Source organism: Prunus mume, linkage group LG1 (genome assembly GCF_029339155.1).
Source record: "Prunus mume cultivar Tortuosa linkage group LG1, ASM2933915v1, whole genome shotgun sequence".
Taxonomy (NCBI): Eukaryota; Viridiplantae; Streptophyta; class Magnoliopsida; order Rosales; family Rosaceae; genus Prunus; species Prunus mume.
Genome location: NC_142698.1, coordinates 29248036 through 29318462, shown reverse-complemented (window position 1 = coordinate 29318462; position 70427 = coordinate 29248036). Strand labels below are relative to the sequence as shown.

Sequence of the window (70427 nt, the reverse complement as noted above, 5' to 3'; positions counted from 1 at the left end):
ATCATCATCATCACTGCCATTGCCGCCACTCCCACCGCCACCGCCACCACCACCACCACCACCACCACCACCTCACTCCCACTGTCATTGCCATTACCACCCTCACCTCCCCCACCATCACTCACAAACCACCACCGCCACCGCCATCACCACCACCATCATCACCCATAAATCCTTTGTTTTTTGAGTGCTATAAACTCCATTAAAATCAATAATAAAACTCTAACGAAGTCAGTTAAAATATATACATGAATTCAGTCAAAAACTATGTGGAGTTTGTAGAATTCAATCAAACTCAATTAAATTGAATTAAACTCCATCAACTTTATAACTCTTGTAAAATCATGTAAAATCATTTAAAATCTAAATTGAATACACCCTCGGAGTGGGGGAAGTCATGAATTGGGGAACTTAGATGGGGTAATTAAGAAATTGGAATCAAATCAACTACTTTTCCTAGTTGATCCCATTCCTAATTTTAAGCAGATGTGTCAAACGGACCGGGCCAACCAATAGGTATGGCATGACACAACATGACTTGTATCTTTGGATGGGACGAGATGAGATCATTCAGCCTGAGGTCCATCGTGGGCTGTGCCAGTTATTAAATTATATTCCTTTTAGAGAAAAATAATGCATAATATTATTATATTTATATATTTCTCTAATAATATAATTTAAAAATCAATGATTTTTTTAATAAAGAAAATAATGATTTTATTTTGCAAGTCTTAATTTTTGAAACTCGAACAATAGTCTAGCCCTTTTCTATTTAAATATGCTTAAAGAAAAGTCAATGGGTTCTTTTTCCAAGAAATAATAAATCTTTTTCGTATATACATAATTGTAAAACAAATTGAAATGAAATTAAAAAAAAAAAGAACCAAAAAAGAAAAAAGAAAAAAGAAAAAGCAATACATAAGTTGAGCTTGGTGTGGACCCATATCGGCCCTTTTAGTGGCCTGGCCTGGTCCTATATGGGCTGGGGTTGTGTGCTCGGGTTGGACTTAATGATGTTCATAAATGAGTGGACTCGGCCTGTCCCGTTTATTAAATGGGTCGACTCCAAACGGGCCTCTAATTTTGAGGGTATTTGATTTCAGATTTTAATGTGGAACCCACATGGGGTAGGCTAGTTGGCTAGAGCAGTGATGCTGCCTCCTTACACCCAATCCCTTACCTCTATATTATATTAGTTTAAGAGTAGTTTATATTATCACTTGTATTTATACAAAAAAAAAAAAGAAAAAGAAAGATTATCACTTGTATCAAAATAAATAAATAAAAACTCGCAATGAGCTAAATGTAGAGGCTATTCTTGTACTGGAGGTCCTAGGTTCAGTTTCCTCTTCTCCTGTATCGCTTGTATTAAAAAAAAAAAAAAATCCAAACTCACCCTTGTACCTCATCGTTATCACTTTCTATAATCATATGTTTTTTTTTTTCTTTCTTTTGGTTCATCACCTTCTATGCAGTTTCTCTCATTGTTTCCATTTTCCATATTTCAGATTGTCTCCATTTTAAAGCTAAAAAATCCCAATCCGTTTTTTAGTTCTCTCCTCCCTATTTTTTCAGATCTCATTTAACCAAACCAAAGTTTTTCCAAAAAAAATATCAAGCCATCTTTTTTATCTCTCTCTCTCCCTCTTTTTTCTTCTTTTCTTTTGTTCGTCACTTTCTCTTCTCTGGTGCAATGTCTTCATCTTTGTTTATCCACTTTTCCAATCACAATATAATTTTTTTTTTTTCAGTATGTTCACATGAAAATGACATTTTTGTTTTCTGAAATCAGCTGAAGATGTTAAGAGAGTAAAGCTGACCCAAATGAAATTAAGAAAAAAAGGGTGGAAAGATGGAGAGGAGAGAGAAACAACCACTCTTTTCTTGGCGCAAATGGCCTTTCAGTATATAAAATCAAATTCCTCAGTTTGGATAATTATGAAAATGATATAATTATGGGAGTGGACCAAGAAGAGAGATGGGGAAGTGAATTTTTTTTTTTTGATACAAACATATTCTATTATAAACTAATTTAAACTACGAGAAGGGGAATTCGAACTCTCAGTTGCATATTAGGGAAGTGAATCAAACGGCACAGAAACTTATCAACCTTAAAAAAAAGAAGATAATAATATGATAATTAAAGATAACATTAAAAATAAGAGAATTTCAAAGTAACGTGATACCAAAAGTAGTAAAGGAGGGGAATCAGATCCTATTTCCAAACCCTGGAGTCCCAAAAGATTAATTCTTAAATCAGTAATGGCAAATTCATTGCATTTTAATATGCCGAGTTGCAGACCCTCGCACCACAAACAAAACATTAATGGCATGGATGGCTTCAATGTTCATATAGCTCTCACCACCTTGGATCGACTGATGTGCAATGGTCATTTTAAAACATGGATTTTGGAAAACTAAAGTGATGTGCATGTTTTTTATAGTCCTTTTCGCATGCTAGTTGGGATATTTTTAATTAAAGGCTTTTGGAGGTCGTCTTATGCCCAAGACCGGTCTATTTTTTGACATGCTAGTTGGGATATTTTTCATTGTTTTATGGGAAAATAGCGGTTTTGTCCCCTGAATTATATCATAATTATTGTTAATTCATACTCTCGATTATTTTTTTGGTAAATTAAGGACACAAATTTATTAAAAATAGTCAATTTGGTCCCTACTGTCAGATTTTGACTGATTTCTTCCATTTCTCCGTTACTCATCCCTATGATGCGCACGCAACCCCTTTAAGAAGGGAAAAATCTCCACTTCATCTTCCACTTCGACTAAATTATACAAAACCATCGAGATCGCGTCATTTGGGCAAAATAATGTTTTAGGGTTTCAAGAATGGGTAAATGCGACTTTCGATTTGAGAGGATTCAGTACGATTGCTAAAACTAATTGGGCGGAGTGAAGATTCGTTTCAAATTTGGGGGGTAATACAGAGAGATTTTGATCGACTTTGGGAGCGATTGTTCGAGGAGATATCTACTGTCTTAAGAGATGGTGGAGAGCATCCGAAGTACTGTAAGCATCTACTTTCCTAACTTCTCTCCACTTCATGAGTTTTGACGAATATTATACCATTATGTTTGTATGAATCAATGAAAAAGATAGTTTTATTTATTTATTCAATGGTCCCTTTTATACCAGTTTTGGTTTAGAAAAATATTTGTTCCATGGTGTCCCATTTTATGTCTTGTTGTGAGACTCCTTCAATGGGAGTTGTATAATACGTTTTATTCATGCATGGTCCCTTATTTTTCTATCAGTTTAGCGGTGAAAGATTTGTTCTCTATGATGAGTTTTAATTTTGCAGTTATTTTTGTACTTTAGTAAGTTGGTATAGGTGTTGAGTAGTAGACAAATGTGGTAGATAAACATTAACTATTCTGCATTTTGAACTATGCAGCTGATCGTGACAATTTTATCCTGAAAATTCACCATGGAGGCTATGTTGCAGATGAGTTCTATTTTGGGTGGCACTGTGCACTGGAGTGACAACCATTGCAAAGATTATGTGTCCATGTTGGATTTGTATGAGTTGACAGTAAAGCTTGGGTACACAAAAAAGACAAGTAGGTTCTTTTACAAGAAAAAAAAAAGTGGGTTGGGTTCCAATTATCATAGACAAAGATTATCTTGAGTTTGTGAAGCACCAAGTCCTCAAGACAACTAGTTGTGATATACATTACTAACATCTCACAACAAGAGCATATATTAGAGAGCCAAGCTTTTGTTCCAAGTAGTGCAACACAAGGCAACAAAGGTAAACAACATGCCATTGAACGTGTTGATGTGGGTGGTAAAGGTTTTGTAGATGTGGATGTGGATTTAAAGACAGATGATGATGATGGAAATGCATATGGTTATAGGGATGATGAAGAGTTTGTCAATGATGACCAGTTTGGTGAAGCTTTTGTAGATGATCAATTTGATGAAGGTTTTGTAGATGCTCACTTTGGTGAAGGTTTTGCAGATGATGTCTTTGATGATGATTTGAACAATTATGGTGAGTCAGTTAATATGGATGAGTTTGTAGATGTTGATGTGCAAGATGAAGAAGAAGATGAGGAAGAACCTGGAGTAAAAGATTATGTGTATAGTGAAACTAAGTTTGAGCAAAGTGATGAAGAAGATGAGAGGGTTTATTGTAGATTTGTTGTAAATAAAGATGAAGAAGACCATGAGAAAGAACTAGGTGAGGCAAACATTGATGATTTGAGAAGTGCTCATGATTTTGAGGATGAGGAAAATACTACAGTGAGAGGGAAAACCAAAAGAAGAGCCCTTAGACTTAAGCAATATTATAGAGATCATGACTTGAGGTTTCCCAAATTTAGTTTAGAGCTTGAATTCCCAACCATGACAGAGTACAGAGAAGCTATTCGATACTATGCTAATAGTTGTGCCAGGTTACTGAAGTTTATGAAGAAAAAGCCTAGTAGGCTTAGAATTAAATGCAATGGAAAACCAGAGAAGGGTCCTTGTCATTGGGTACTATATGCATTTCATGTTGGGAAATGTCTGATTATTAGAGTGAAGACTTTGGTAGAATAGCACACATGTGGGAGAGAGGAAAGAAGCAGATTTGCCACTTCTAGTTGGTTAGTTGCAAGATTTGATGAGGAGCTTAGGACAAATCCTAATATTTCAGTGGGAGATTTCATGAAATTAGTAAGGAAGCATTATTTTATATAAAGCAACGTAAATGGCTCAAGAGAAGATTCAAGGGTCAATTGAAGAACAATATGCAAAGCTATGAGACTATTGAGAGGAGATTAAGAAACAAAATCTAGGTAGCACAGTCCTTGTAAAGACAACTTTGAGAGATGAAGATTCAGTTTTTCAGAGGATGTATGTATGCTTTGATGCTTGTAAGAGAAGATTCTTAGAAGATCGTAGGACAATAATGGGATTTGATGCTACTTCATCAAATGAGCTCATCTAGGTCAACTACTTACTGATGTTGGAATCGATGCCAACAATGGCATGTTCCTAAAAGTATTTGGTATGGTGGAGATTGAGAACATGGAGTGTTGGACTTGGTTCGTAGAAATATTCTCCAGAGATGTAGATATCACAGATGATAATGGGTGGTGATCATTACAGACAAGCAAAAAGGTTTAGGAAGAGAAATAGAAGACTTAGTGCTTGCTGCTAAGCACATACATTGTGTTAGGCATCTCCATGCAAACTTTAGGACAACTAGTCATGGTAGTTTGGCTTTGAAACAGAGATTATGGGCTGCAGCTAGAGCCACTACAGTTCCATAGTGGGAAGCAGAGATGGAGAAGATAAAGGATTTGTCTGGATAAGCTTACAAATGGCTGGAAGATAGGCCTGCAAGCCATTGGAGTATATCACATTTCAAAACTGGGGGAATGTGCGATATGTTGCTCAATAATATATGTGAGTGTTTCAATTATGCTATTTTAGAAGCTAGGGACAAACTAATATTGATGCTAGAGAGATTACGAAGTTATTTAATGTTGAGAATTGCGAGGCAAAGAGAAATACAGTGGACTCAGAAGGTTGGATCAAAGATTGTAAAGATAATGCGAATGGGTCATGGATTGCTTAGCATGCTGGAGGAGGAGGGGGGGGGAGGGCAATATGTTATGTATTTGAATTGGCAATCTTTGTGGTCTTCCTTGTTGCTATGTACTGCTTGAAATCTCAAGGCAACAGAGGAGTCTCATGCAATATGTGAATCCTACTTATTTTAGGGATGCATATGATAGAGCATATGAGAATTTCATATCCCTAATGCCTAGTCAAGATTTATGAGTGAAAACAAGCAATCCAACCATCAAACCTCTTGTGTACCACAAACAAGCTGGAAGGCCAAAGAAATCTAAGATGAGAGGGACATATGAGATTCCAAAAGGTGCTACAAAATTGAGGAGGTATGATATAGTTACACACTACAGAATATGTGCCCAAGAAGGGCATAATGCAATTAATTGTGGTCAAAATGATAGAGAAAGGCAAACTGGCAATTCAGAAAGGCCAAGGCAAGCTGGAAATAGGCGAGGTAGAAGGCCAAGGGAAGCTGTAAATAGGCAAGATGCACCTACCAAACCGGTAAGAACCCAAACTACTGCTAGCCAAACTCCCCACTCTAGACCAATGAGAATGACAAAACTATGGGTATGATGCTGCTTGGTATTATTTGATTTTATGCTTGATATTATTTGATGTCGCTTGATATTATTTTATGATGCTTGGTATTGATTTTGGCTTTACTTTATGGTTTTATGCTTTGTATTATTTGACGTTGGTGAATGGGGATAAGGCATGCAGAGGCAGATGCACTTCAACTGCAGGAATGGGAGGTAGAGACATTGCTCTAAATGTAAGACTCGGAGGGAGATGCACTACTCCAACTATAGGAATGAGAGGGACAAACCGCCAACCAAATGCAACCTAACCTACAGTTTTTGTGTTTGCAAGTGGAACACAGGTTGAGTTAGTGGTTACTTGTCAATCCCCAAATTTCAAATCACTTGCAAAGAAGGCAAAGTCTAGGCCATGACAGTGACCTTATAATGGTGAAACTGTTTGATAATGCAATTGCCTTGTAATTGTGAATTTGTTTTGGCAAGACTTTTGTAATTGTGAACTTGTTTGTTTTTGTAAGTCTTTTGTAATGCTATGAACTTGTGGTTTTTAACCAGTCCTTTGTAATGCTCTGCACTTATGGTATTTACCAAGTCTTTTGTAATTGTGCTATGGTTAAGCACCAATGATATGGTATGCACTTTTGTACTTCAAAGTGTTAAATGTAAACTCAATACTTATTTTCAAAGTGATATCCAAATGGTCAGACATATTCATTCCCAACTGCTATGAGTACATCAAATTGTTTCAAATTGCACACTTCATTCAAAGCTAGCCAATTTTTTTTAATACAGGAAATGATGTCAAAAAAGAAGATACAAAAACCCAACAACACCATTAACACATATTACCCAAAACCACAGCATACATGCCCTCAAACCCTTTCATCACATTAATTCCAATGTTAGCTGTTTCCCATCCTTGCAATTTGGTTTCAATAATACAGAAAGACCCAAAATTATCATCACAATCAAGCAGCTGCAAAACCAAAACTTAATCTTTATTACTTTAGCTTTTTTTAACTGAAGTTCCTACTCCATGGTTCTAATATGCCTTAACAACTTAAGAATGATCTGCTTGGAACAATCGATCATTTCTGGGTCTACCCACTCCCACAAATCACATTGTTAACCTCTCTGCATTAGTCATGGAATTGGATAAAAGAAAAGAAAAATTCAAATAACCAAAAGCATCATAAAATTCACCCCTTGTGTGCCACAAACATAAAACCTTCTTCCAGGGTTTAATCTATCCACGAAGTCCTTATTAACGCATCTTTTCGAGATCTACAGTATCTCCCCAACACAGCTCATCCACGTTTACTTGAGGTCGATGTCTCGCTCCTTATTTCAATACTACCACTGATCCGGGTTACAAAATTGGGGCTCTAGGGCTAATTTTTAAGAGGAGGGGGGGGGGTGTGGGAATGATTTAGTCGAAGTGAAGGGTGAAGTGGCGATTTTGCCATTCTTAAAGGGGTCGCGTGTGCATCACGTAGGAAGAGTAACGGAGAAATGAATGAAATCAGTCAAAATCTGACGGTAGGGACCTAATTGACTATTTTAACAAATTCATATGCTTAATTGACTGAAAAAAGAAGAAGTGCAAATTGACAATTATGGTATAATTCAGGGGGCAAAACCTCATTAAGCCTTGTTTTATTTATGTAATCATATGCATGATTACACTTATTTTATTGAAGACCATTGACTTACCCAACTTACATGTGAAATTGAGGTCAAGCAACATGCATGTATATACCTTGTTTTATTTATGTAATCATATGCATGATTACACTTATTTTATTGAAGACCATTGACTTACCCAACTTACATGTGAAATTGAGGTCAAGCAACATGCATGTATATACCTTGTTTTATTTATGTAATCATATGCATGATTGTGTATAGAATAATTTGCGTTGAGTACACTTTTTTTTATTGAAGACCAATGACTTGCCCAACTTACATGTGAAATTGAGGTCAAGCAATATGCATGTATATACATTTTTCTTTTTGGTCAAATCGGATATATACGTAGGCTTTTAATTTAAAATAAGATGAAAAACACAATGCGCATAAGTAAGAAGAAGAAGATGCAATCATGCAAGAACGTAAGAACAGAATAATGGTTGTTTAAGGTGATGTGAATCGAATATGTTTGTTCGTGAATTAAAAATATGAGGTGGTAATTTCCGATACAACCTAATATATGACTCGAAATTTGTACTGAAAATTAGCGGGTCAATCCATATGATTAAATTTTTGGGTGATTTTTTATCAACCCGTTATGACCCGTTTAATAAATGAGTGAGTTTCTGGTCTAAAATACCTATATAATCTAAGGAAAATTAGGAATTAGACATGATTAACTTTAGTAATTTGGATTTGAGACATTAGGTATTTTGGTTTGGGTTTTAATACTCATAAAAGAATATGTATTTTGGATTAGGCCAAATAGGAGGCTCAGATTCATTGGCCCACCTATTATACCCTTTTTATTAAAATATTTATTGGTCTCCCTTTTTTATCAGATTAGATCTCTCTCTCTCTCTCTCTCTCTCGGACTTTTAGAAACTAGAAACTGCATTACAGTTTTTATTTAATTACAATTTGATTTTTGTTCTTTCCTTCGCCTTCAACCTCACAAACTTGAAGAGTAAAAGCTACCCATATGAGGAATTGGGTGGGCAAGAGAAGAGTAGAACTACCCAAGAGAAAGGGAACTCAAAATTGGACTTTTAGAAAATGGAAACTGCATTGCAGTATTGGAAACTGCATTGCAGTTTTTATTTAATTACAATTTGATTTTTGTTCTTTCCTTCGCCTTCAACCTCACCAATTTGAAGAGTAAAGGCTACCTAGATGAGGAATTGGGTGGGCAAGAGAAGAGTAGAACTACCCAAGAGAAAGGGAACTCAAAATTGGACTTTTAGAAACTGGAAACTGCATTGCAGTTTTTATTTAATTACAATTTGATTTTTGTTCTTTCCTTCGCCTTCAACCTCACCAATTTGAAGAGTAAAGGCTACCCAGATGAGGAAAATCAAAACCAAAACCAAAACCAGAAATTGAGATGCAGAAAACCAAAACCAGAAACTGAGATGCAGAAAACCAAACCAAAACCAAAACCAGTGAGATGAAGAATCGGCTTCGATCGTTGGTGGTCTTCGATGATGGTCGCGCGAATGGGTTGGTGGTCTTCGATGATCGTTGGTGGCTTCGATCGTTGGTGGTCTTCGATGATCGCTGGTGGTCTGGAGGTGAAGTTGAAGAGGTTTCTGGAGGTGAAGTTGAAAGGTCGCGCGAATGGGTTGTGATTCAATTTTGGTTTCGGTTGATGTCGTTTTGGTTCAGTTTTGGTTTGATGTTGTTTTTCAGCTTTGGTTTAAAACTAAATACTGAAAATGGCATATGTTGTAATTTTCATATTTTGTAATGGTATTTTTGTTACATTTTGGTTTTTGGCCTTTTGCTAATTAGAATAAATTGTATTTCTTTCTACTAAATTAGTAAACTATATTATGGTTTAAAACTAAAGCTCCCTATAATCTATTTATTAAACGGATCGTGTCAACCTGTGTAATACCCATAACATGTTTCTTTGTTTTTCTTCAATTTCTTTATTTTTTAAAATTTTATTTCTCAATCTTCATACATACATATAGATAAAATGTAATCACCATTTTTTTTATTAAAAAAAAATTGCAAATTCCCATTACTTGATTAAATTATCAAAATATAGATTTTCTAATCATGTGGCTGTACTACCGTAGTATTATATAATTACTCCTGAATCAGTTCTATACTCAGATCTCAATCGGTTGGAAGTCAGATTTTTTAAGGCGCAAGTTATTACAAAATCATTCATTCTATTAATATCTTCGTAGAACTAATAATGACATGCTCACAAATTATATGATCTTTTGTCCTATTTATGAGGCAAAATGACGCAATGTGACAATATGAATGGCAATCAAACAATTAATAAAGAGAAAAGCATGTAATCCATCAGTAATGAGAAAACTTCAAGTTTATTAAATTCAAAATGATAACATAATGCCCTAGTCACGGGCTAAAATTGGTTTAAATACTCCTACAAACCCTAGGAGATCCAAAGGAATTAAAAAGGGAAATTAACAAAAGTTTCCAAAAACTAGCAAAATATTGAAACGTAGTTTTGAGCTGCTAAACGATATTAAATGCCCGAAAAAAGCCCATACATAATAGCAAAGCGATGATTTTTACTTGTGACTCCATTTTCTTCGAAACTACTAGTCATTGGCCCAAATCCGAGCTTAGGGCCCAAACTTGCAACTTTCCGATTTTGCCTTTGCGTACGGGACGCTCCAACTCCTCTTCTATTGTCTCAGCCTTTGCAGCATTTAAGATAATAACACCATTTGCATTGAAATTTTAATATTGACTCCCCAATTTAAAAATCTTAACTCCACCACTGTACATAATATGTTCTCTACCCATCTACTACCTTCTGTCCTTATCTCTCCTATGCACACACTTTGTTTGCCTAAATATCCTGGATTCCAAAAATCACACACATTTTTTTTTTTTTGGAGGAAAGAAATTCCGAAATTTCGATATTGGGTGCCAAATAGGGAGAAGGGGAGGGCCACCAGCATTGTGGTAAGGTAAGCCGGCTCACAGTAATCACGAACTTTCATTTTCTCTGTTTCAATATATTTGGCAATATCTAACTAAGAAAGCTAGCGTATGAATTTCATTCATTTCGTTTTACATGTTTATATATTTTCCTTTGACCAACGACAAAATGTAGTCTGGACTCTAGCACTAGCAACCGACCTATCTACTCCGTAAAGCTTTTCTTTTGATGTGAATCAAATATGTTTGTTCGTGAACCGAAAAAATTACCTCTGTTGGGCACTAATTAGTAAGTTAAGTTTACTCTTAACTCAATCGCAAATTAACTTATAAAAATATTCACATAATATAATTTTCCACGATGTGTATATTTTTGGAACTAGATTTGAGGTATTATGTGTATACGCGTAAGATCACAAAAACCTCTACATCCAAAGAAATCTAACTCATATAATACCTCAAATCCAGTTCCAAAAATATTTTTTTTTTTAAAAAGAAGAAGGCAAAATATAGTTAATATTTGAAAGAAATAATGAATATGATTCGGGAAAGTATTTTTGTTTGTTAGTTTGTTTTTAAATACAAATGATAGTCTAAACTAAAGAAGAGCAGGAATTTCTCAGAACTTAACTTTATCAGGAGGCCAACTAATTAAAATAATAAAAACTTAATAAAGTCTCTTATGTCTATGATAAAGAATGAAGACTTTTGTTTAACTTAATAATAAAAACTTAAGAGCAGGAACAAGTGGTAGGTGGCTCTAAACTTAACTTTATCAGTCATTAACTCTATATAAAAGTCCCAATTCCTAGCACTCAAACTCGCAGAGCTTCTCTTCTTGTGACACTTTCTTTCTCTAAATTATGGAGACGCTCTGCCTGGCTCCTTCACCCTCATCTCTGCTTCTCACAACACGGCACAATAATCAAAAGAACCTTAGACACCAACCATGCACCATTACTGCTGTGTTCACAAACCCAGCAGAAGTGATTTCCCTCAAACCTTCAACACCACTCAACCCTTTCGAAAAGGCACCGCACAAACCCTTCCACCAAACTCAGCTGTTGAAGAAAGTCTCCGCAGAGTCGTTGAAGTACGAGAGCGGCTTTCTTGGTGCGGTGCCTGTTAAGTCTGGCGGAGATAATGGAAGAGAAGGAAACAATAACATTCATGATGCTATGAGATACTTGACAAAGATTTTGACGTCTAATGTTTATGATGTTTCCATTGAGTCGCCATTGGACTATGCTCCAAAGCTCTCTGAGAAGCTCCATGCTAAGCTTTGGCTCAAGAGAGAGGACCTACAACCTGTAAGATTCTTTTTCCTCTCTTTTGTTTTTGGCTTCATTTGGAACATGACATTTTGTAAGCATGAAGTTGCGATAGAAAATATATGTTGCTTGAGGGATGACAATGACATGCATATGGACACACTTTACAAACATGTTTATTTGGTGATTAAATTTTGCGACTTTAGCATCCAACAAACACTAATAGTACTAGTTAGAGTTTTGGATCTTGATCTTAAAAGAATATCACTGCTATTAATTTTGGTGCATACATCGATCATATACATAACACTAGAGTGTATGTATCTTCCATATGATAAATGAGATTATTTTGTAAAAAATGCTAGTCATACCTGGGGACGAACCTAGGATTTAAAAACTGGGTGGGCTAAATTTAACTTATGTACAAACCCACTAAATTTCAATGGTTTCATATTGGTGGTCCAAAAACTAGAAAAACTGACAAATTATTGATATCGGTACAAATTTGAAAAAAAAAAAAAAAATTGTGAAAAAAATATGGAAATTGTTAGTGAAACTTTAGAAAATGTTACATATTATTTTAACACAAAATAATTGAAAGAAATTTATATTTTAAAAAAAAAGGAATTGAAAGAAATCTATTGTTGAGTGATTTAGAGTTGACAAAGATTGTAATTTTTATAATGTTAATGTATATTAATTAATAAAAGAGTATTAAAACAATATATAGAAGCAATAAATACAGGAGTTGTTAAATATTTAAACAAAAGTTGTAGTTAGTTTGTTGATCGAGTCTAGTGGGGATTGCCAAGATCGACACATGTTGGTTACAAAAGTTACTTTTTTAGCATTATTTTTTACTTTCTGAATGGGCTGTGTATGATATTGGGGGTGGTGAAAAGAAAGTCACCTGGGCTATAGCCTAAGTTAGTTCAAGGGGAGGTCCGTCTCTGGTCATACCACATTTATATACAACATTGTTACATTATTAAAAAAGTGATACACAAAGTGATATGCAAATGTGATATGCTTATCATTGCTCTAATTTCAATCATACGGACTCATATCAAGCCACATAACCCTAAATAATTACATGTTGGAGTGGATTATTTATTGCCGACAATTTTTATATGAAAGTTCAGAGTCGTTTTATAAAATAAAAAAAACCAAAAATAGAGATGTTAGGCAAGTGTTAATTTATCTCTACAGATAAGTTAACCAATAAATCTGTCGGTTATTATTTTATACAAAAAACGACGGTGACTATATACAGTCTTAAGTTTTTGTTTGTTGCGTCGTCGTCATGCACAGAGCATACAAGCTGCTAGGTTTGACAAAAAATCCCGAAGTTCGAATCCCTCCTCCCCCCATTAATTTAACAAAAAAGCCTTCATATATTAAATTCTCTTTGCATAGCGGCTTGTTATTATTTTTCCTTTTGCTCTAAATTTTTTCCACTTAAAAGCATGTAATTGAGGGACTTAATATTCACACTTCATGCAGGTCTTCTCCTTTAAAATCCGAAGAGCTTACAATATGATGGCTAAGCTTTCAAGACAACAATTAGCCAGGGGTGTCATTTGTTCATCAGCAGGGAATCATGCTCAAGGAGTTGCACTATCAGCACAAAAACTTGGTTGCAGTGCTGTGATAGTCATGCCTCTTACAACTCCTAAAATCAAAGTGTGACATCGTAAAATCTTACAAGTTTCAAATATATTCTGAAAGTTTCTATATGATATAATTATCGGTTCTTCTCTCTTTTTTTTACCAGTGGAAAACAGTGGAGAAGTTAGGGGCAACAGTTGTGCTTATAGGTGAATCGTATGACGAAGCCGAAGCGTATGCACAACAAAGGGCCAAAGATGAAGGCTTAATATTTGTGCATCCTTTTGATCACCCGGATGTCATAGCAGGCCAAGGAACCATAGGAATGGAGATCATGCGTCAAATTCAAGATCCATTGCATGCAATCTTTGTGCCTGTTGGTGGTGGTGGACTCATAGCTGGTATTGCTGCCTATGTGAAGAGAGTTCACCCCAAGGTTTTTATGGCTTACCAAACATGTCTAATGATTTTCCCATGTCTTACAAATGGTTTTCTAGTCTTTTTGTTTATTTATTTTTCATTCTAAACATTTAATTTTTTTTTTTATGTGTGTGTGCATTGATGCCTAGTTTTATGTGAAAAGCACTCATCATCAATCTTTGTTGGTATACAACACTCACTGTTTTTTTTTTTCTTTTCAATCATGCAGGTGAAGATTATTGGTGTAGAGGCATATGATGCAAATGCAATGGCACTATCCATACACCATGGGAAGAGAATTATGTTAGAAGGAGCGGGAGGATTTGCAGATGGCATAGCAGTAAAAAAAGTCGGGGAAGAAACTTTCCGTTTATGCAGAGAACTCATCGATGGAGTTGTTCTTGTCGATCATGAAGCCATTTGTGCATCAATTAAAGTGATTCTCTCTTAGCTTATTCATCATCGTTTTCCAAGTTTCAAATCCTTTTTATTTATTTTATATATATATATATTTTGGGGCAATATTTTGGAATTGATGCCAATTCAACTCTTTATTTATTAGGTTTAGGTTAAATGGTGTTTCTTCTGCTGCAGGATATGTTTGAGGAAAATCGGAGCATACTTGAAACAGCGGGAGCCGTAGCCATTGCTGGCGCAGAAACATATTGCAAATATTATGGGCTGAAGGGTGAAAATGTTGTGGCTATAACCAGTGGAGCTAACATGAACTTTGACAGACTAGGGCTGGTATCCCAACTTGCTGTTGGTAGATGTGAATAAATTACTAGTGACACACTTAAATTAGTAGTACGTAGCTATGTGTATACGTATAATAAACTCTTTTGCATTTTAGTGCAATGGGACTCTCTTGCCTAACAACAATATTTGCCCTTGGAGCATGCCTAATGGGACTGGTCAGGTCTGGGCTAGGTCCGCATCTGACTTCAAATTTTTTTTAAAAAGTCGCTTTCTAATGCATGTGTTTCGCTTAGTCCAGTTTGGCCTAACGCAAAATAACGGGCTGGTTTTGCCTACCTGCTCGCCCAGAGAAGATAGGGAGCCCACTATCAGTTTTTGAAAAGAAAAAAAAGTAAATTTAGGTTTTAACAACAAAAAAACTTTTATTTTTGGAAAAAGTCAAAACTTTTTTAAAAAAGACAGAAAAACCTCTCAACTTTCAAATTAAAGACATGCAAATGTAAAGGATTCCTTAGGAAATCCAAAAATAAATAAGGGCAATTTTGTCAGTTTTAGCTTCTTTTCAAAAATTTCTCTCATTTGGGTTTTTCCAAAGTCTCCCAAGAAAAAAAAAGGAGCAGCAAAAGCTGACTCCAACAACCATTGAGGAGATGCCACATGAGGCTCTCAAATGCAGCCCCTAGTTGTTGGCCTGCTATTTTTTTTGTTTTTGTTTTTAGTTCCCAACTAGTTTAGCATTTTTTATTTTCTTTCTTTTTTCCTCACAACTCTATAAAAACCTAATCAGATCACGTTCTCACCTAAAAAATCTCTCAATTATTCCAAACATTTCTACTTGTTTATCTTTTTTCATTTTGCTCAAAAATATTGTTGTTCCAAAGCATGGCTCAAAATTGTTTCCAAAAATAAATTTATGTGTTGTTTTTCTTTTGCTTTGATTTTTATCACAAATAGAATAATAATAAACTAAAATAACAAGTTTTGAGTTTTAGGCCTTAGCCATCCCTAATGGGGCTCAACCACTATGGGGCTCTCAAACCGTTGGATCAAACTATAGTAAGATCTTATCTCTTAACCATTAGATCAAATTAATCAATTTAATCAATTTAATCCAACGGCTGATCAATTTAATCTAACAGTTAATAAATAAGGCCTTATAAGCCCTCATTATAGAATTCTTGCCCTAACAGTATTAATTTCGATCTCTAAATGATGACACTTGGCTAATGAAGGCCAAAAGAAGTCCATTTAGTTAGAGACAATGGGCTAAGTCAACCCAAGCCCAATGGCCATGGTTATTATATGAATTAGGCCCATTGGCGGAGAATTCCATATTCGCCAGGGATTCTTGTCTTAGTTAATATAGTATTAGGTTGTCTCCTTGGATCTTTTAAAATAAAATAAAAAATTATTAGGAGGTGCATAATATTCATGTTCACATGAGCATGCTTAAATCAACATTATCTTCCTTAAAAATTAGGATCAATTGCCATATAACCTCTATTGAATATTTGGGTACCTCTGGTCGGTTGCATGTATGTGGTGTGTTTAATTCAAGTACTCAACTAATTGGTTTGTTTTGCATGCATGTTTATGCTTGGTAGCTAGATTCCGGAAGAATCCACCAAATATTGAGATTGTTTGGTACCTTAGCTCTACCATATTCAGTTGGATCAAAATTAGGAGTGAGGATTTTAACCGATGAACTTGTGAACCGAGTCAAACTGAGTTTAAAAAAAAAACAGGGAAAAAACTGTGCCGACCAAAAAAGTCAACCTATGCTCAAAAACCGAACCAAATCATTTTGGATCGGTTTCCGTTCTTGTTACTTCTTTTCTTGAAAAAATCAGTCTAAACTGAAACTGGATTGGTTATGTTAAATTTACTTATTCATTTATATCCAAAATTATTAGTAAGCCTAATTAATACTTAAATAAAACATTAGTAACTCTAGGTAATATCTAGATATTTTAGGTCGATTAATACCCAAATGTCGTAGTTATACTCAACTAAATTACTACTCCATCCCAATTTTTTTTTCTTTTCGATGAACCATACCCGTTCTTGTTGTGCTTTCGTCTTTCTCTCTTTTCTACCTATTTCTTTCTATTTCTCTTCCTCACTGTCTCTTCACCTCTTACTCTTTTATTTTATCTCTTTTACATCTTTCTCTCTTATTTTATCAATTCTAGATATTTTTCTCTTCTTCCTATTTTTGTTTTATACTTCCTATTTATCTCTTCTCCACATCTTTATATTTTGATATTTCCTAACCAGAAATAGGGCCAAACCTAATCGGGACCGCATAGGTCTGGTTTGGCTAGTTCCGATTTGATTCAATTCTTCTATACACTTTCTATAAAAACTTAACCGAACTAAATAGGACTGTGTATAAGTTTCGGTTTTAGTTCCAATTCGAGAGAAAAACCGGACCGAACTAGATCCGTCGTGGTAGCTCAGTGTTCCAAATGCTACCTTATTCGCAGGGAGCCTCCTCTAAACTGTGATCTGCAAGAGATGTACATGAGGCTGTGATTGAAACATTTTCATTAGAAAATAGCGACTTAAGGAAATTGTGGAAATAGGCCACCATAGTTCTTGGGAAGTGGCAACTTATCTGAAGCTATCAAGGATAATAATACAATTGTCGTTTGCAAAATTTTGAAGACATTACCTATCTATGGGCTGAAATTTAGTAGGCCTCCTAATGGCTTGCTGAGAACTCTTTTCAGGTACAGCTAAACCTAACTGACCCTTTTTTTCTTTTCTTTTTAAAAATAGCTAGCACCATGTGATCATTAAACTAATCATATAATCTTAACAGCATACAAATCAGAATAAGTTAAATGTTAAAAGAAAAAACAGTAGGTCATACTCTATCATATACGAGAAAATCTTGAGGAACAAGAAAAAAAAAAACCAACAAAAACCTGAAACTATTGCAGGTGCCACCAATAAATGAGCAACTGGAAGTCTCAATAGCTGTGTTTCAGGTGTGCAGTAAATTTTTCTAAGGGTTCGACAGTGATTGGAGAACTGCCATTGAAATTGGTAAGGGCACACTACACAAAATTATTGAAGGGGAAAAAACTTGTCAGCACTGCTTGCAGCAATATATGTGTCTTAAATTCAAGCGCCAATGTTCATTGAAGTTTTCTGACTTTGGAAAAGGGTATGCTAATGCTAAAAGGTACGCTAGAAGCCATGACAGCTAAAAGAACAATTCATTAGGACACTCCACGAACCACCCCCTTTTTTTTCCCACCTCTACTGATTCTGGAGTTAAATGACATTTTTGCCCCTATCAAATCGGGGATCTATTATGAATGTCAAGAGGGCAAGTTTGGTTTTTCAGTTCTCCCCAATCAAATATTGGTGGTAGGTGTCCATATGTTTGTTCTCTAGTTACATTACTGTCTAGCATTTCTGCCTAAATAGCAAGTACCCCAAGAAATCTCACAATGCACTGTCAAAGATTTCTCTTTAAAGGGTTTAGCTCTTCTTGAGGCTATATTGCTGTGTTACACATGGCCTAATGATAAAAAATATTTGTGAAAGGAGGTTGTAGCTCAAGTAGTTAAGAGCATTTACTCTTGTACCCGTCTTAGGTTTGATTTCCTCCACTAGTTTAATTTGGACTTTAATTATAGCCCTTCTCCAAATTCTTTATAAATATCCTTCCTCAGTACCCATCTTCAAATTCTTTCTTGACCAAAGTCCCACTTCTGATCAAAAAGGCCAAAGAAAAAAGAGTCTCAAATCTGCAAAAAGATTCTGAAAAGCATGGGCTCTTTGTGCTCTTTCTTAGCTTCCTTTTCTCTCTTGATTATGGTACTCTCTCTGGCTCATGGGCAGCCTTTGGTTCCTGCCTTGTTCCTATTCGGAGACTCTGTTGTGGATGCTGGTAATAACAACAATGTCGAAACCATAATCAAAGCCAACTTCAATCCTTATGGAAGAGATTTTGTCAACCACAAGCCAACTGGAAGGTTCTGCAATGGAAAGCTTGCTTCAGACTTCACTGGTACCTACTTATCTCAGAAAATCCATGCATTTCTCACTCTCCTTTTTAGACAATATCTTTTGGTCCTCTAATTGGGTTTTGTTTGGTTTGCGTGTTTGCTTTGTTTTCTTTGGCTACAGCTGAAAATCTTGGCTTTACTTCCTACCCACCAGCTTATCTTAGCAAAGAAGCTGCAGGAAAAAACCTCTTGATTGGTGCCAATTTTGCCTCAGCTGGTTCTGGTTATTATGACTCTACAGCAAAATTATATGTAAAAATATTTCAATATTGCTAACTAGCTAGTTAAAAATCTCTCTTTCACACAAAAACATTGCATGATGTTTATAAATTGTCTTGTATAAATGTTGGGTTTTTGCAGCATACAATTTCACTAAATCAGCAGCTGGAGAACTACAAGGAATACCAAAACAAGGTGTTGGGAATTGCAGGAAAGGCCAATCTTACATCAATCATATCTGGTGCTATCTACCTTGTTAGTGCTGGCAGCAGTGACTTTGTTCAGAACTACTACATTAATCCTCTTCTTTACAAGGTCTACACATCCAACCAGTTCTCTGACATTCTCATTCAATCTTATGCAAAATTTATTCAGGTAGATCACAATTCTTTTTCCTACATATTTTGTTTCGAATCAACGATGAGGTGGTATTTTGAACTTGGCACTTCTTCTAACATTAGGAATTAGAGAAATATCACTGCCACCGTCTAGAAAAAAATAACAGAATTTTGATTTTGGGACCAATTAAACCAGGGCCAGATTACCTTGGGTCTCATTGTACGTAACACTCCAGGTTGGCGTGTTAAGTCCCACATCAATAAAATTACTGGGTCAATCTGGGCTTCATAAGCGATTGCAAAATACCTTATTAGTGACTAGTTCTTTTGGAATATAGCGCTGAGATGGCATGCGCTGGCTCATGACACCTTAATATGGTTACATTTAGGGGACATTTATTTATGCAAACACTTAAACATCAAGAAACTAAATTAAATTGCCTTTGTTACAGAATCTATATGCATTGGGAGCAAGGAAAATTGGAGTGACCACATTGCCACCACTAGGATGCTTGCCAGCAGCCATCACAATATTTGGGGCCGATAGCAATGAGTGCTTGGCTAAGTTTAACGAGGACGCTGTCTCATTTAATAACAAGCTCAATGCCACATCTCAGAACTTGCAAAAGCAACTTTCTGGTCTCACTTTGGTCATCTTTGATATCTACCAACCTCTCTACAACCTTGTCACAAAGCCTGCCGAAAATGGTAAGTCAAGGCCCTTTTTACGGGAGCTTCTCCAATGAGGGGGCTATGGTGGTGTGGGGGTGTGTTGAGGGGTTCAATTTGGTAGTTCAATAATAGCTCTCCAATTGACATGGTGCCTATTAATTACCCCCTCATTATAACGCCTTATTACAGTCTTTTTGCCTATTTTTATTGTTTTCGTTGTCATAAGTTGTTTTCGCACAATATCATATGCACTCTCGAATCTTAAAAATTCGTTTTCTAATCTTCATTTTCCAAAAATAATTTTGTAAATGTTAGTAGACGAGCCCACACAACTTTAATAATAATTTGCGTGATTAATTTACAGGGTTCTTTGAGGCAAGGAAGGCATGTTGTGGAACAGGCCTGGTAGAAACATCAATACTGTGCAATGCCGAGTCAATTGGCACGTGCGCCAATGCATCAGAGTATGTGTTTTGGGATAGTGTTCATCCTTCGGAAGCCGCAAACAAAGTTTTAGCCGATGATTTGCTGAGCAGTGGCATCTCCCTCATCTTCTAAATTAAATTATTTAATTTTTCCTGTTTATTTTCGAATTTACAATTAATTAATTGGTGTTGGGCCTGTTGGCTGCTGGCGTGCTTGTTAATTACACCACATAATGTAAATGAGTTGATGTGCTTTTTTTATTTTTAAATTTAAAAAATATTGTCGAAGTAAAATAAAGTGACAACAAAATTATTTATTTTGTGTGCATCAGAATAATTGTGTCTATTGAGTGGAAAAAAAGAAAGGAATAAGATTTGTTGCATTGAGAGACATCTTTATACTGCCTAGCCTCGTAGTGGAGTAAAACTTGCATATCTCATGCTTCTCCATTTTTAATCACATGATGAAAGAGATATAGAAAAGGGATATGAAAATATGAGACAGATAAGTTTTTTTGCTCTAGCCAGATTGTAGTGGACTAAAAGAAAATAGGGCCGTATTTGTTTATTTCCAAGTTATCAATGTGAAATTTTTATTATCAAATTAATTCGGTGAAAGAATAAACACCCATGATACAAAAATTTTGACATTAATTTTGCAGTAGCCATTGGGTGTTTACCTAAGTTGTAGAGGTGTTTGTTTGCAAGCCCCATGACACCAGCTCGAATCCCCCACCCTCAGTGTGCACCTTCTCTCTAATAAAGGTGGAGCCCAAAAGATAGGCATACAACAAATAGCAGACAAATCTTTTTGTTTTGTGTGTGGACAAAATCTATTTATCTTCCTATAATTTATGTGATGAAGAGACTAAAATGATACCCGACAAAAAAAAGAAAAAAAGGGGAAAAAAAAGAGAGCCCTAAATGGGCTGATAATGTACTTTGGAAACGACACCGTTGCTTCATTTCTCATGGAATTTGAAATGCAGCAATTTGGCTCTCATTTACCTTGAGTTAATCCAAAACGCACTCTCTCAAGGTAGGCGTGGTTGCGTTTTGGGTTTCACAGAGAGAGAGAGAGATGGACTACAACCTAGCTGCACTGAAGCTGCTGTGTGTCGAACTGAAAGACGCGCAAGAAACTTCTTCCGAGAACGCCATGGAATTGCACAACATCATATTCCAACGTGCCTGGTTACAGGTTCGAAGATCACCTTCCTCTTTCTCTTCCCCCTTTTTATTTTATTTTTATTTTTATCTTTTCATTTTTCCAATCTTCTCAAATTACCCCTCTTCTTTCCCTGTTATTACTTCATTACCTCCGGAAGGGCATTTTGGTCCACGTTTCCGCCGACGGAGAGTGCTTGTATCTCGACGACGGCACCGGCGTCATCGAGCTCTCCCTCAGACCCGAGTTTCGCGGCCGCCCTTGGAATATCGGTAACCACCACCCCCGGCGCACTTTAGCATTCCCGCGTCTTTTAGCACCTGCTAATTTGTATTTGCTTCTATTTTTTTTTTTTTTTGTTGGTAATGCAGGAATGTATGTAATGGTTGTTGGACGCTACATGGTCCGTACGGATGAGCCCCCAATGATCCAGGTAAATTATTTTGTATGTAAAAGAAGATATCAAGACTGGGAACAATTATTTAAGCTACAAGTTACTTGTGCCTTATAATATGTTTGATTGAATACAGGAACTGAATTTGGCTCATAGAAATGTTAGCGGATGTCTCAAGTAAAATCATTTACATCACATTTATTTATCGATCACTATGTGATCACATTGTAGGACCCGCGTCGTACTGAGATATGTGAATGTGATCACTAACTTGATCTATAAATGTGATACATGTAATGTTGTTTTAAGTCCCAGTATGGTTATCAACTAGCTCTTGGTCTAGTTTTACCCTCTTCCCTCAGTTTAAGAACTCCCAAATTCGAGGCCTCTTTCTCTAGTGGTAAAATAAAATTTAAAATTCCAACCTGGGGAACTAAATTTTTTTTGCAGTAATTTCCCCTTTGTACCAAAGATTTGAAGAAGCATGTCGGAGATGATACTATTCTTAAAATTGCGACTTTAATGAAGTCCTCTTCATTTGAAGCATATTTTTGCCCAAATGGGCATTGCATACATGAGCAATTTCAAGTAATTTGAAGAACTGAAATTTAAATTGCCATTGTTTCTGAATATCAGGTTCACAAGATGGTTGATCTTTCGGCCTTCCCCTGATCGAGAGGCAATGTGGTACCTTGAAGTTTTGGAGGCATACAAAATGTTCTATCGGCCCTTAATGGAAGGACCTGTGTAACCTTGTTTTTTCCTTTTTGTTTTTCTTAGACGATTTAGCATAGATAGAAAGATGATTTACCAAATGTGCAGATCCCAAACAAAGAAAATTTTGTTTTTTTTAAGTGCCTAAACAAGGAGAAGACCCTTCACATTTTGAACTCTTTGTTTGACAAAATGTCACATGTACAAGATCGGGGTTGATAGTTAAATAGCTCATACAGGCCCTGTAGTAGCTTTGAACTGATCATATTTGATCCCTGTGCTTAGTTTCTGAGTACTTCATATGATAAGGTGGCCGGGTAGGTTGACAGCCCCACTGTCTGTTCCAGCCTTGCCTTGGCGATGTTTGAGGTGCAGTTTCGGTCTTCAGCAATGATGTTCTCACAACTTTATGTTCCTTTTCCTATTGGAGATCCAAAGAAATTGTGTTCCTCCTAGTGATATTTTGTAACAAACCTTTGTTGCTGTGACTCTAGTCTATTCTTTGAAGTCCATGTCCTGAGAAACTGCAGGCGGTACATACCTGAAAGATACATAGTCATGACATTGTCAATAAAGATCAGTGGACAAAAAATCAACCAGCATCAATGAACCGAAACTTTAAAACATCGCTCCAAACAGGATATGTGATCTTTCATAATTAATACACAAGAAAGTACGCACAAAATCAGAGACATAGAACAGTTTATCGATTTGGACCAAAAAAATAAAAAATAAAAATTTATTGATCTCTTCTGATTTTCTTACCATCCAAGCACGCACCCGAATGCCAAACAAAGAAATCAGCTTTCAATTATTATGATCAGTATCATATTATAAGGCATCAACAAACACTATGAAAACCACACAGAGAAAGCAGTATGATTTGCCAATTACTTTTGATGTCAAATTAGAAGATTTTTATACAGCCAACAAATCACTGACCATTACAAGATTGGCTTGGAAATAATTAAATGCAACCAGGTACACTCGCCCTCTTGCCCCAAATGCCCTTCCGTCTTGTTCATCTTCAAACCTCGCTTCGATTTCAAACAGACTACAAAGCCTACCAGTACCAACTGCCAAAGTTTCTCCCATCAAAGGGCGTCCACCCAATCCAAAGTCAGGCTTCCTCCCAAGGAGGTAGCCAGAAAATGCTCGTGTGTAGGCCTAATCTAGTTAAGCTCTGCTTCATTTTTCATAAGATAATAGGGAGTACACACTGCTTTAAAACTTCTCCATCTCTCCTCTCCTTTTAGATTTTTCTTCACACGGAGGGGACATAAAAGGACTTGTTAGCCCATTTAGATGAGAACAGATTTGTTAGGCCTTATGAAGAGAACAGAAACAATGGATGAGTATAGGCCCTTAGATGGTTAGGCCTTTAAATGGGACACAAAGATAATGATGTCAAGTAATGAGAACAGTTTAAAACAAGATATCTTTGAGGATTCATAAAAGCGTGAAAAATTAAGAACAGAGGAACACAACTTACTCAGAATGCTTACAACAGCAATCCAACAATCTATCAATGTTTATATCATCCACATGTCGGTTGCCCATCATTTCATTCTCTTTGTCATCATCCTTTGAAGCAGTCCACTGATTTAAAAGACTGATGATCCTTCTAAGCTGTAGCAAAAGTAAAGGAAAAAGAAAATATTGCAGGACATGGAACTTGATATGTGAAACAATATGAACCTCACATATGGCGGGAAAATAAGATTCTATTGCCAATTTATTGCATTGTTACTGCTAGTCAGAACAGGATACAGATGTAGTTCTAGCTTTTGAGTTTAATTCATCTAACTGGGAGTCCAGAAGATCATCTTCAATCACATCAGATTTGCTAACTAGAACTGAAACATACTGCTGGAGAGCTGATCGGCTCATTTCATTTTCCTGAACTCTAACCAGTAACCTTGCAATGATGTTCCAGAGTGCACTCCTTGCTTCCAAATCCTCCGAAGAAAAGGGGAATATGTCAAGCAGACCCTGTAAGAAGGGCAAATCTGGATGGATATATAGTGTCACTTCCACCTCATGTGGTGTTATTAAACCAAAAGAATCTGATGGTAACTTTAAAACAAAAGAAAAAAGAAATATAAACAATTTACCCAGTGATATCTCTGAAGCTAGATTTGGTTCATCTGAAAGAATGTTTGCAATTAGAACTCCAGCCGTGACACAAGAATTTGCAACCTACACAAGAAATTTTTTGTCCAGTGGTAGTTGATCACCACATAAAGTTCTTTTTCCAGCATATGAAATGGTGAACTAGAAGGAAAATAGTAGGAAAAATAGCAATACTTTAGCATGTTTCTGTCACACAACATGATATGGTTTGTCCTTTTTAATGTCTTTATTTTTGGCTCAACAATATTTGATAACTACACTTTGAATTGTCGCACCTCTCTTTACTTCACAAGAATTAACTGGCTCCAACTTTGAGAAAAGATTCTACTATCTTGTGGTCAACAGCATTACTACACTTAAGTCAGAATATCAATATCCACATATCTATTGCATAATTCAGTTTAAGGTACTACTTATATAAATCATAATTCCGTTATTTATTATTAAGATCTTTGCTACATCATTTTCTTTCTTTTTAAAGCCCTCATTTTCGTGCTTGTATTATTATTGAAAAATTTATTAAGAATTATATACTACACAGAAGGTTTTTTTTTCCTTCTAAATTTTGGAGAAGTTACCAAAATATCTATTGAATCAAAGATCCAGTTGCACAGATTACTCCCTGGTATAGAATAACCTTTTCAGAATATGGTTTCAAGAAAGGGTAGCATTTGTAAGCATTCACTTCAACACACATAGTGATTCGTATGTTAGCCTCTAGATTTCTTTAATACGAAGAACAGATAGTTCTTGAAATTTATAAGAAAACAAAGAATATTAATTCTGTATGTTGAACTGTTGATTAGTTAAAAGAATTCAGCAGAATACCAATTCCCAGATTATTAGCTGAAGCAGTGAAGGAAAGAGCACCACCCAACAACTTCATAAATATGGACGTCATTTAGTATACCCACAGTTCAAAGTTTCCGAGTGATAATGTACCTCAACTTTATCAGGGAGTTTGACCAGGTCACAAACTAGCCGAAAAAGATCCTTGTTTGAACAAATCTCTTGGGAATGACCATCAATAACAGAAAGAGCTTCAATGGAATGGAGGATTACATCAAGAACCGGGTACCTGGTATTTTACCAAAATGAAAATATATCAAATAAATATAGTAGACTTCAGGGAAAAGACTTACAAATACATTTTATATAGAAAACTTCACACAAGGCAATAAGTTGCATATGAAATTACCATGATCAACAAAACTATTGTCTAGAAAAACTAATGTAAGACAACCAAATTTTTCTTCACTATCAGTCAAAATGAAAACATCGAAATATTAGTGACATAAATGGAGAACCAATTTGAGGCATATATAATATAAACATTAAAAGAAACAGCTTCTGTGAAACATGAAATTACCCACACACAAAAATGTGCACAGTTTTCCATGCACATAAGGAAAAGAAAATTAATCTAGCAATTGTGTATTTATCTTGTTAGCTCTTTAACTGCAGATGGAGTATCTACACACCTTTCTGGCACTCTTTCACTCAATAATTGGCTCATTTCAAAATCCAAGAGATTTATTAAAGACTTGCTAAGCCCAGCTTCATTAAAGGTGGAAGGAGAATAAGCACAACTTCCTCTGAACTTTCAATGGTGGCTAACAAGAGTTCAACACTCTGTTAAAAAAGAAAGGTCAGCAAGGCAACAAACTTACATATTCCAACTTGTAAAATAGAGAATAATAAGTGACTCATTGATATGTTTGAACAGTCTTTGGCCATCTAAAGTATCAATACCAAGAGAGTAATTGACACCATTCAAGGTGTAGATCCTAAACATTTTCTTATCAAGTTTAAATTCATTTGTAATTGACACCATTCAAGGTGTAGATCCTAAACATTTTCTTATCAAGGTGTTGTTGACACCATATGATTATGTCAAATTATATTCAATTTAGAAAAATTTAAACATTAAGCAAACCAGTAAAATTAATATTAATTTTAAAACTTTCCATCAATGTTTCTTTGGTCAATAGTTGTTTTGACCGTAAGGTCCTTTAAACAATTTATTATTTTAGAAATCAATTGATTAAGCTCTATCCACTAAATAACAGTATATTAATTACATAAAATAAATGTATTTTATAATTAAAAGCTCTCACTTTCCAGTTTCTTTCATCCATATTGTGATTAATCAAGCAACTCTGTAGCCAGTAGGGATGCCACTTCCCACATTTTAACAGAGTTGACAGAGAGACTTTTTGACTTTATAGTTCATGATATTCTCTTTGTGAAGTGTATTGGTATATCATTCCTAAGACTGCTTTTTGTAAATTATTCATCAAAAAGTGAGAAACACTACAAGCGCCAGGCAAACACTGCCATGACATAAACAAGAATAACCAAAGGACTCAGGCAAAAAGCTTTTCACACATGCATGTGTCTACAAAAAGTGATGGCATACCAAATTCATGAGTAAAAGCTCAATATATAAGATATCTGCTACCTTTTCTATAAGCTGTGGATTTAAGCTATTTTCTGCAATCCATAAAATACGGCTCAGATTATGTTCAGACTGCAATTCTTTGGCCCAAGATATACGTTCACTACTTTGAAGACCCACAGTTAACAGCCTGTGTCAATATAACAATTGTAAGAGCAGATTACAGAGTGACTATAGTATGATTTAGAACATGTAAATTATTAAACTCCGTATAATACACTAGTGGTACTGGAATATGAAGATAGAGTATGTATTCTCCTTGCATACCTCACAGACAATGGTTTGTAACAATAGGATTAAAAATGAATTTTAAGGTGATAAATTTCCTCGCCAAGCCAAGGAAAATGCAGGAAGAAATGCAAAAGAGGGACAAGAATACACACATAATAGAACAGAAAATGAGGCAACATAAAATATCATATACCAAATCAAGGGAAAATAGATTAAACTTATATATACCTGCAGGCTTCACATAAGCACTGAGCATCCTCTGAAAATAACCGATCCACAACTGTTCCAATTAATCCAATTGTAGAGACTATATGTTTCATGGGAACTTCGTGACAGGCAAGGTTTCCAATAATTCCAAGGGTGATTTCCTGGAATAAGAAAAGAGAATATAGCCAAATGCACAGAACTTCAAAAACTGCCTAGCAATGACAGTTTCTACAGAGAGAGAGAGAGAGAGAGAGAGAGAGAGAATTTCAACTCAAATCATAAAAAGGATGTCATACAAGAGGAGGAATTTGTCTAACCATAGCACGCACAGATTGTGAAACCATAAGGTTCGCTAAAAGCACTTCAAGTATAAGGTTTTGCACCTGCACAGATAATTTTAAAGTCTACCCCAGTAAATAAAATATGAAAAAAGTACAAGTTTAGACTAGAGAAACAATAACCAGATAGCTACACGTGAAACTAGAAGCCTAGAACAAATCAAAACTACAAATCCAGCACATATTTTTTAAGTAAAACCACTAAAGTATGGCCATTGCATATGATATTCTTTACAATAAATAGTTCTAGAGTTGACACTGCACGAAGTTGAAATGATAAAGTAGCAATTGTCTTTATCATTGTTAAATGTCATAATCATCATGTCACATTAAGAATCAATATTGCGAATAAAATAAATAAATAATGACTAAGGCTACAGTTTCTGGTTTTTGCATCAAATGAGCTTGTCTTCCAATTAATTGGGCTCAACATTATGCAACTGAGAATGACGCATCAAATTCCAAACAAATCAAATTAAACAAAAAGCAATCAAGAGAAATCAACAACAACGAAAAAAAAATCCCACGCACCATGAGTTCTGCATGAGTTTTACTTGCAGCAAGATCCCATAAAATGCAACCGTACTCTTCCCAAGCCTCTTCTCCCACTGGGACACTATGGCCACACTGTTCAGCTTCATCATATGAACCATTGTTTTGTCCTTCGTCAGAAGCACTTTTATGAAAATCATCAGCAATTTCCATGCTCTCAGATCCATAATTTGATACGTGCAGAAGTCTATCTCCAGACAGAGTGGGAGCAGTCTTATCTGTATGATCAGTATCTAATCCTTGCACATGGGCATAAAAAACATCACCATGCGAGTTGTGATTATTACTTGCATTAGCCGGTAGCAGCTTCCGTATCAGAGAGATCACATAACTAGGATCTACTGTTGTTGAGATGTCAAAGAACTGGAATGTATGCACAGAAACACATTTCAAACATTAAAATTATGTCAGTATGCATGAAATCTTGCTCTTATACAAGTTTCCATAACTTATGTCTATGTATGCACGCATATATACATGTATTTGTGTGTGTGCAGCATGTGCTTGTCATCAACACAAATTTGCGTGCTTAGTCAAAATATGATGAAATATACTAGGCTAACTGAAACTGTAACTTTGTGCCATGGCCAAAGACTAAAACCCACTTTACCTTATTGAAAGAAGGATTTATGGATAGAACGACGAACGGCATCATTGAGTATTACAGAAATAATAATAATAATAATAAGACTAGAACAATTAAATGCTTAAGGACTAGGATGTGTAAGCATAATTTTTTTTAATATCAAAAGGCATTTGAAATGTACTGGGTCAGTTGAGTTAATCATTTTTCATATCCTAAACAATATATAATTAAGTTGCATGGACATTTTAACAGTGAATAAATTGGAAAAACATGTAATACCCACATCATAGGTGTCCTCCTAGTCGATGTTTTTAGTCAAAGAAACCCAAGTTGAAGAAGAATTAAAATTCTTAGCTTTCTCATAAATTTCAAGAAGAATAATCGAATCCCAGAACCCCAAATGCTCCAAAACTAAAAAGGGTTTAGTGGAAGCTGAACGGAATAATTGAATTGAGATAAAAGAAAAAATTAAAGTGAAACGAGAGCCGTTGATGGCTACCTCATCAGGCGGAGCGGAAGGGTTATGTGCAGGTGCATCATGGCGCTGCACTTCTCGTTCTTGTTCTTCTTGGTCTTCTAGAGGTACCGATTTTGCGTTCACCGCCATTACCACCAGCTTAAAACGAGCGTCGTTCTGTTTGTCTGCGTAGGTTTCCCTCTGTTTTCAAATTTTCTGTTCAGTTCCGTTTTTATCTTCTCTCTCCGGGTCAAATATATATTTTTCGTTTGTTCTATTTTTTTCTTTTTCCAGTAATCCGTTCCACTATTGACCAAAACAACTTTAATGGTACCGTAAAACACTTCAAAGTACTTTCTTTTGGATTTAATAATTGTTCCTTTCATTGCCAAGCCGTTGCTAAATTTTTGCAACTCATAGGCTTCGTTTGGTTCACATAACGGATTTCAGAGAAAATTACTTTTCATGTCATTTTTCAAGGGATTGAAAATGGAAGATTATTTTCCCACATTTTGTAATGCTGGGAAAGTAATAGGGATATATCACTTTATTTTCATTCACATGTTTGTTTTGAATAGGAATGAAAAACAAAGTTTGTATAATTTTTCAATTATACCCATATTAAATCAAATAAAAACAGAATGCATTTAATAATATATTGCAATTCTAAATTATTAATGGAGACAAAATGGTTATAAAAAATGTGTATTTAATGTTGACTCATTTTTTCAAACTTTCCCATGATAAGGGAAAATAAAACCTAAGTTTGGAGGAGGGCTTCACTTTCCCTCTACTTTTACATCATGTGCTAAACAACTATTTCTCAAGTATGAACTTACCAAATATGGGAAAGTAATTGATTTCTCATCCCCAAGCTTATTTTCTCATAAATCAAACGGGTAGTGTAGTAAGAGAAAAACTAGAAGATTTTATCCACACAAAAAATGAAAAAATAGAAAAGAAAAAGAAAATGCCAAAGAGTTACATTTTTATCATCCTAGTTGACTCAACTAACTAGTTGGGGCAAAATGTTTGTTGCTCAAAATGTTTAAGAGCACTTCCACCAATGGCAAAGGACAAGGGTAAGGTAAGGCTGTTACTATTCACGTGAATAGTGGCAGTAAGCTTGTGGTGTTTCCACCCATTGCCATGACAACCACTATTCACATGAGATATGAGGAGAGAAATTTGTATAGAGTTTTGATGTTGGAAGTGAAAAATATGACTAAATATTTATTTAAAAAATTTCTGAAATTTTTTTTCAAAATTTTTTAATTTTTTATTGTTACTGACATCAGCAAACTCAGACTAGAGCACAAGATCGTTTTGCCTGCGGGCTGGCCTGGTTTCATGGGACCCACAACTTGCCCGAGTAAGTTTGGCCCGCTGGAAGGCGTCACCTGAGCTTGGACCCTGTCCTGCCTTGACTTGGGGCAACCGGTGGAATAGCTCTAAGAGTAGTTACCTTTGCGCTGGTTATCCTGTGCAATGTTATGATACCATCTCAAAATAGTTGTCTTATGAAATATTATGATACTAGCTTTAAATAGTTAAGAATAATTACATTGCTCTCAGTATCCTCTCCTCGAATGTTATGATACCAATTCTCAAAGATAGACCCATATACTTACCACCCAAAAATCCATTTTGTCCCGAATCAAACGCCTTTTTAGAGTAAAAATTCACTCCAATGAAAGAGTGCTAAAATAGTAAAATGTTTAGGAGAAATACGACCTCAATCTTTACCAAAAAGAAAATGACCCCAATTTTATAGGAAAGAGTAAAATCTTGTTAAATATTGTAACTAGAAAACCGAACACCAACTGTAATAAAATATATAAAAATGAGAAAATTAATAAATGAGGATATTTTAAAAATAAAATATCCGCAATAATCCATTTGTTCGTTACAGCGACCCAAACCCCGCCCAACTACCCCATCTACATGGTCGCAACCAGAGCTCACAGCACTCTGCAATGGCTCTGAATCCATGGCCGCTCGTCCTCCACCTCCCGCTCCACTCTTCATCCCACTCCTCTCAGCTCTTCTGCTCCCAACTCAAATCAAAGACCGAGCTCGCTGCCTTCTCTCCGATTTCGCTCAAGCTCCCCGTCTCGCTCTCGCCGAGACCTAAGTGCTTCAGATCGGCGACCGAAGAGGACCGGTTCAGCGAGCCTGAAACCCTATCCGATGACGAAGAAGCTAGATCAAACGACGACGTTCAGGTCAACAACCAGCACCAGGCCACGACGACGACGAAGACGGAGACAAGGAGTGGTGGTTCGTTGAGGGTTACGACAAGTGATTCTCTGTCGCATGGGATTCGTGAGCCGGTCTACTATGTCCGTTGTTGCAAGCAGATTTCGTATTAGCGCTTGGGAACTGTGATTAATGAACTAATCCACATCATTAACCAATTATTTTTTATTGTTTATTTTTGTAGGTGGAAGAAGTGAAGGCTAATGGGACGATATCTACTAGAAAAATCAACAGACGTCAGCTATTGAAGTCAAGTGGTGAGTATATTTAATTAATTAATCAATTTATTATAGAAAATTCCACGTGTGGTGTTGTTGTAAATAAATTCGCTTATCCATTTAAACTGCCAGCAACGTTCATTTGGGTTTATTGCTAAAAAGTGTTGCCTTTTGGGACTTATTTCTACTGCTGTTTTCTGGGGTATGAGTGTAAATTTTCATCCTCAGGTCTTCGTCCACGTGATATCCGAAGTATTGATCCTTCATTGTTTCTGACAAATTCGGTACCTACTTTGCTGGTATGATGCCAACTTCCATGCAGTAATATTTCATGCTAGTTGTTGTAAGTTATGTTTTGTGTGTGTTCTCTCACAGTCTCTTCTGTATACAGTGTTTAACAAATATATCTTCTTCCTTTTCTTTTTTGGCTGTCAATGGCATAGATAATAGCATTTAAAGTCTTTCTTTTTCTTTTTTTTTCTTTCTTTTTTTTAAATGGCTGATGTTGAAATCATATCTACGAGCTCGTTTTGATCCACCTCCTAGGTCCGTGAGCATGCTATTCTGTTAAATCTAGGCTCGTTACACGCAATTGCAATGCAAGAGCGTGTCCTGATTTTTGACTACAACAGGTGAGATTTGTCTTTGGGAGCAGAGCAAATTTTTGCATCCATTGACTTCCATGCAAATCAAAGCATAATAATATTGAAAATTTGGTTGAATGTGCAGTATAGGAGGGAAAGCATTTATAGAAGCATTGCTGCCTCGATTGAACCCCAAAAATATGAATGGAGGACCATCTATGCCATTTGAGCTTGAGGTTAGCATTCTGATCACCCTTAATATCTTCATACTGACGAGCAAGGCAATTAGATGCATACATGTCTGTAAGATCTGTCTCTCACTTCATCTTTTCTAACTGTATTGAGATTGCAAGAAAACCACTTAAGATCAGTATGGAAGATGATAGTGAGGACCAGTTGGGGATCAGGATTGTCACATACCCTAGGCTTTAGAAGGTTTCCAGCGTAATGTGTCTTTTGGGAACATTGAGTTATCCGTTAAGTCATGGTAAAGATTTTGAATAGAACCTGACAGCTTGTGGCATGCAGTGTGAAATTACCTATAGGAAATCAGAGATCAATTTTGCTTCAGAGAAATTACCTAGCTGGAAATCAGAGACATCAATTTTGCTTCAACCCTACAGCTAAATGACACTTCCAAACCTATACTAAGTTCTAGGAAATGCCAACACAATTTCATACTAACACAGTGAATTGCATAATATGCACATTCCATTACAAGTTACAACAATTGAAATGAAGGTAAAGAAGAAGAAAAAAAGCATTTTCCTTTTTGCTTTAGGTTTGAGTGCTTATAGCAATATCAAATTCTGAAGGTCCACAGTTGAGTTTCAAAACCTAAAATTTAAAATAGATTTTATAATGTTGCCATGTATCTCTTGTCTCAAGAAATTAGAGCGACCTATGGTTTATGGTCCTCTGCTGAAAGGGTTTACAAGAGGTAAAAGTGACCTTATCTATCATTCATATGCCTCTTCTACCAAGATGTTTGGATTAACCAAAAGAGCAGTCACTGATATTAAAAAGGACATTTGCGTTACAAATCATATTTGTACTTTCTATACCTAGGGCAATGGGTATAAGTCCTTGGGAGCTTTCTTTGCATTTCTTTTCATTGTATTCATTGTCTTGCATATCTGAGTGCATGCAGTATCAGAATGCATGAAAGAATAAAAGATCTTTGTGGTACTTTCAGGTTGTTGAAGCAGCATTACTCTCGAGAATACATCGTTTAGAACAAAGATTAATGGATGTAGAACCTCGTGTGAGTATGGAAACATAGTGAGTATTTTATTTTTTATTTTTTATTTTTGCTATGTTCTTCAAGCCCCTTTGGCAAATATCCGTCTTAGACCTTGCTTCTTCTCTCTGCACCTTGCCAACAAAATACTTTTGGGTTGACCAATCTAAACATCACATGTTCTGTTACTTTTGCTAATTGTTGTACTGGTTATATATATATATATTTTTTAACTTCATGTAATTGTTTATGTTAAAACAGCTGTCTCTAGAGTGGAAATGGAAAAGAAAAAAAGATTTGTTGAAGAAATAATATAATAGGGATAAAAACCGCTGGTTCCAGTGGATATATGTTTAGTTTTCTTCAATTTGCTTCAGGTTGAAAAGTTACTTGAGGTTTTGCCGAACCGGTTAACTGCTGACATACTGGAGCAGCTTCGGATTAGCAAGCAAACCTTGGTATAGTTGTTGATTTTAATTTAAATGCTAAACCCGGTTTTACTGGCATTGACAAACGTCAGTATTAATATTATTCCTTTTCCTTTGTTAATGAAAGGTTGAATTGGGCTCACGGGCAGGGGCTCTCAGACAAATGCTGTTTGATCTATTGGAGGATCCCCATGAAATACGCCGTATATGTATTATGGGGAGAAACTGTACACTCAAGAAGGGAAGCGATGATGTTGAATGCGCTGTTCCTTTAGAGAAGCAGATTGCTGAGGGTAAATTTTAGTTGCAATTACTGTAATTTACTTTTGGAATGTATAAATTACATAAACAGTCAAAAAGTATTAAATTTATATTTGGTTTGATGTTATATACAGACGAGGAGGAAGAAATCGAGATGCTCTTGGAAAATTATCTTCAAAGGTTAGGCTTCTTCTCACCCTCCCCCAACAAAGAAAAAAAAGAAAGAAGGAGATTTCATTAGTGCTAAGATGAACTTGATTTGAAACTTGTGTTATGACGTTCATTGTGGAAGTTGACCTTAGTACTTGTTTCATTTGCAGATGTGAATCTTGTCATGGACAGGCCGAAAGGCTTCTTGATTCTGCTAAAGAAATGGAAGATTCTATAGCTGTCAATCTGAGGTCTGAATTTTTGTTGTTGTTTTTGGCTTATAGAGTTTCTTCCTGGATGTGAAGCCTTTATTGATTGTTTTGTTATGTTAGACAACCATTGAACTCCAAATGTTTATGCTTTTAGAAAATTAGGCCAACAATGTATGTCAAAATAGCATCCTACTTCACGTGCAGCCCCATCTTGCAAATGGAGAGGTAAACATACAAGCAAACGGAGAAACACATAGGTGTAGCTCCATTCCTCACCTTACAACCCCTCCCAGAGCTCCATTAGTATTAGTTAATGTGTCATATAGTCGTGAAACAGAAAATTAAAGATCTCCTTTCTGTGAATTATGTTCAATGATCCATATCAGGTGATTTTCATTTTGTCTAATACCAATTTTAACTGATTTCATCTATCAGTTCTCGGAGGCTTGAGGTTAGCAGAGTGGAATTACTACTACAGGTTGGGACGTTTTGTGTAGGCGCTTGGCGCTTTGGTTGCAGGTGTGTCCTTATCTACAAATAAGTTTGGTTATTTATTTTGTAAATTCTGTTCCAATGTGTATGGGAATCTATTAGTGTTCATAATCTTACCCTGTTGCACATCATCTCACTACCTAGAAACGTGCAATGTGTTTTGATGTCCATGATAAGCCTTTTGATTTCCTTCTAATTGCAGGTATATTTGGCATGAATTTGAGGTCCTACCTTGAAGAACATGTGGTACGTTAGTTTTTGAAGTTAACTTAATGCGACTCTCGTCCCATTTTCACTGGGGTGATTGCAACGTGACCATTACTTATTGCTTAACTTGGTGCAGTTTGCATTTTGGCTTACAACAGCAGGGATAATTGTTGGAGCTGTTGTGGGATTTGTCCTCATGTATTCCTATCTCAGGACAAGGAAAATATTGTAACTAGTAGAAAGTGATTCAAGTATAGGTAGAAGTTAGTCCTTAATCTTCTTTTTGGTTTTCCCTTATCAAACTTGGTTTGCAATGTTACCAATATGGTGTCCGGCGTGTAGGGTCAACGACTTACAAGTTTTCAGTTCAGGGATTTGATTCTGATTTCCTTTGTTACAAAATTAAGTCCATGATATTGAAGTGCTTTTCTTTTATGAGATCTGGAAACTTAATAGCATCTTATCAAATTTATAGGACATTTCAGAGGCCAAGAACTTTCAGCTGCCAATGCCTTGATATGATTACGCAGTCCTTTATGCAGCAGTACTATTTCCACATTATTTATGGGCTCCATGAACTTGTACTCAGTTTCTCCTACAAGATCACAGCACCGCAGCTGTCGACACGTGCGAATCAATGAGTGCTGAATGCCGAATGCTGGATGGATCCGGAGCTGGTCTTATTGCGTATGCAACAAATGTTTGTGGGGGTTGTATTTTTTTTGCCAATCTGAATGCAAGGTTGTATTATTTAACTGCCTCTACATTTCAGGAGTAGAATTAATTTCATCCTTATAATAAAATTTTGCTCTTTGGTAAGGGTGGTACTAATTTTATTTGCTCTCTCTAACAGACTTATCCATCAACTAATCCTTTGAACGGATTGTAATCCCAGGTGCTCAGCCCATACACTCAATGGCGGATCCATGAATTTTTATAGGGGTAGGGTATTTTTTTTTTAAATTTATTTATAGAGGAGGTATATTACAAGCCTTTTTTCTCTTGAAACAAAAATATAAATAAAATTTTATAAATTAAACAAAGCCACAATACGAGCAAATATAACACAAAGAAATACAAAATATAAATAAATACCAACAATCTAAAAAAACGTTCTCGTACAAAACCATCCTTATCAACAAATCTTAAAACAATGGTCATTTGCTCTCTATTAGATGCATCTTTTGCTTCATCAACAAGAATGCAATAAGTTGATTCCTAAAAATACTAGACACCAAAAATCATATATGCTAATTAATAATTCAAGTTGCAAAAATAAAACATATATCAACAATCTCCAAAAGTTTTCAATCAACCCCTAAATCATAAAAACTTAACAACAACAATTAAAATTGGAAATTGAATATATATATATATTTTTTTAAAGAGAAAAACTTACCAAGATTGAAGAACCCACTCAAGATAGGTTGGTACAATTTTTTAGAGGAGGAGAGCTATTTCCTCTAGGCTCTCAAGATTCAAATATGGCATTTTGGGTGGCTAGAAGAAATTTTTTTATGTTTGCTCTGTGTGGGTGTAGCCCAATATCAGTACGATTAGAATAGCTCAAGTTGGTAGAGCCTTAGCGTGAGTTTTGCTTCTAATCAAATTTATATAGGTTTAGATTGGATTGACATTTATTATTTCCTATATGCTTCAAGAGTGGGCTTATTTTAAATAGAGGACTGAGCTATTATTTACTTTACTTAGATTGAGCTATTATTAATTTATTTAAAAAAAGAAAAACAATGCATATGTGGGCTATATTTATTTGGTGCAATGGGCTAATATTTATTTGAGTAGAAATAAACCTATAATAATAAGACCATGTTTAATATTTCATAAATATTCCCCTAGGCTGGAGCCCACTCCAGCCTAGCCTTAGATCCGCCTTTGCATACACTTGTCACAGGCTTGGCAAACAAATCTGGGTATGAACCCTATAATTTTAATTTGTACCTTTTGAAGTTGGATAAAATACAAATAAAATTTAAATTAAGGGTATAGAGAAGTTGTTATGAGGGGAAAAAAACATGTTATAAAAAAAGGAAATAAAATTAGATCTAAGAAAAAGAACAAAAGAACTTTGAGCATGATTTAGTTTTTCCCTTCTGGGTTGTTTTTCCCTTTCAGATTGTTTCCCCGTGTTTGGGTTGTTGCTTTTACAATCATGTTGAGATTCATGTCTTGTACACGTCTTTGATGCATTGCTCAAGTTTAATAATGAATAAATATGAGAGAATTTGTAAGAGCGAAGGTGTGCTTCAGAGATGTATTTAGAAATTTGAGCATGCTTGATAAAGATTTTTCTCAAAAGCTAGAGCAGATAACTGGTAAGTAAGCGCTAATCAAACTCACATTCCCGTATCACAAAATAAATATCAAAATGAAATGTGGAAAGCCCATAAAGCTCCCTCCACACCAAAAAAAGAACAAAAACAAAAGCTAAACTCGATGCTAAAAGAACATAACCGAAAAAGGAAAGAAAGCATGAAACATGGAATAGAAACACCTGAACCAACCGGTCATGCCTGTTGTGAATCCTGTGATGAATTTAGTGCACGTTTGGATTCTATAACAGGTTTGGAAGATTCATTAATGGCCATATTACCCATTCCGACCTCAATTGCTTCCCTCTCATCCTTCTCCCTTTTCTCAGAAATACTCCCATTGGAGGCGTGAGGTTCCATACCAGCCACGGAAGGCTCAAGGAGTCGAGGGCCTGCACTGATCCATGGATGAGTGAGGCATTGCGCAGCTGTTGGCCTCTTTTCAGGGACAAAATCAAGTATGGGAACAAGGAACTCAGTCATGTCATTTGCATCTTGCTCGCTGAATGAGTACTTCTCCATTAGCACCTTATTTAGAGGCCAAAAACGCAATCGACGGATATGCTTCAAATCCCCATATCGGTTAAAGAAGTCCCGTGAATAGCGACCACCTAATGCAGTCTGCAAAGAATATATTTATGAATACTATTATTTGACCAGATTTATTGTCAAACAGTGAAAATTCTCACATTCTTGATTCCGTAAAATGGCAGTGCAAAATTGAAAAGAAGTATCAAGTTCTTACCTTGCGGGGAATTGTTCCAAGAAGTTCCATCATCAGTGCCAGGTGATCCTGCAAAGTAAGATTTAAAAGCCAATATGGAAATTTAATTACAATATTTATAAGAATAAAATATATTAGATAGCTATTTTTTTCAAAATCATCATAAACTCGTTCAAAATTCCTAAAGTACAGTCTACTCCCTTCACTCAAGGATCAATCAGGACAAGGCTCTATCCAATTAATATTGATATAACTCATATCCGAGCAAATTCAGTCCGTTTGATGAATTTTATTAGTTAGATCGTGCTGATGATGTCACAAAAAGAAATATACAATTTGTAACTACAATGGCCCTTTCACAAGTATTAAGAGCATCAGATCACATTTTCCCCTTTTTTTTTTTTTTGGGGTGGGGGAGGGGGGCGGTTACAAATGCAACAATGATAACAGAATCATAGAACATAGAAAATGCCTCACCATAAGGTATAATTTTTAATATTTAAATGGGCTGTTTGGATTCCATAATAGAACATGTGAGAGCCTATCTAGGTGGCTATCTATAAATTGATAAAAGGTATATTTTGGTGAATTCTCTGTATCTGTCAAAATACAAGATCTGGATAATGAGGCAGTGTGGTGCTGCAGAATGGTCATAGCTTTTAAGAATCTTTAAAAAAAAATATTGTAACAATTCCCAAGGGAGAAATCAAGAATATGCACATACCTCATCCCTATCATAATTGTCACCACTGTGTGGATCGAAAAGAACGTCCCCAGTGGCTAGCTCAAAGCAAACACAAGCAAAGGACCATAAATCTGCTGGAGTGGAGTATTTAGCTCCAAGTATAACTTCTGGGCATCTGTACTGCCTTGTTTGAATATCACTTGTAAACTGCTTATATGTCCAACATGCATTTCCAAAATCAACCAATTTGCATTTAAGGTCAACAGCTGCGAACAGCTTCTGCCTTGCAGCACGGCCGGCTTTTTCTTGTTCCGTATTTCCTTGCTGAGTTTCTTCTGTTTCTTCACCCTTTATTGATTCGTTTCCAACTACAGAATCCTTCACTTGTTCTTCAAGAGAATCGCCATTTGATTTCACTTCATTAATGGAATCTTCTGAGCCAACTATCGTGGAATCTGCCTCATTGTCCTCCAAAGTTTCCATCCCAGCACAACCATGAGCTGCCTTCTTAGCCTTTTTCCGGATCTTCTTTTTCTGGTTCTTTGTGAGATCTCCGTTTAACTTTTTAATGTCTTTCGCAGCACCAGAAACAGACGCAGTTTTATCCTTACCGGTTGGAAGGATGAGAGGAGCACCTGATTTCCTGGGATCTTTAGATGGATCGATCATCGACAAAAGCAAGACATTCTCTGGCTTCAAATCTGTATGTATCATTGAAAGTTGACGATGCAAGTAATCCAAACCCACTAACATATGGAAACAAATTTCTTTAACCATGTGCACTGGAGCTCCTCGGTAATCATTATACTTAATAAGGGTCAAAAGGTTATCCCCAAGGTACTCAAAAACCATACAGACATGCTGCCCATTTGGGCCTGAATGCTTGAAGTGATCCAAAAGCTTCACAACACACTTCTTGTCACTAGGGTCTCCCTCTGCAATTTGTTTGAGAATCTTTATTTCGTCCATTGCAGCTTCAGTGTAATAACGAGCACTCTTTTGAATCTTCAAAGCTACATAACGCTACAAACAATGAATTTCTCATGTTGTCAAAGATTTGAACAATGAAACTGTAGGTAAGTTCTCATTTAGTTTTCATATATGACAAGACACAGAATCTTAATTTAAATGCTAGGTAAAACAATTCAGATAAAGAAACTAGTTCAAATTACTAAGAGCTACTAGTGCAATTAATAAAAAAAATTCATTGCTTTATTCCGGAAACGAGACAAATAATACAAAGTTGAGGACTTGCGTCATACCCAAGATTTGTTTTTTATTTTACTCTTCTCTTGAATTTTCATAGTGCACAGACATTTTCTTACTATTCTTTTCTTTTCGTTTCGTCAAACTGTTTTGTATTGATTTATTGCATTTATTCAAAAATATCTACCTCTCTTTTAATTTCCTAAACCCAGCTCCACCAAAGAACCAAAAAAGAAGAAGAAATATACGTTCCACAACCTTTCCTCTCAGTTCCTCTACTCTTTTATTTTCCCTCAGTTTCTCACTAACCAAACAACTAGTTTCACATCAAAACACAGATAACATACCGAGCTCCGAGTGTCCCAAGCAAGCCAGACAGTGGAGAAGTGACCCCAGCCCAACTTACTCTGCACCACATAGCAGCCATTCTTGAACGAGTCCCCAATAGAGACCGCATGGTACCCTCCTTTCTTGTAGTCCTCAGTGCCCTCGTCCTCCGATGAGTAATCGCTGAGCTCGTCCCGATCCCTGGCATCCGCCATTGAAATTCAGAATTGGGTTCGATTGGGTTTTTGGGGTTAAATGTCACTGAGAAACCCTAGTGAGGTTTGTCTGGGCAAGAAGCTGGAATTAGCGTTGAGAATGAAACTGTTGGGACAAAGACAAAAGACCTAGGATCTTTTCTGTTGGAGGACTTGAGTGGGGTGCAAGACCCAGAAGCGTAAGATTGTACTTTACCCTGGCTTAGGCCCTGTGTGGGAATTTTTTTTTTCTTTTTTTTTTTTCAAAAATCTACTTTATTTTAAAGTTGAATAATTTAAAGTAATTGGTAAACATAAAATATTATGATTATTTTAAAACAATGGTCTTTTGACAGCAGTTTTTAAAGCAAACTTTATCTTCTTTTCAAAATCAAAAAAGTAGAGATAAGCCTTTAATGAAAAATTTTAATTCTCAATATACCATAATTCAATTTTTTTTAAAAGGACACCACCTCTACTTTCACATTCAACTCCACTACATTCATCGCCTCCACGACCACCACCACATCCTCTCATACCGCCACCACAACCACCCCCTCCTCCACTACCTCCACCACCACCACCACAACTACCACCACCTCCACAACCAACAACACCACCACCACCACCACCACCACCATGCTGCCACCGCCACCACCACGTCCACCTACATAACTGCCATCCCCACCAACTCCACCTTAATCGCCACCACCACCTTCACCTCCATCTCTTTCACCACCACCACGTCCACCTACATAACTGCCATTCCCACAAACTCCACCTTAATCACCACCACAACCTTCACCTCCATCTCTTTCACCACCACCTTAACTCCACTACATTCATCGCCTCCACGGCCACCACCACATCCTCTCATACCGCCACCACAACCACCCCCTCCTCCACTACCTCCACCACCACCACCACAACTACCACCACCTCCACAACCAACAACACCACCACCACCACCATGCTGCCACCGCCACCACCACGTCCACCTATCCCCACCAACTCCACCTTAATCGCCACCACCACCTTCACCTCCATCTCTTTCACCACCACCATGTCCACCTACATGACTGCCATCCCCACCAACTCCACCTTAATCACCACCACAACCTTCACTTCCATCTCTTTCACCACCACCTCCACTCCACCACCACCACCACCACTACCACCACTACCACCACTACCACAACATGATTAGCGCATAACACTTCAACATCATGTCTATTTTAGTCATTTTTCACAGTTACAACAGTTTTATATTAAAATTTACCAACAATTTTGACACTGTTTTTTTGTACTAACAGTACTTTAAAAACACCAAACATAGAGCTACTTTACTTTGCAGCTAATTATTTTCAAACCACAGCAGAAACAACTTTTTTAAAAAGTGACAAACTGAGCCTTAGCCCGATACAACCAAAAAAAGCAACCAAAAAACAAAAAAAAACATTACAAAAGAAGTTGATACATCTAAACCAAACTAAACACCTCAACTATTATTTATTCATTTATTTATTTTTAAAGTGTCCATTTACCTATGAATTATATAGAAATATTTAAACCTCGTGCCATTTTCCTTTTATTCCTCACCAAAAATAAAGTTGTAACAATATAGCGTAAAGAGATTCTCAAAAGTCAATAACGTGACTTTATTTCACAGTATCTGAAGTGAAATTACTAGGAGTCTAATGGTGGAATAAATTGACCATTTTTGCATAATTCAAAGAAGAAATTGGATGGGAAAAAAAGAAGTCAAGTAAATTCATTATGGATACAAATAAAAAGAGAAAGCGGTAAATTACCTGAAATTTTTTCTTCCAAAAAAGAAATTATATCATTGCAAGGGGCTTGTAATAAGTAGGTAGTGACCGCTATTGTGTTTCAAATCAATCCCCCCTCCCTCATCACTTGCATCAACAAACAAATAATAATAATATCCCTTGATTAAGGAATTCCCTCTTAGTCAGGGGAATGACATACCAATTACTCCATAGGTTCTCAATCATAGAAATTGGCAATAACTATTAAGATTGTGTTCATATATAATGTACGGGGTTTCCCACAATTTAGTTCCCTCCCAAAATAAAATTCAATCTAACCAATTACCAACATTGTCCTTCGCTTCAAATGCTTAGATAGTAGAAATATTTTCTGTCACGCACACATACTAAACCTTTTGCAGCCTTCTAGAAATGAGAAAGCTGTGCAATATTTCCTAGTACCATTCGTAAAATTAAGGACTGGAAATTTTGTGTAAGAGCATGCCATGTGCATTTGGAAATGAATTCTTCTGTATTTTCTAAAATAATATTAATAATACTCAAAGTGGAGACTTTTAGGGAAAAAAATCACAACAAAACGTTTTGATCTCGAAAACACACAACACTATAGAAGGTTATTTAAGTCATGCTTTTGTACCCTTGGGTAAGAAATCATTAGTTTGCATGATATATTACAACAAAATAAGTTTTGTGATCGATGGAATTGATATATAAGAGTGAAATAGAATTTTTATATGTATTAGGTGAAATAACAATTTGGGTTTTTACATACTTCTTGATTTGAATATTTTAAATTTTATAATGATTTTTTTTATACCAAATTTTATAAGATATTAGAGTGAACTAAATATACGAATATGAGAGATCTCCACAAGCTCAACTCTTTAACAAGCTTTACCTTGATGCATACATGTCAATTCTGTAATATCATGAACTTTGTGATTAAATGGACAAAATGTATTGTAAAATCATTGGGCAAAGGGTGGATTTACAGTGGGCCAATATTGCTAAGATTGTGCAATCTAATCTCGAAAAAAGTATCGTTCCAAACTTTTTACTCTCCAACAACACAAGCCGCACCTTCTCTCTCAAACCTTCAGGCCCTGTTTGGTGTGCTGGACTGAATAGGATTTTTTCATTTAAAATGGACATGGGTCTGGCCATTGTTTGGTGGGCTTAAAATGCATTATGGACTGGATGTAGTTATTGGACACCAGTCCATAATAACACCAGCTCTAGAACCCATCGCTAGACATGGGTTTCGAAGCCAACCATGCCTCCTCATTCTTTGATTCGCGAGAACTTGCTCTGGCTTTTTTTTGCTGCTTTATATTCTCATATCTCTTCTCCAATCTCTCTCTCTCTCTCTCTCTCTCTCTCTCTCTCTCTCTCTCTTCCCTCTTTTCCCCTTTTCCATATCTTTGCATCTTCCAGTCGATCTGGCAAAGCTTGAGATCTGATTTAAAGAAGGCCTTGTTCTTGAGATCTTATGAGGGAGCCTTGCAATTCTTGCTTGTTTGGGCTCTTGGGTGTTTGGTTGCGAAGATGGAGAGTGGAAAGCCGATATGAGATCACAGCCTTGGTGTGAACATTTTCAAGCTCTTGATGAGAATCAGAAGAGATGAGTTGGAGCAAATTCTAGAGGACTTGTGCAAAGAAGGAAAAGATTTTCTGGGGAAAAGCTCTTTTGGTGGATCACCATCTCCAAGAGGTAATTTTGATTTCCCAGATTGGGTTTCAATGGCAGGTTATGAAATTTCACCAAGATTTGGGATTTTTTTTTTTTTTGGAAAGAATGATTTGAATTATGGGTCTGATTGGTCATCGAGACAAAGTTCTGTTCCGGTGGGGGATTAGTTGCGGCAATTGGCCAAGGAGGAGACACCCAATTGATCTTTCTTTCGAATTTGGGTCACAGTCCTGTGATTCATAGATTTTTTTAGAACTGTATTCATCATTATAATTTTTTTAAATTTTCTATTTTTGTTCTAGGGCTCGTCAATGGGCCGGTCAGGTTAGCTTGGCCCAAATTTAATAGGCTTGGGCGGGCCGAGTCGGATTTTAAAGAGGAGAGAGAAAATCTGGGCCGGGCCCAATTTTTTTAGAAAATTCAAAGCCCAAGCCCGACCTATGGGCTGGCTTGAGAAAGCCCATCGAGCCGGGCCGGGGCTAAACGGGCCTACTTCATTCGAAAAAAATCATGTACTTAATCATAAGGGCATTGTAGTCCAAATTTGAGATTAAACTCACTTAATTCCAATATTTTCACATCAAACCAAATTCATAAAATACTCAATAAAGTCACACAACTTAATAAGATTTTTCACAAAAATAATAAAACCAAGTATTATTTTTGAGGTTATTACATAATTAGACCGTAATACGTTTTAAGAAATAATTTAAGAAAATAATAAGTATCAAAAAGATATTGTTTTTAAAGGATGGTATAAAAAAAATGTAAATGTTTGGTGATGTGTTCAAGAAAAGCATGATTATATTTGGTGGTACGATTATGTTTCATGATATGATTATATTTGGTGATATGATATGTTGTTCATCTTATTTATATATATATAATTGTTGTATTAATAATTGACACAAATTAATGTGCTAATCATCCAATTATAAACTAGGAATGAGTAAAGAAAAGTAAATGAAATGAAACAAATTATATATGTAATTTAAGTGATATAATATTAATCCTAAACTCTTATTTATACATAATTATATATGTATGCGGGCCTAACGGGCTGGCCTTTTGTGGGCGGGTTGGGTCGGACATTCTTGGGCTTAATCGGGTGGGGCGGGCTTGACACCCAAGCCCAAGCGGGCTATCTCAAAGCCCATAACAGCCGGGCCGGCTTTTTAAGAATGGGCTGGGCTGGCCCCTATTGGCCCATGAGCCTGCGGGCCAAATGATGAGGCCTTAATCTCAACTTGGTGTTTATTGCACCAAACAACTACTTAAATTCAATCATATCCCAACCAATCCAATCTAATATATCCAGTCCAGTCTAGTCTACTCTAGCCTACCAAACGAGGCCTCAGAGCCTTTCAATGCCATCTAGGGGGAAGGTGGTCACTACCTCCCCTTGATACTCATTTCATTTTCATATTCCACTTCAACCTAACTCTTTTATCATCCCTCATTTTTATTTTTATTTTCCAAGATTCCTTTAAATTCCTCCTTCCATATATCGCTCCTTCAAGGTTTATCTCCCTCTTGGATCTATCGACCCCCATTGGATGCATCAACTAATCCCAAACATGATTTTTCGTGTCCTCTTTGGAAGATGTGTAGAGCTCTTGCTCGGGTGCTTGCACAACCTCCTCCCATTCTTAGGTTGTTACCACCTCCTTCCATGAATAGGATGTCGGTTTCTTTGGCTTTGGGAAGTATTTTCCTAGTTTGTTCTTGGATTGGCTGATGTTTCCTTCATGGTGTTTTGGAGGTTTAGTTTTTGAAGGAGTTAATGAGTCTTTGATGGCCGGTTTATATATAGCGAGGGATTAGCAAATTTGTGATTTTTGTATTTGTTTTGTGTGTTTGCAGTTCTTTCCCTCATCATTAATCATAGTGGCGCGATGTCCCGATCTTAATGGAGGCAGCAACAACATTGCTTGGCATTTGATGGTGTTTATGCTTTTGGTTGGCTTTCACTTTATGCCAGTTTTAGCTCTGACTTTATGTCAGTTTTGGGCTCTGACTTTATGCCAATTGTAGGCTTTATGTCTATTTGAGTTTTATTTTTAGTGGGCTTTTACTGTTGCATTTGTTTGGACTTTATTTATTTATTTTATTATTATTATTTTTTATAGTTTCACTATGATGTAATTGGCATTGGCTTTCTATTAATGAAACTTGATTCTGACCACGCAAATCTCCAGGTCAACATTGTCATTTAGAGAAATTTTTTTATGACATCAACAATTTTTAGGTGGGAAATGAAATAAAGGGGTTTTGTGAAACCTCATGGAATTATATAAAATAAATAAATAAATAAATAATATCATTGTGTGTTAGTGTAATTTCCTGTGTTACTGTAATTTCCTAAACTTCAATGGGTTTTATGAAAATACCAAAAATTTAGTGTAAATAAATTTTTTGTTTCCTCAATTCAAATGAAGATATCATATTGCGTTGTTGAGAGAGGGACAAATGACTTTTAAAGAGTGCTACTATTTCCACCCCTTGTCTTTTTTCCTACCCACCTTATCTTTAAACTTTTAAAGACAAATTTAACCCTATTATAAAATGACTTAAAAGGACTTAAGGAAAAAGAAAGAGGAAAAAAAAACCCAGACTTCTCAGTTCTCAAGTAACCCTATCATTTGACAAAGAGAAAAAAAACACAAGAATACGACTCCCTGGTCATAAGAAGGTGAAGAAGGCTTTTCAGTGCTCAGAACTCAATTCTCAAATAATTTTCTTCTCTTTTCTATTCATTCAATCAAATTGTTCATGAAGAAGAAAACAACAGAATGGATGTTGAAGAGCACGATTTTGGCGAAAAGGTAAGTTAATCCTATTTGAACAGAATTTCTAAGATCTTTAGGATTACTTAAAGCATTGGGAGATGAGTATTTCTTAGACTCTGATTTTTTTTATTAAACAAATTAAAAATCTGAAAACTTAGGGATGAATAAACAATTCGATGATTTGGTGAAGAAGGCTTTGGGGGTTAATAAGACGTTGGTGGGGGATATTTTGCATGAAGATGTAATGAGCAAGTTTTGGTTTCAAGGGCTGGTTAGCAACCTCTTTGCCCACCTTCCAAACTTTCTGGTATGCTAACCAGAAAGTTTGAAAAACAATCAAACACAATTTTATTATGGTTTGAATCATATTTCAGGAAAATAGGTTGAACTAATATTTGAGAAAGAGGGAAACTTACAGCTATTGAGGAGCATGAGCCAAAGCAGATTGGAAGGTGGGCAAAGAGGTTGCTGGGTATGTTTAAAAATTGGGGAGCGTGAGCCAACTTTTGGTTTCAAGGGCTGGTCATCTTTTGCCTGCTGAGCAGCCTTTGTCATTAAATTTCGTGATATTTTACTGCTGTATTACTACGATTTAGGCCCTGTTCTAGGGAGATATATTCTTACTATATTGTTTATTGTTTTCTTTTTTCAGGGAGATGAATATTCTGGTTGTAGTAACATGGACTTTGAACAAATAGTGGATTGTACTAGTGAATTTACCACGAATGAGATTAGTGTAAATACAAGAATTCAAATTTTGGTGTCTACAGTTAGGTTTGATTGAAATAAGTTATTTTTTTTTTCTTACACTCTTGTAAATTTATGTATAATGTGAAATTGGTGATATGCGGATATTTAATAATAGAGAAGAATTAATACGATGGGCTCGTGAAGTTGGAAGGGTGAATGGTTTTGTTATTGTGACCTTAAGATTTGATCAAGATGGAAAAGGAAATAAGAAGCCTAGAGTTACTTTGGGTTGTGAGAGGTATGGAGAATATAGAAAGTGAATTCCTAAAAAAGATAGAAAGGATGAGGATAGAAGACATGCAGGATCGAAAAAGTGTGGATGCCCTTTTCAATTAAAGGGTAAAAAGCTAGAAACAGATGATCATTGGATGCTAATAGTGGTTACTGGAGTGCATAATCATATAGCAGCTGAGCATTTGGAGGGTCATTCATTTGCTGGTAGATTATCGTTTGAGGAGACATCATTGTTACTGGATATATCAAAAAGTTTGGTGCGACCAAAGTTAATTTTGACTACGCTAAAGCGAAGAGTTTATCATAATTCATCCACACTTAGAACGATATATAATGCACGTCAACGTTGGAGGCTATTGGAGAAAGGTGGAAGATCCCAAATGCAACAATTGATGAGTAAGTTATATGTGCATAATTACATTGAGTGGCATAGGAGTTTCCCAAAGAAAAATATTATTTTGGACTTGTTTTGGACACACCCTACTTGTTTGGACTTGTTACGTGCATTTCCACGTATTTTGATAATGGATTGTACCTATAAGACCAATAGGTATCGCATGCCATTGCTAGAAATTGTTGGAGTTACATCTACCAATATGACATTTTGTGTTGGTTTCATCTATCTTTCTTCGGAACGAGAAGATAATTATGTATGGGCCTTAAGTGTACTACGGAGATTGATGGATGAAATAGCTATGCCCGATGTTATTGTCACAGATAGAGAATTAGCTTTAATGAAAGCCATTGACGCAATGTTTGGTACAGCTAAGCATCTGTTATGTAAATGACATATTAATAAGAATGTGCTAGCCAAATGCAAAGTTGAATGTGAAAGTAAGGATGATTGTGATGGGTTTTTGGTTAAATGGAATTCAATGGTTGCATCACCAACTGAAGTCGATTTCAAAAAGGAGGCAAGAGAACTACTCAGTGAGTTTAGTAAGTATCCATATTTACTTAAATATGTAATAGATACTTGGTTGAACCCATATAAGGACAGGTTTGTTGCCGCATGGATAGATAAATGCATGCATTTTGGGAATACAACTTCAAATAGGTAATGCCAATTATATTTATTACTTTATTTGATTTATAAATGCAAAAGTGATAAATAATCTTTGATTTTTACTTTATTTGATTTATAGATTTCAATTTTTTACTTTATTTGAATCATATTACTATATATACAAATTGTTTTAATATTACTATACTTTTACTTCAACAGGGCTGAAATTTCACATGCAAGATTAAAAAGACAACTTGGAACAAGCCAAGGAACATTTGCCACAACATGGGAAAATATACACGCTTCACTTGAGTTGCAACACACTGAAATTAAGGCTTCGTTCGAGAAAAGTTTGATAGTGGTGCATCATGATTTTAGAAGTTCAGATTTTGAGGAACTTCGTGGTTTTGTCTCAAGTAGTGCACTATATATGGTACTCGAGGAGACCAAGCTAGCTAACAATTATGGAATTCACTTTGAGGCGTGTGGCTGTGTGTTACGACTAACTCATGGGTTACCATGTGCTCATGAGATTGTAAAGTACAAGAAAGACGGTAAACCTATTCCACTTGAGTGCATTGATCCTCATTGGAGGCAACTTGACATGACATGTGCACTTAAAAGAAAAACTTCAGAGTGTTCCTATGATGCAGAGATGAAGTTATTTCATAGGCATTGGATGAAGTCTGATGCAACTACACAAATGATTCTTAGAAGGAAACTTATGGAATTAGTAGCACGACAAATTACTTTACTTGTGGAACCATTTGTGAATACCAAGACTCGAGGTAGGCCAGGTAAGAAGATGGAGAAATCTACTCATCGTGATCCATCCTTATTTGAGGTTGTAGATTCACCTAGGTTGGATGGATGTAGTCTTAGTGGTATTCCTCCTAAAGTGAGCGCAAAACAAAAGAGGCGACCGAAGGAGAGGGTGGGTATAATATATTTATAAATTTGTCATAGAAAGATGATATAATTTGCACGTCTATACTAATTTTATAACTAACTATATACACCCCGCTACATAAGCCAGTTGAGTTTGTTGATGCATTTCCACAAGCATTAAGGTCGTGCATCCATCATGTAAAAGATGTGGCAGCAGATGGACATTGTGGGTACAGAACTATTGCAGCATTATTAGGTTATGGTGAGGATGGATGGGTACAAGTAAGAAGAGATTTATTGAATGAGATTGAATCTTATTCAGTTCACTATTCAGCACTTTATGGGTCTGAAAATAGGGTCTATGAGCTAAAACACTCATTGGCGTACTTTAGACCTGATGCAAATTTTGATCGGTGGATGACTATGCCTGACATGGGCCATATTATTGCATCATGTTATGATGTTGTACTTGTGCACCTATCTAATGTACAATGTCTAACGTTCTTACCTCTTAGATCAAGACCATTGCCACTATCAGACTGTAAAGAGATTGCTATCGGATTCATCAATCGTCATTTTGTGCAGGTATTTTATAATCTGAATATAAGTTGTTTATTTTATAAATATGTCCTTATCTATATATATTTACACCTTTGTGCAGGTATTCTTGAAGCCAAGTCATCCAATTCCCCATATAGCAACAAAATAGGACAGATACCGAGAACCATGGACTACAGAATGGGCCACCCCATATATCACTCGCATACAACAATTCATATATATTACAAGGTCTACTGTTATAACTAGAGAAACAATTGCATCTGATGATGATTGAACTTGGTCTTTTAACAAATTCAAGGGTGAGACATGTGAATTGGGCGAGTATTGTTGTTTTTCCCTTATCTGTTTGGCTTTGTACTCTTTGACATTCCCATGTCTTAAGAATGGGCGTTTTATATTTTTTATTTATTGCAAAGTTCAATAGATTTCTGGTCCTTGGATAACTCTGGAGAAAAAGTTTATTTACAATAGTAGAAAGCTAAGAGCATAAATGTGATTATATTCACAGAATCCATATTTACAAAAATTAAAATTAAAATTACAACAAAAAACTGTTTTAGTTCAATAAACATGGGAGACAGAGACAAAGATGGAGTGTGAGAGATGGAAAATAAGATAGAGCAAAAATGAGAGAGAGATGCGTGGGCCGTCAGAGAGAGAGAAGACATAAGCAGAGAGAAGAAATGAGGTAATAATTAAAAGGGTATTTTAGGAATATTGGTGGGTGTAAAAATAGGATTGTGTTTTTTAAATTTTATATGGTGACATGGTGGAAGTGTATTTTAATAAAGATAAAAAACAGGTGGGTGGGAAAATAGGACTAGGGTGGGTAAAATGGGTGGGAAAATAGGATAGCACTCCTTTTAAATTGTTGTGCTTTTAGTGATTAGCAGCCCAAACCTAAAACACAAAACGAAAACAGAAAAGTTGTAGAAGACCATGAGCTCGGCCCACCCCATGTTTTTAGTCAATTACGAAGTATCTGGGATTCAAATTATTAAATTGGCTATTAATCAACGGCTATAATTAGTTCCCCAAATTATAAGGTCTGTTTCTCAATCGTAGGGGTAACAAGAGTGGCACGTAATTATTTGGAAATTCCCTCAAATTATTTCCACAAATGACCACTGATATTTTGCTCTTATACCCAAATGGACAAAGGGTTTGAACACATAGCGAAAATTATTTTCCTCTTCTTTCGATTCATATATAAAATAAAATAAAATTCTACTAGAGAGAATGAGAAGTGCCATGGAATCAAGTTCCATTAGTACTACGATGTTCATGCTTCTACTAGTTGCAGTTGTAGCACAAGCCAGAAATCTACCAAGTACAACTCCTCCATCAGCCCTTCCAAAATTCCATTTGATCATTTGACTCTTTCCATGAAGATTGGATGGGATCTAACTCCAAATTACACTCTCTCTCCTCCAAATACAATTGATGAACCATCATCACTTGAAGCGCCGCCGCCAAGCGATACGGTGGGTGGTGTTGTTAATAAAATTACTCTATGTCCTGCATGGTGTGATTTTGATTGCCACCGCATAAGTGGGGCTAACTATCACCCTAGCCGTGGTATTGGCGGGGGTCATGGCCGGGGGCATGAAGGGCATGAAGGTAAATACCGTGGCGGTCGTAGCCGTCTCCGTCCCAGTTATACAGTGTGTTACACTCAATGTGTGCAGCAAAGTTGCAACATGGTGGGAGGAATACCAACCAACCTCTATGATTGCACTCTCGGATGTACAGAAGCAGCTGATTCCATTACTGCCACAAACAACTTCCCCAAAAATCAAGTCCTCAACTATGTTGGATGCTACAACAAGTGCCTTCACAACAATTCTAATTAGTCTTAGTCTCTAATTTGCTGCCTTCCGTGCATCCATCGACAACCTTAGTATCAAATTGCTAGTACAACAATATATTCTCATCTTTAATTTGCGTGTGTATTTGCTCTGATATCAATAATGTTAGCCTTCCTGCTACTTGAGTCCCACGACTCCCACATGTTGCTTTCTTGCCTTCTTTTTATTTATTTATTTATTTAAAATTCAGTTATACGTGTGTGTTTCTATAATAATACAAATTTTATATCCCTAGCAACATGTGTGTTTGTGTTTTAATCATGATTGTTTTGTGTAATCATCTAAAACCTAATAGGAAATTATCAAAAACCCCTTACTTAGTGGCTTGTTATTAGTTAAATACCTCATCTTATACCAATTTTCATGCAACCCTATGTTGTAATTCACTTTTTCTAGCCCCTAGTCAACTCCTTAATTATAGGGTTTGACACATGAAAATTCAGTTTGACCCCTGATAAGATAAATAATAATATTTTCGTCCCAAGATGTATACAGAGGCACTGCAGACCAAGTCTGCACATGTTTCCCTGTTAATTAATATCCTTATAACATTTTACAGATATCCACAAAATTAAAATCAAAAGACAGAAGTGTATATTATCAGACAATTCCAATTAAAAAGTGTATATAATTGTGCTAGACAAAAATAAGAGTGTATATTATTAAACAATTATAATACAAAAATGTATATTGGTTAGTTACAAGCTAGGACTCAAATCGATAACCTGGGGATCAATTACTCTAAACCACTATACTAGTGGGTCATTTACAAAAATTAAAATTCAACGTTGAGATAACAACATACTAATAGAGCATAAAAAATCCATAATCTATAAATATTAATATTTTTTATAATGATTTTGCAATAAAAAATATTTAAAATATTAATAATAATGAAAGTGGAAAGTGTCAAAAAAATCACAGTAAAATATTCTAGTCTCAAAAACACAAAATATACGAACACAGGATGAAGGATTGTATAAGTCATGCTTTTATACCCGGATAACACATGATTATTTGCATGATATGTTACAATTAAATATTTTCTAGCCTTGGTGGAATTGATATATTAGAATATAATAATTTTTCAATGGTCCTTTGTATTAGGTAGAAAGAACACTTTTCTCTGCTATGAATGTTTTGATTTTTGTAAGATATTGGAGGGAATTAAAAATGTTTAGAATGTAAGATGGTAATGCATCTTTTGACTCATTAAAGTGATCTTCTAATTACTGAGGGATTGCTAGGACTCCAAGTTAATCAAGAACTCAATATACTTACTCGACCAGCAGCTTTGATAATACGTTAAACAGAATTCTAAAGCTTTTGGGATTCCTAACTCTATTAGGATTGAGACTCCAACATCTACTGCATTAAGGACATCTCCTAGAGTTCCTTGACGGGCAAAACTCTAAGAGATATATGCATATAAATAGAGAGCTCCCTCCATAACCAACAACACGTTTCAGCTATCAGATATTCACCCCCCTGAAATATTGCACCTTCCCGGAAAAATTCCTAGATCCGTCAATATATATATATATATGTATATATATATATATATATATATATATATATATGAATAGGTGAATGTGTATGGCAGCCAAAATTCCTTGTCCTATTTTGTGCTTTTATACATATATATATATATGTATATATATATATGTACTTATACAGAGAGCTTCCATTGAGGGATCCCTCAAATAAACTTATTTCAGGGACACCTTTTGTAGGCCCCACTCCGGATTGTATTTCACTAATCCAAACCGTCTATTTTGTAGATACTCATTCAAAGATTATTTCTACAAAAAATCACTTGAATCCGATATCATTTGACCATTCAATTGAGTTATTGAAATTTTAGTACTTTCTTGAAGTATCGTGTTCATTGATTTTGTAGGACACAATTGGATGTTGAAACGGTTTCCGATTTGTCTAATTTTTTGTAAGGATGATCTATGAATGAAGACCTAAAAAATAGATGGTTTGGATCATTGGGAAAAAAATTGTATGCTACCCTAAAGGGCGTCCTTAAAAAAAAATTATTTGAGGGATCCTCAATAGAAGGGGACTGTATACTTATATATATATTATATTATATTATATCAATAGAGTAATGCTATACTTACCACATTATTATCCCACATTTCTATACCACATGATGTGACATATCCATATCATATACCACATCAATTAAATGAATGGAAGTGTATTTTAATACATGATGTGGTATATACACATCAGCTGCCACATCATGTGGTATAAAATTGTGGTATAAAAATGTAGTAAGACTAGTATTATTCATTCATCAATATAAAATAGGATAAGGAGGGTTTTGAACAGAACCCCTCCAGCCACTAAGTTTCGGCCGCACATATATACATATATTCATTTATAATCTAAACCATCAGTTCCAAGCTTTGAGACCCTCAGCCCAATTTGCGATATTTCAAGTATCTCCAGCCGCAATTCTCCAAGGCTCCAACACTTCCAAATCCTGACCGCCAAAACTATTGGATGCCAGCCCAACAAATTCATTCACAACAAACACTCAATACCCGGCCGGAATCTCTAATAAACCTGCCCGTGAACACCTCCAATCCTGGCCGTGCACAGCAGAAAAATCCGCCGCAATCCCAACACTAGCCCAGCCACAATTCTTGCTCACAAAAACAGCTTGATCTCTTAGGCATCTCTGGTTGCCCGTGATTTCCGACTAACAGGACCATCCCGAATTTCCCGAACCGGGGCGAACCCTGCGGAGACCCATCACACCTGTGGGTTCACTCCTTAAATCTACGTCGTTTACCATAGAGGATTAAGGGCACGAGACTTTAAAATTTGTGAGTCTCTATAAATTGAACATTTCCCAAAATTTCCACCTGCATAAAACACATTTTTAACTCAACCGGCAGCACGCACAATATAATCTCATGCAATTTACATAAAGGCCTCCGCCTTCAAATGATTCTAGCGCACAATGTTTTTAAAATAACTCAATGCATCAAACATGCATATAATAAACTCAAAATCTATTTATGCACACCTTCACTCACTCAGTCTCGGACCAATCTCAATTCAACCAAGTTTCGGGACCAACAACAAGGTCCGAACCAATCTCAATAAGACCACCTAAGTGGGGTCCAATTTGTGGCTGCACCTAGTAACCTAGGCTCAACTAAGGGATCAAGCCACACGTAGCTCTTTCCTATCTATCCTGCTCCTAATATCAAATAAACCATTACCGCCACACAAATACATATTCTAGGATTTATCCATCACAACTCACCAAACACAATCACAATATCACCCATCATACGCTAATCCAGCGCGCGTCGACCTCAAAGCATGCGCTAATCCAAAGATTGGCTCACATTCTCACCACGCCGGGATGCACCGCCACGTATGAGGTGCATCAACTGCAAACCTGCATTCTCACCACCCTCACACAATCATATCTCCTCATCGCGGGCGCACCCGGCCACGTATGGGTTCCCGCCGGCTAATCCAAGGCGCGTGCGACCTCTTACATTCTCACCAGCCCTCACAATCACATCTCCCCTCATCGTTATGGGGCCTATCAACTGATCACAATAAAGGGGCGTGGGGTTGTAAGCTAACATTCAATCGCTTTATTTACCTTTATACATCCACACAATTAAATATATAATATATAATTTCTAATCTTATAATAACCTCAATCAATAAAGCATTCTATAAACTCCCCCATTTATATTCACCAATTTATATCCTATACCCACAATATCCATTTAACTCAATAACGCTCAAAACCTGTCACTAAGGTCATTCTAACCCTCCTGGGATGGTAGAACTACAACAAAAGTCTAGCGGTCAACGGGTTAAACTACCCAAACTTGGTCACACAGGCCCGCGGGGCCCACGACCTCAAATTCTGATCCGAAAGATCCTATAGGTTCTACGGGCTCTAGGACACATGTCACCGCAAGTTTAGTCGATCGGACGGTCGGATCGCTCACGATCGCACGATCGGACGGTCACTAAAACCAACCTAGGGTTGGCATTTCAGGTATCCGACTCCATTTTACGATCCGTCAAATCCTACGATCAATACCTAGATCAACATATTATAACCCGGGACCATCCAACGGTCCAAACCTAGCAAACCCGGAAAATACGCGATATCGATGGAACTCTAACGGTATCCAAAATGAGATCCGAGCACACCTAAGTGCTCGTGACATCGAAGGATCGCAATAGGACAAAAATGCCCTCAGCTACGTGCCCATGCGTGCCAACATATGGCGAATCGCGATCGCAAAGCGGCGAAATTCGTAGATCGAGCTACTTAGCCTCAAAATTTATGAAATCCTACAACCATCAGCTAGAGCTCGGAAAATGGTGAAACCATACCTCATTTGCCGGAATCGGTGGTTTGGGGTAGGAAGAGGGCTCATTTTAGTACCCCTGGCCGTCAGGCACAAAGCGTGTAGGAGGAGGAGAGAGAGGAGAGAGAGAGAGAGAGAGAGAGAGAGAGAGAGAGACAATTCCGTCTTTTTAACAAAAAATCCATTTTCCAAATATTTACGATTATGCCACTGAGCTTCATTTGATCATATCTCTCTCGTTACAACTCCGATTCGAGCCCACCACGTGTCTACGGACTCATCTCACCATGCTCTACGCAACGGTACAACTGGAATTCCCAAATTCCTTCCGGATAAGAAAATAACTAAAATACCCCTATCCCACGGGTAATTTCTCAATTCCACTTAAATAAATTAAAACATGGGATAAATTTGGGGTCGGTGTGTTACATCGACCGCCAAAATTCAAGACCCCAGCCGTGATCTTCAACAATCCCAGTTGAGATTCCAGCTCCATTCGATCTGCTCGCGCTCCAATCTAGCATGCGGCCGCATTTTCTTCGGGGACTCGAAGTGCCACTCTTGCTCGGCCAATTCTTGTGCGGGTTAGGTGGATTTCTACCACCCTAAACACATACAAATCACATCGTATTTGTTTAGGGTGGTAAAATCACCTAACTGAGAATCAGGAATGGAGAGGGCCTTTGCCGAATAGAAGTAGGGCTCAGATTTCTAGTGGCCGAGAATTCATAGCGGCCGAAGTACTTTTTCAAAAAGGTGGTCGAGGTCTTTTCCTCAAAGGCCATGATGCCTTCTCAAAAATGCGGCCGATGTATTTTCTTCAAAGGCCATGGTGCCCTCTCAAAAATGCGGCTGATGTGTTTTCTTCAAAGACCGTGGTGCCTTCTTAAAAATATGATCAGGCACTTCCCTTTCAAAAGTGGTCGGGCATATCCTTGCAAAAGTAGTAGGGCATATCTTTACAAAAGTGGCCGAATGCTTACTTCTCCAAAAGTTGGGCCGACCACTCCTTAAAAACCTTGGTCGGCCACTCATCTTACAAAAAGCTGGGTTGGAGCGAATTTTCTCATTGCTTAACGTGGCGCCCTCCTTTCAACACTTGGGCAAGCAAAGTCGGGCAAAGGGAGTTGAACGTCGGTGAGAGGTATGTCCGTCGAGTGCCCAATATTCGAATATTTGAGAACTCAAATATAGTCCAATGTAGGGCCAAGCCCATCATCCAAATATTTGGAGTTCCCATACCACCCATCTTGGCGGATGGTCGACGGATGGTAAGCCAACTCTAGAATTTTAAAAACCTAAGGGGCACAAGGTTCCACCAAATGTCAAGATGAAATCTCGGAGGTCAAGGCCCAAGCCACGGATTTACGCCCACGATTTTCGGAGGTCAGTGTGCATGTAATGGAGGCCTCACAAGGAAAACAAATCAAGGAGATTGATGATAGTTCGTAATATTCCAAAACAAGAGAGAATCAAGCAATCAGAATATTTCAACCAATGTAATCCCACGGATTCAAGGGGTCTCAAAAGGAAAGATTTTTAAAAGAGTTGACATTTGGCCATTCATGGCCAGCCCATGGGCTGACGGAAGCCCTATATAAACTCCCCAGACGAAGATAGAACACAGACGACATTAGACAGACAAAGCTATTTTTCGTCTAGCACTTTTCTTTTCCTAGACTTAGGATTTTACTTTTCATGCACCTAGTGTAGCGAGTTCTTCATTTTCTTAATGTAAGTTTAAATTATCGTTCAATTTATATTTTCTTGTCATTTAAATTCAAGTTTATTTCAATTGCTTTATTTTTCATTGTTATCGCACTTCAATTAAGTTTAATTTCAAGTTCATTTTACTTTATCGTTCTTATCGCTTTCATTTTGTTCTTGCTTTATTTACCGCTTTGATTTATTTTGTCGTACTTTAATTCTCGTCTTTACGTTATTTATCTTTCGCACTTTACTTTACGCATTTGTCTTTAGATTATATTTAAATTCACGCACCTTTTACTTTACGCACGTGTTCTTCGTTTCATTTCATTTCACCTTCAATCTTCATTTCCACCCACTCCACATCATTTGGTTGCTTACATAAAGCCTTGACCCCGAGGTAGTGAAAGAACCTAGGCCGTGAGGAGGTTCCTTGCTCGGCCGAACAATCATTTGATTAAAGTCAGATCTCGTACGCAACACATTCATCTACTTACATTCCATTAAAGCCCAAATTCGGGGCTTGGTGGTGGTACGCCCTGCACTCAAAAAAGAAGAAGGACCAAAAGTTCATTCCGGCGGCTTCCCCGGCCAAAAAGAGGGAAATAGTATTCTAAAAGCAACCAGTTTGAACTATATTGCTGTTACTCACAATTGATTTTTGTGCAACAAAATCCATAGACAAATCCAAAGACAATTGTCACAAGTGGGCTACTGTGTGCTATGCAAAATATGGCATAATAATCAGACCCATTTCTCTCTGCGAGGCATAAAAAAACCAAAGTACAATTGATTAAAACCATGCACTATCACATAAATTTATTAATCGTGCATTGTTTGGTACAACAAAAGCAATCATCAAATGACACTGCAAAAAGAAACGAAAAAAATGCAATAATCCAAATCCAAAAGGCCTTGGACGCTCAACAACCCCTCTTGCTGCACCCATTTAGAGCAAGTGGGATCCATCTCAAGGCCCTCTGTCCAAACAAACTGCTTATAACTATAAACGACAACAATTAATTCACTTGTGTAAATATTATATGCATCACTTGGGAAACCAAAGTGCAAGCCAGACTCTTCAACACTCAGGTGTTTGTGTATGGTCTCTCTTGGGGTCCTGGCAATAGTCATACACCAAGTAGTTCCTCTGCACCCACTCCATGGCTGAGTTCTGCTGCTGGCTCAGCCCCGTTGCGCCGGAGGGCGAGGCCGAGGGCGGCTGGCATGAGGTTGTAGTATGGCCATCGGCTGTGCACCCACCTAGTTTGAAATTGTTGTACCTTCCGATAAATGGTTGGTAATTGTAGTCGGCTTTGTATTTTCCATCCTCTGTGGCCCATGTTGATGCATCCCATATGGATCCATATGCCCACATTGGCCTCAATGGAAACGTGGCATCACCCTTTCTTTGGTATCTTCGTATGGGCACATCATCCACCAGGAATCTGTAAATTATTTACATCATATATAATAAGTCATCATTATTATTGTTAGCTCTACAAACATAATTTAAATGTGTATCAACTCAATCTTCATAAGGCAACAAAAAAATATAAAAAAGAAAATCAATGATGCTAATATAAAAGGTCATTTGTGAATCTCACATACAAGTGAGATGTGATCAGTAATATGATAATTATTTAAACTAATAAAGTAAAAGTTGAAAATAAGTTCAGAATTTTGGGAAATTTACTTTGATGCAACGACTCAATGAACTTGGAAGATTCTTTAGAAAAAAGGGAATAAAAAAAGCAGAATCCTAAGTAGCATTTCCCCTTCAAAAATAAAAAACGAACTGTGTTTCACACATTCCCCTACTAAAGACACAAGACAGTTTGCCTTGATGTTTACCTTACATACACATGCGACATGTAAAACATTAAGTTTGATTGGAAAAAGGTACAACAATTGGTGGTACCACCATACTCACATGATCTCAGTAGGGTTCCATACTATAGCATAGTTATGAAAGTCTTGTGTTGGATCAAACCAGAGATGAAACTTCTTCTCTCTCCCAATTATGTTTCCATCTCCACTTCCTCTAATGTACACATTGGTTTGCAGAGTGTAGGGCTTTCCGGGGGTTGTCCCGAGGAACTCGATATCGATTTCGTCGTGGTTCCCTGGGTGTTCTTCATTGTTAGAGAGCTGTAAAAACAAGCACAGAAAGTTAACACAGCCCAATTTTCATTCTTCTTCCTAATCCAGGAATTAATTAATTAATCTAATGCAATTATGTAATCCTGCAAGCAAGCCTTACATAAAATGATGTAATTACACCAGCAGTATAACCAGGTTGGAGCTTGACGGCTGCTCCAAAGTATCCAGAACGATATGGATGAAGTGACTTGAACCCACTTCCTGCAGCATGTCAAAAATGTAGCAGATGCTAAAAAAAATCTGAGCTAATAATTATAAATTATCATATAAAAATGACTTAATTGAAGCATAAAACAGATCAAAATTACAAAATTGAAGTATAGAAAAGCATGAAGTTTTGTATGATTGAGTACCTGAGCTAGAATCAAGCCAGATTGTTACTGCACCCTGGTCTAAATTCTGATGCTCAGGTCCCCATAGGTTTCTAAAACCCTGATCAAACCCTACTGTGCTAATTTTGGAACTGGGGTTATAGCCAGGTGAGGGGGGACCCTGAGCACTATTTGAAGAGAACATGAGGAAGAAAATTAAAGGGAGAAGAGGAGCCATGAAGAGGGAAAAAAAAAGAAAAAAGAAGGGGTAATGAGAAGGCAATGCAGCACAAACAGAGTGACTCTGTTTTGAAAACAGGGGTGGGACAGAGAATTGAAGGTGGGCAGTAGTAGGCATATGAAAATAGTATGGCTTTACAATTGGGTATAAATAGAGTGATCTATGGACCCCACATTGAAAAGGTGAGAAGTTGGTTGATGAGGGAAGTTATACATGGAGACAAAATTGGAGCAATTTCCTCCAGAATACGTCTTGAGTTTGAGTTCTAGCATTTGTGTAGTGTGTGTGAGTTTAACATACAATTGCCTTCTCTCAATAAGAAAAATCCTTTATAAAAAAAAGAAAAAAAAAGCAAGATAACAGAAAAACTTGTCGGTTGTGGTTGCCGAATGAGAGGAGAAAAGTGAAGAAGATAGAAGATAAAAAGAGGGGTTAACAGTTAATTTGTTCTGATTCATGACATGACTGCTTACCTTATAATTTGTCACAAGACTTAAAGAGATATATGTCCAAAATAGCTTAAATCTTGGATATATGTATATATAAATTCTGTGTGATCCTGACCAAGCATGATGGTGTATGTGGATATGGCATGAAAGAGAATTCAGGGGACATTATCCATCTCCATGCTTTGGAAACTATCTTGTTCACAGTTTCAGGAATTTGTAGTAAGTGGGGAAGTCATCTTGTTCATAAAATTTTCAGTGCATGGGGGTTTGCTTGTTTGTGTTTTTTGGGGGGGAAGTTATCTTGAATGAGTTCAGAACCACCTCAATTTCCAATGAGTTTTCCTTTTCAAACCCTTAATTCTCTTTCTCCAAAGCTATATAGAGCAGTCAACAAAATTTACTTGGGATCAAATAGCTAGATGCTTGTTCCAGTTGTATCAAGGGACCAAATGAACCTGTGGTCATGATGTTGATGTGGCCAAACATTGGATACTGTCACAACTTCTTTGGACGAGAGCAAGACTAATAAATTTTTTATTATAAAAAAAATTCCATACCTACTCCAAAATTTAAACTTTTTTCTTTTGTTTTTCACTGCAAATCATGTCTAGGTCAACTAATCTAATTACGTTAACCTTTCTATTTTGCAGAAAGTTTAGGTGATATGATCCCCACGTTCATATATGCAGACAGTCTCAAGTCTCCCTAATTTACTTCTTTTACTTGTGACTATTTATACTTCGTTTACCTAATTTTTTTATTTTTATAAAAACATTTCAATTGGAAGAGCAAAACCTACTTTGAATCTGCAAAGCACATGTATTTATAACCAATGCCGTACTGGTCCAATGGACTTTTGGGGACCTTGCAGGGTCAAGGTAGTTCGTTCATAAATTGTGGAGGTAGGTAATGTGAATCAGAATTTGATGAACAACTTGCCGCCTTGACCAACGGCCACATATATATATATATATATATATTTTCTTTCTTTGACATGAGATGAAATTTCTTTGTAGAACAAAAAAGTTGAACATCCAATAAGGGTCGTGCAGCGTAGCAAGAAAGTACTTAATTATAGTAGACAATAAAACCCTCACAAAGTTTTAATTATAGTAAATTTGGCTTTACCCTATCAAATTAATTTTTTCTTACCTGCAATTCATCACCTTATTTGTTTTATTATAAATAAAACCCTTTTTTTATATATAAGAAAACTCAATGACTAGGATTCATCCAACTTAACAAGTTACCTAATCAAGCTTAAAATCTTATTTAATATAATTTTCAGATTCATAAAATACCACTCCCAAAATTTAAAGTTTGAGTTGTCTTTGCTATTGTTGTTTGTCTAAAATATCCTTTCTATTGAGAGAGTCAATAATATACTAAACTTATATACATAACATGGATGGTAGGACTCGAACCTAGGACCTTGCCTAGTTGAGATTATTCTAAACTACTACACTAATGAGTCCTTTTCTTTAGAGTGCTGCTATTTCCACTCCTTGTCCTATTTCCCCACCCACATGTAAATTTGAAAAAAATAAAATTCTATCTTTCCATCCACCTTTATTTTTAAAATACAATTTAATTATAATTTGGTACTAAATGATGACATGACATAATTTGGTACAAAAACAACTCATAGTAATTATGAGCCTTGCCTCCAAATTCGAGCTCCATAGATCAATATATCAGAAACCTGGAAATATTACAATGCCTATAGTTAAATTCCACCAGATACAAATATACCCAATTGAATAGGAATCAAAAGAACTGAGAGTTGAAACTACATATTTTGTCAAATAACGAATTACTTAATAGCTACAACACAACAAGCCCATGAATTGCTTGAAATTGTTCTCTCTAGGGTCTGAAAAATCCAAAGGCAGAACACCAACATATCCATTGAAATCCACTACATATTGAAGAAGTTGAAAATCCTTTATACCTCTTTGAGCCAGAAAATTTTCTCTCTTGCGGAAGCTTATTTGTGTGCAACAGTTAAACGTGTGTGTTTCTATAATTCGATTTTTCCCAAAATAATATTAATACCCATTTGGCAATGGTGAAGCTAGAATTTCACATTAGAGCCCTTCACAAATTTTTATATAAATAATTCGAATAGGAGTGCTCAAGTGCTAACTGGATGAATAGGTTAATAATATTATTTCATATTGATTAATAATTTATTCATTTATTACAATCATAATTGTCTTGAATTTCATATGTTAAAATGATTGAATATATATTAATCTCATCATCTACACTGTTAAAGACTCAAAATTAATAATATATACTTCAACATAGAGAAGAAATACAAAAAAATGTTCATAAATCCCAATATTAAGGTGTCCTACTTAGACATGTAAAAAGAGGAATTCCCAAAGCTTAAGTTAATCAAAAGAAGAAGAGAGAGAGAAAAAAGAAGAAGAGTTTTTACTCCAAAAAGCAAACATATAGCAACATATATAAATAAAAAAAAAGGGAAAATAACAAAAATGAGAAGGTGCCTGGGCCCACACTGGTCCTTAGGTGGCTTTAAGTGCATGTTATGTCCCTCAACTTCCCAATATAGGACATTTCTTTAAAAACTCACAATCTACCACTACCACTAATATTTAATACATAAATGGTGTTTTAGAATATGAGAGATGCCATAAGGCCTGTGGTTTGTGTTTGTACAAATTTCTCACCAGAGAATATACGTTTGTATATTCTTCACCCTTCGAGCTTCCTTTTCTATCTTCCTCGATTCCCGCAAAACAACTAAGAGTAAAAGACCACACTCTGGGGGTGTTGGCTAAAGACCCTCCGGTGCCTAAATTAGTTCAATTTGATCTTTGAGAAAATATGTGGCAATAACTAAATTGGATAGAGTTTTATCTCACAAGAAGAGTTTGGTGGCAGGAGCAGTGTGTGGTGGCACTTAACCGTGTAAAGAGAGTGGGAGAGAGGGGCGGCGAGAGAGAGAGAGAGAGATAGAGAAAGAGGGTTTGCATAGGGTTTTGAGTGTGAGTTTAGAATTACTATGAATGTCTTGTGTGACTATGTATTTATAGCTTCCTTGTGTGCTAGGGTTTTGTGAGAATAATCTTTATTTGGTTAGGATTATTCTTCCCTAAAATATTATAGGAATTACTCCAAGAGATTTGATAAAAATTGGTTCCTTGATTTAGGGAGATATTTCTATCTTAAATCAAAGATGATTTCCCTAATTAAAGAGTTAATTACTGTAGACGTCCTTGAACTTGGCCTCGATTTGCATTTGGGTCTATGAACTTTTTTTTTTGGCAATTACATCCGTTAACTCGATAAACAGTTGCAATTAGGTCATGCCGTCCAAATCTGTCAATTTATTCGTCAAAATTAAGGGTAAAAGCGTCCTTTCAGTTAGCATGGATGAACTGCTCCTTCTTCTAGAATTATTTACTGTGCTGGAGAAAAGATAAAATTAAAACAAAAAAAATAATAACAAGAACAAATATATCTTAAAGAATAAAATAACAAAAAATTCAAAAAAATAAAACTTAGAACAAGAACAGTCGCACCAAACCCAGAAAAAGGCGCCCCATCTCATCTTCCCCAACCCAACCTCCAAATCGGAATAATCGTGAAATACTAGTAAACAGTCAAATAATATAAAAATTCTGAGCATATACGGCAATGCAACATGATGTACCATTGTTTATGTTAAACGCTTCATTTTTGGCATACGAGTCCACCGCCGCCCATTTGTGCTGCTCCGCTATCAGATCCGCATCCGAAGCCACAGAGTAGCAGTTCCACGCCGCTTTGCTTCCCGGGACACTCTCTCATGCTTGCAGATGGCGGCGTACACGCAGAGCGTGCCGACGATGTTCATCATGCTGTACGGAGAGAACCCGAAAAATGCATCGGGTCAGTGGACGGACCAAGTCAAGTCCTCCTTCTTCTCCACCTCAGAAAACAACAAATCTTCCAAGGTGTAGCAGAAATTCGAGTAGTCCAATCGGGGCAGGTCCTCCGTGAAGGGCGGCTCGTGGAGCTGGATCGGTTGGTCCAGGTCACGTAGAAGATGTGGGTGACGTCGGATAATGGAGAGAGCTTGGCCTTGGCGCCGTCGGCATCGGAGATGTCGCACTGGATGTACTCAACGGGGTGGTCGACGTTCCAGTTCGGGTAGGGATCGCGTGCGATGCCGTAGACCTTCCATGGACCTCCGGAGGTGTCGGAGATCGGGAGGATTCGGTGACGCCGATCACGAGACCTACACTCTCGGGGCTTCGCGGTGCTTCGTCTTCATCAAATTTTGTCTGCAAAATTCCGGAATAAAATGTTAATTACGCAGAAAAAGAAAAAGAAAAAGAAAAAGAAAGGGGAGTGATTTAGAGCCTTTCCATCCATGAGCCTAGTCCAAGGCTAGGGGAAAAAAAAAAAATTGTGTTCCAGCGGAGCAGCCCAGGCCCGGGGTGTGGGACCCACCAACTTCGGGTGGCCGAAAACTCGGCGCTGACGCTACATTCTGCTACTGATCCCACCGATTTGATTTTTCCTGTTGCCACGCGTGGCGTCATCTGGCTCTTGATCCGATTTTTCCTCTAATCCAACAGCCAATTTTTGCAATAAAATACTGGAAAAAATTTGAAAATTTTTAAAAAATACCCAAAAATTAATGAATTTTTTTCTATAAATACCAGCCAATTTTTTTAATTTATTTGAAATTTGAAATTGAAAATTTTATCCGATTATGAGATATGAATAGTATTGACATGTAGGAATCCTAAAATCTAATCATAAAATATTATCCAAATTAATTATTGAGGTAAAAAAAATTGTGAATAAAACAAAAAAATGAATAGTAACTGCCATTAGCAAGGGCAACGGGTGGAAACACAAAATTTTGATTTGCAAGGACAACCACTATTCACGTGAATAGTAGCTGCCCTAGCTCCCCCCCTTGCCATGGCTAAGGGCAAATGGGTGGAGTTGCTCTTATGTGAATCTGTTCTTGTTCTAGGTTTCATTTTTTTTGAATTTTTTGTTATTTTATTTTTTAAGATCTATTTGTTCTTGTTATTATTTTTGTTTGTTTTAACTTTACCTTTTCTCCAGCACAGTAAATAATTCTGGAAGGAGGAGCAGTTCATCCATGCTAACTGAAAAGACGCTTTTACCCTTAATTTTGACAGACAAATTGATAGATTTGGACGGCAGGACCTAATTGCAACTGTTTATCGAGTTAATAGATGTAATTGCGAAAAAAAGTTTACTGAACCCAATTGCAAATCGGGGCCAAGTTCAGGGACGTCTACAGTAATTAACCCCTAATTAAATATGAATTAATTAGGGTATTTATTTTGACCTAAGGAATATTCCTTTTTCATATGTCATCTTCTTATTAGCCGGTGAAATATATGTTCTCACAAATGCCTACCAACTTCTGCATAGCGCTTGCGTGGCATAGAGGAGATGAGAAATATCTTCTGAGCTTTCAAACTGCATATGGGCTTTCTTCTTTGAGTTGGGCTCTTAATTGGAGTAGACTTTTGAATTTTTTTTTTAGTTGGGCTCCCAATAGGAATACGCTTGTGATTCTTCCTTGACCTAGGATGCCTAACCTTTATAAATATAAGGCTTCTCTTCACTCATCTTCAAATTGCACACTTGTCATCCTCTACTTTTAGCTTGTGAGAGAGATCTTGAAGGAGTGTACTGCTTGTCGAGGAGGGGAGTTGTCATGCACACCAAGGTAGGTCAAATTTATTTATTTATTTTCCTTTTTCTTCGTGGCAAAGACCAGTTGGGTGGGCTCAGTTGGTTGTCGTTGTGGCACAATGTCAGTGGCAACAAGGTGGCATCGCGGTGGCTGCTGTCGCGATCCTTCATTTTTTTTTTAAAGTTGGCTTGCCATGACCCACTAGACAGGTTGCGGCTCGGCTCAGGCCGAGGTGTTGCATTAGTGACTCGGGCTGCGTGGCTTTGTTGATATTATATATATATATATATATATATATTGCAACTTAGGGTTTTGACATGCTATCTGACTTACAATTTTCTTTCCTTTTTGTAGTTATTCACTAATCATGTCTTCCGATGATGGTAGCCGATCACCAAGTTCGTGAGTGCCTTTGTACTTGTGAGGTGGTTCCGAAGTGTACAAGAAGAGATTCATGGCTAATTTGCATCGCGTTACGTCTGAACCTCACTTCCAGAAGTGGCGTGCCACCTATGCTAGCCACTACGGTTTGAATCGGCAATTTTGTGGGTTCCGCGGGATTGATGCCAACCCTACTTGAAATTATCCCCAAAAAAAATGTATGTTTTCGTTATTAGCTAGTTATTTAAAATACAAAATGCATTAATTAGTTAGATGTAAATACAAAATACATTGCTTTCGTTCATTATTAATGTACAATTCTAGACCCGTTTGATAACGACTACAATATTGGTAGGTTCAATATATTGAACAATTCTAGACCCGTTTGATATAATTTTTATTTTCTTAGTTCATGGTTATTTTTGTTATTAAGTAGAGGGTTTGGAACAATTTATTTATATTCAGAAGGAAGTCCTTAATAATTTATGATAGAAGCTTGAGCAATGCAAAGTGGTTTAACACTCTTTCTACGCCCTCCCTCTCTCTTACAAGTTACAACCACATTTTTCCATGATTAAATAATAATAATAATAATAATAATAATAATAAGCAAAGAAGAAAGCAAAACATGACTGGATCAGGCAATCTGTTTTAGTTGTAAAATGTGTACGTAATTTGATAACGGGCGGTTCATATATAATGTTACACTATAGTCCCAATCGTTATGGCCGTATAATGTAATGCTCGTCCCAGAGTGGGCAGGAACATGTTGCTCTATTGTTCTTCCATTCAGCTCCACAAGTATAGCAAAACTGATGTCCACATCTACATAAAGACATTGCAAACATGAGACAAACACCAAGGATTCGTACAAGAGAACAATTTACCTACACAGAATGTGCATTGCCATGCGGATACTACCATAGTGGCATCCCATTGCATGAAAGTTTTTCTATTGGGACGGAGTCATGAAAATGTAGCAGCATCTAGTAAAGGAAAAAAAAAAAAAAGAAGAGAAGAACAAGGGTGAAACCTTTTCTTAACTTTCCTTGTAAGAGAAAAAAATAAATAAAGTGAAACCAAAGTAACTTTGCTAGCAAGTTTGATGTAGTGGCCACTCCCTTTTACAGCTAGTAAAGGGAATGCATATTGAAGTATCCGACCCCAAATTTTAAAACTTTTATACATGTGGCTTTATCAAATACTCAAGTCCTAACATCCATGTAGTGTGTGAGTTTAGTATATTATCGCCTCTCTCAATAGGAAAAGCCTTTAAGAGAAGAAAAACACTCCCCTACTTTGAGCAACAGGGAAATCTTAGTACCTTGCTTTTAATGTGTTTTCTAGTTGATTTTGGTTTTGGTTTTGGTTTTCGGTTCCAACTAGGATTTGAGGGATTCCTTTACCTACAAACTTGGGAATTTAAATAGGCATTTAACAGCGTTACAGGTTGAGATGCACCAACTGTGATAAAATTTTAACAAATTGTGAATTTGGATATATTGGGTGTATTGGAGATTCTATTGATAAGGTTTGAGATGAGTGACTGAAAAAAACAAAAAATTATTTGCCTTTTTATTGTACATTCTTCCCTATATGACATAGCTAATTTTAGAAATGATTAAAAAAAAGGGGACTAAAGCAGGACATAAGAAACCAAAAGATTAATCAAATTGGAGTGGAGGAGAGTAAAGCACCTGCAAATGATGTGGTAGCAACCACAATCAAGTTCAACCATATGTTTGCATTTCGAGCACTGGCGCCATAGTTTCTTCATTGCAAGGGACTTTACCAATTGGTCTTCCGAGCGGGAATAGGTTTCTGATCTTTGGTAATCATAGCAGCTCATATCATAGTGCCAAGGCACCCTGCAATTGATACAAAAATACTGATGGCATTTCATGCACTTCCTGCCTCCCTCACTAGCAAAAGAAGTCTTGGTATGTTCCAAGACTTCCTGTTTCGACATCAACGCAGAACACCTCGGAAATGTGCAGTACACTTTCTCCGTAACAGGAATAGAAGATTCCTTGATTCCTTCGATCATAATGTCAGCAAGTTCAGGTGACAAGAATTTTTTACAGGTTTCAGTATTCACTTCACACTTACAGTCTTTATGAGGGCATTGTGCCACAATCCCGCTTTGCAATTGCACTTTCACATGATGTTTCATACAAGACAAGCAATATTTGTGATGACAAGTACCAATTGAAAACATTCCAGCAATAGGATTGTCTTCAAAGCAAATCAAACAAGTCTCCTTCACACTCATGGCTTTGCAAGTTGCTGCAGGGGAGGTGCTCTGAGAAGCTATAGTTTCAAATTGCAAGTTTCGAAGCAAACTTAATGCCACCACTAAACAC

At 36.5% G+C, this 70427-nt stretch overlaps 8 protein-coding genes and 3 pseudogenes across 10 annotated transcripts in view; 6 read left to right on the top strand and 5 right to left on the bottom strand.

The window, feature by feature from the left end:
• Positions 1-3421: 3421 nt before the first annotated feature.
• LOC148921541 (uncharacterized) lies at positions 3422-6726 on the top strand (annotated as a pseudogene).
• A 4834-nt stretch (positions 6727-11560) lies between these two features.
• LOC103327534 (threonine dehydratase 1 biosynthetic, chloroplastic-like) lies at positions 11561-14923 on the top strand. Its single transcript, XM_008229868.3, has 5 exons — positions 11561-12052; positions 13517-13696; positions 13788-14057; positions 14271-14477; positions 14636-14923. Exons 1-5 carry the CDS (start codon positions 11606-11608, stop codon positions 14819-14821), a joined length of 1290 nt encoding a protein of 429 aa, XP_008228090.2. The 5' UTR covers positions 11561-11605; the 3' UTR covers positions 14822-14923.
• A 3489-nt stretch (positions 14924-18412) lies between these two features.
• LOC103326536 (GDSL-like lipase/acylhydrolase superfamily protein) lies at positions 18413-20799 on the top strand. Of its 2 annotated transcripts, none has more exons than XM_089044273.1 (5): positions 18413-18764; positions 18884-19014; positions 19123-19296; positions 19772-20027; positions 20356-20799. In XM_089044273.1, exons 1-5 carry the CDS (start codon positions 18524-18526, stop codon positions 20547-20549), a joined length of 996 nt encoding a protein of 331 aa, XP_088900399.1. In that variant the 5' UTR covers positions 18413-18523; the 3' UTR covers positions 20550-20799. The 2 variants fall into 2 exon arrangements, with proteins under 2 accessions (XP_088900399.1, XP_008226994.2); XM_008228772.3 differs by having other exon boundaries at positions 18417-18764; positions 19123-19356.
• Positions 20800-21317: 518 nt separating this feature from the next.
• On the top strand, positions 21318-23180 carry LOC103326526 (recQ-mediated instability-like protein). Its single transcript, XM_008228762.3, is given in 5 exon segments — positions 21318-21617; positions 21745-21856; positions 21956-22017; positions 22615-22638; positions 22640-23180. Coding segments are annotated over 5 exon segments (408 nt in total). The 5' UTR covers positions 21318-21497; the 3' UTR covers positions 22730-23180.
• Positions 23181-24180: 1000 nt separating this feature from the next.
• On the bottom strand, positions 24181-29893 carry LOC103327525 (ARM repeat superfamily protein). The gene is given in 11 exon segments (XM_089043189.1): positions 24181-24321; positions 24463-24701; positions 24807-24891; positions 25768-25903; positions 26307-26367; positions 26370-26457; positions 27287-27413; positions 27743-27882; positions 28039-28104; positions 28591-28974; positions 29697-29893. Coding segments are annotated over 11 exon segments (1575 nt in total). The 5' UTR covers positions 29805-29893.
• A 1649-nt stretch (positions 29894-31542) lies between these two features.
• Positions 31543-36536, top strand: MGT10 (magnesium (Mg) transporter 10). Its single transcript, XM_008228746.2, is given in 15 exon segments — positions 31543-31996; positions 32098-32170; positions 32360-32430; positions 32678-32763; positions 32861-32951; positions 33911-33979; positions 34333-34413; positions 34511-34676; positions 34779-34824; positions 34965-35045; positions 35442-35502; positions 35504-35525; positions 35701-35744; positions 35842-35962; positions 36181-36536. Coding segments are annotated over 14 exon segments (1353 nt in total). The 5' UTR covers positions 31543-31630; the 3' UTR covers positions 35938-35962; positions 36181-36536.
• A 1487-nt stretch (positions 36537-38023) lies between these two features.
• LOC103326500 (uncharacterized) lies at positions 38024-41356 on the bottom strand. 2 transcript variants are annotated; one of them, XM_008228736.2, is made up of 4 exons: positions 40998-41356; positions 39484-40467; positions 38781-38828; positions 38024-38656 (listed from the first exon to the last, which is right to left on the bottom strand). In XM_008228736.2, the coding sequence occupies exons 1-4, from the start codon at positions 41190-41192 to the stop codon at positions 38231-38233; spliced, it is 1653 nt and encodes a 550-aa protein (XP_008226958.2). In that variant the 5' UTR covers positions 41193-41356; the 3' UTR covers positions 38024-38230. The 2 variants fall into 2 exon arrangements, with proteins under 2 accessions (XP_008226958.2, XP_088910246.1); XM_089054120.1 differs by having other exon boundaries at positions 39484-40457; positions 40998-41138.
• A 6244-nt stretch (positions 41357-47600) lies between these two features.
• LOC103335440 (PKS-NRPS hybrid synthetase cheA-like) lies at positions 47601-52732 on the top strand (annotated as a pseudogene).
• Positions 52733-59610: 6878 nt separating this feature from the next.
• Positions 59611-61658, bottom strand: LOC103326491 (xyloglucan endotransglucosylase/hydrolase protein 31-like). The gene is made up of 4 exons (XM_008228726.2): positions 61338-61658; positions 61085-61185; positions 60755-60972; positions 59611-60269 (listed from the first exon to the last, which is right to left on the bottom strand). The coding sequence occupies exons 1-4, from the start codon at positions 61651-61653 to the stop codon at positions 59903-59905; spliced, it is 1002 nt and encodes a 333-aa protein (XP_008226948.2). The 5' UTR covers positions 61654-61658; the 3' UTR covers positions 59611-59902.
• Positions 61659-65454: 3796 nt separating this feature from the next.
• Positions 65455-66295, bottom strand: LOC148921540 ((S)-8-oxocitronellyl enol synthase CYC2 pseudogene; annotated as a pseudogene).
• Positions 66296-68713: 2418 nt separating this feature from the next.
• Positions 68714-70427, bottom strand: part of LOC103326481 (E3 ubiquitin-protein ligase RSL1-like) — a 3344-nt gene continuing 1630 nt past the window's right edge. Inside the window, exons 2-3 of the mRNA XM_008228717.2 lie at positions 69762-70427; positions 68714-68889 (exon numbers count right to left, since the gene is read on the bottom strand). The exon at positions 69762-70427 is cut by the window's right edge and continues 89 nt beyond it. Of these exons, the coding sequence (XP_008226939.2) occupies positions 68787-68889; positions 69762-70427 (769 nt within the window). The 3' untranslated portion in view covers positions 68714-68786. The remainder of the gene's footprint in view (positions 68890-69761) is intronic.

What these genes read in the sequence shown, in the direction of transcription:
- LOC103327534 (XM_008229868.3), top strand. Translation starts at nt 11,606, where the DNA reads ATGGAGACGCTCTGCCTGGCTCCTTCACCCTCATCTCTGCTTCTCACA. An exon ending in AGAGAGAGGACCTACAACCT is followed by an intron (nt 12,053 to 13,516) that starts GTAAGATTCTTT and finishes CACTTCATGCAG; the next exon opens with GTCTTCTCCTTTAAAATCCG. An exon ending in TTACAACTCCTAAAATCAAA is followed by an intron (nt 13,697 to 13,787) that starts GTGTGACATCGT and finishes TTTTTTTACCAG; the next exon opens with TGGAAAACAGTGGAGAAGTT.
- LOC103326536 (XM_008228772.3), top strand. Translation starts at nt 18,524, where the DNA reads ATGGGCTCTTTGTGCTCTTTCTTAGCTTCCTTTTCTCTCTTGATTATG. An exon ending in ACTCTACAGCAAAATTATAT is followed by an intron (nt 19,015 to 19,122) that starts GTAAAAATATTT and finishes GGGTTTTTGCAG; the next exon opens with CATACAATTTCACTAAATCA. An exon ending in CTTATGCAAAATTTATTCAG is followed by an intron (nt 19,357 to 19,771) that starts GTAGATCACAAT and finishes CCTTTGTTACAG; the next exon opens with AATCTATATGCATTGGGAGC.
- LOC103326500 (XM_008228736.2), bottom strand. Translation starts at nt 41,192, where the DNA reads ATGGCGGATGCCAGGGATCGGGACGAGCTCAGCGATTACTCATCGGAG. An exon ending in CTTGGGACACTCGGAGCTCG is followed by an intron (nt 40,468 to 40,997) that starts GTATGTTATCTG and finishes CATTGTTTGTAG; the next exon opens with CGTTATGTAGCTTTGAAGAT. An exon ending in TTGGAACAATTCCCCGCAAG is followed by an intron (nt 38,657 to 38,780) that starts GTAAGAACTTGA and finishes TATTCTTTGCAG; the next exon opens with ACTGCATTAGGTGGTCGCTA.
- LOC103326491 (XM_008228726.2), bottom strand. Translation starts at nt 61,653, where the DNA reads ATGCCTACTACTGCCCACCTTCAATTCTCTGTCCCACCCCTGTTTTCA. An exon ending in CTGGCTTGATTCTAGCTCAG is followed by an intron (nt 61,186 to 61,337) that starts GTACTCAATCAT and finishes GACATGCTGCAG; the next exon opens with GAAGTGGGTTCAAGTCACTT. An exon ending in GTGTAATTACATCATTTTAT is followed by an intron (nt 60,973 to 61,084) that starts GTAAGGCTTGCT and finishes TTGTTTTTACAG; the next exon opens with CTCTCTAACAATGAAGAACA.